The sequence below is a fragment of the Apteryx rowi genome, unplaced genomic scaffold, assembly GCF_003343035.1.
Source record: "Apteryx rowi isolate R43461 unplaced genomic scaffold, aptRow1 scaffold_103, whole genome shotgun sequence".
Lineage (NCBI taxonomy): Eukaryota > Metazoa > Chordata > Aves > Apterygiformes > Apterygidae > Apteryx > Apteryx rowi.
In genome coordinates this window covers 504218-576001 of record NW_020447231.1, presented here as the reverse complement: position 1 = coordinate 576001, position 71784 = coordinate 504218, and the positions used below count along the sequence as shown (strand labels likewise).

At 40.6% G+C, this 71784-nt stretch overlaps 3 protein-coding genes across 4 annotated transcripts in view; all 3 read left to right on the top strand.

The window, feature by feature from the left end:
* The window catches only part of IL18R1 (interleukin 18 receptor 1), a 22101-nt gene extending 21288 nt beyond the window's left edge, over positions 1-813 (top strand). Inside the window, exon 12 of the mRNA XM_026066462.1 lies at positions 63-813. Within this exon, the coding sequence (XP_025922247.1) occupies positions 63-463 (401 nt within the window). The 3' untranslated portion in view covers positions 464-813. The remainder of the gene's footprint in view (positions 1-62) is intronic.
* A 12291-nt stretch (positions 814-13104) lies between these two features.
* IL18RAP (interleukin 18 receptor accessory protein) lies at positions 13105-32128 on the top strand. Its single transcript, XM_026066450.1, has 11 exons — positions 13105-13153; positions 17345-17476; positions 18644-18914; positions 19048-19222; positions 20566-20740; positions 23212-23280; positions 23558-23678; positions 25488-25642; positions 26504-26641; positions 30654-30824; positions 31436-32128. Exons 2-11 carry the CDS (start codon positions 17353-17355, stop codon positions 31807-31809), a joined length of 1773 nt encoding a protein of 590 aa, XP_025922235.1. The 5' UTR covers positions 13105-13153; positions 17345-17352; the 3' UTR covers positions 31810-32128.
* A 1925-nt stretch (positions 32129-34053) lies between these two features.
* SLC9A4 (solute carrier family 9 member A4) lies at positions 34054-69175 on the top strand. 2 transcript variants are annotated; one of them, XM_026066499.1, is made up of 12 exons: positions 34054-34712; positions 37021-37481; positions 43002-43261; positions 46256-46473; positions 48902-49104; positions 50246-50332; positions 51790-51860; positions 54180-54341; positions 59395-59491; positions 61727-61858; positions 62841-62928; positions 67041-69175. In XM_026066499.1, exons 1-12 carry the CDS (start codon positions 34451-34453, stop codon positions 67325-67327), a joined length of 2328 nt encoding a protein of 775 aa, XP_025922284.1. In that variant the 5' UTR covers positions 34054-34450; the 3' UTR covers positions 67328-69175. The 2 variants fall into 2 exon arrangements, with proteins under 2 accessions (XP_025922284.1, XP_025922272.1); XM_026066487.1 differs by having other exon boundaries at positions 37021-37484.
* The last annotated feature ends 2609 nt before the right edge of the window (positions 69176-71784 follow it).

Below are 71784 nucleotides of genomic sequence, written 5' to 3'. Positions count from 1 at the left end.
AAGTCGATTCAGTGCCTTCCCTTTCAATTTAGTTTAATAACACATATATGTTTAATTTGCAGCTGTTGTTGATGATATCCATTCATTTATTGACAAAAGCCGAAGATTAATCATTATACTGAGCCAGAACTACATTTCTGACAGAGCCATATATGAACTTGAGAGTGGACTTCATAAAGCTCTGGTTGAAAGGAAAACTAAGATCATATTAATTGAATATATGCCTATAAGTGACTATAATTTCTTGCCAGAATCACTATCTCTTTTACCATCACAAAGGGTTGTGAAGTGGAAAAAGGATAAATCTCTTCCTGTGAATTCCAGATTTTGGAAGAACCTTCGATACCTGATGCCAGCAAAACCTACCAAGTCAAACACCAAAGGGCGATATAATAATCTTGATCTGGGCTCAAAAGGTGTTCAACCATGGACTGGGGGCTGTGACTTTAATGCAGTCTTATAACAATTCTGGAAAAGGAAGGTGCTGCAGAAAACTGCCCATTTTACTACATCTAAATAGAAAACAGAAGCTGCACTTTGGGGAGCTAATGTTGATAGATGCCAAGCCTGAGACTTGAGGAAAGCATGAAAATTGTCACGGTGACTAGGATGATGTTAACCCCAATGCTAACTGCTGTCCCAGAGACAGATTCCTCAGCAGTTTTTGCAAGGAGCAGAACTCTGATTCTCCTTAGGACTTTTCACATGATGCTGAACACACTGCATAACCTTTTGGTTCCACATTTTCCTTCTTGTAAAATAACATCACTTACACTTGCATACTTTGTGAGGCCACTGAATAAATATGTCAGTATTTACAAAGTATTACGATTTAGATGCTCTTGGTTTTGTATTCTTGTATTTCCTAAAGATCCTGCTCAGTAGTCAGACCCAAACAGCTCCTGTCCTAGAGAGCTTTGCATCTAGGCTTTGGGCAATGTGAAACAGAAAAATCAAGTGAACAAGGAGAGAGCGGAGGACAGAAAGAGTAGGACAGATTTGGTCAGGCTAATAGTATTCACTACTGAGTTGTGGTCTAGACAAGCCAAGTGGGAGTAATTTGGAGGTATGGTAAAGACTGCTTTTGTCCTCTTGTTTAGCTGAAAATACTGTAAATGCCTGTTTTGGTGGGGAGAAGAGGGCAATGGGATAGCGCTAATAGCATTTTGTTCAGGGACACCAATATCAACATTATCTTCTGAGCTGCCTTCAGCTGAGGGATGCAGGGCAACTATCTGAATATGAGACCTTCAGTATGTATGCCTACTCAAAATGAAGCTTACTGTTACCCTTTGAGACATTGATATTTAACATTAGTTTTAAAAATGAACTTAGTGATACCTTTCAAAATCATGGTCATACTCCCTTATTATTACTGACCTGGCAGAAGATGCCAATCTGGCATATAGATTCTTGGATAAAATGGGACTTTATTTCCTTCTAATATCAATGGGGAGCAATCAGTGGGAAATTATTTTGCAAGAAATGCTAGTTTACTAGGTGGCCATCAAGGTTCAGTCCACTCTCATCATTGTCTTGCGTTCAGCTAGTGCTAGTTCTGTAGAGACATCCTTTTGACACTGACACTTAATTCATACAGCTCTAGTGGAGAAGCGCCATTACCTCCTCAGTGTCCTTCAGAATAAGATTGGAGTGCTGGGTGTCATGACAGCGCCTCAGGATTCACGACAGTGAAATACCTTGTTTGTCAAATACGCCATAATCCCCCTTAATTTCTGACAATTGTTTGGGTAAAAGTAAAAGCAAAATGTAGGTATACAAAACAGAATGGTCACGACTAGTGGGCAAGGATAGTGACATTGTAGTGGTTGTCTGCTATAGACTACCTCATCAGGAAGAAGTAGTAGATGACAGACAATTGGAAGAAGCTTCATGTTTGCAGGCCCTGGTCCTCATGGGGGATTTCCACCCTGCTGATACTTGCTGGAGGGATAACACAGCAGGGCACAAGCAATCCAGGAGGTTTATAGAATGCATTAGCAATAACTTCCTAACACAGGTGATTGAAGAGTTGACGAGGAGAGGTGTTCTGATGATCCTCATACTTGCAAACAAGGAAGAACTGGTTGAAGATGTGAAAGTTGGGGTCAATCTTGGCTGCAACGCTCATGAAATGGTAGAGTTCAGGATTCTGTGAGGAGGGAAAAATGCAAAAAGCAGGGTCACACCCTGGACTTCAGGAGAGCGGGCTTTGGCCTGTTCAGGGAGCTGCTTGGAAGAATCCCATGGGATACAGCCCTGGAGGGGTCCAAGAGAGCTGGCTGATATTCAAGGATCACCTCCTCCAAGCTCAAGAATGGTCCACCCCAACAAGCAGGAAATCAAGGCAGCAGGAGGCCTGCATGGATGAGCAAGGAGCTCCTGACAAAACTCAGACATAAAAAAGGAAGTGTACAAGAGGTAGAAGCAGGGACAGGTGCCCAGGAGGAATATAGAGCCACTGCCTGAACATGCAGGGATGAGGTTAGGAGAACTAAAGCCCACCTAGAGTTGAAATGGGCAACGGATGTTAAAGGCAACAAGAAAGTCTTCTACAAATACATCAGCAGCAAAAGGAAAGCTAGGGAAAATGTGACCCTGCTATTAAATGAGGCCAGGGCCCTGGTGGCAAAGGACACAGAAAAGGCGGAGGTACTGAATGCTGTCAAGCCCTCAGGAATTCCAAGCCCCTGAGAGTAAAGGGGGCGTCTGGAACAATGAAGACTTATCCTTGGTGGAAGAGGATCAGGTCAGGGAATACTTGAACAACGTGGATATTCACAAGTCCGTGGGCCCTGACCGGATGCACCTGTGACTGCTGAGGGAGCTGACCAAAATCATTGCAAAGCCACTCTTGATTATCTTTAAGAGGTCATGGTGATCAGGAGGAAAGGTTCCTGAGGACTGGAAGAAAGCAAATGTCACTCCTGTCTTCAAGAAATGCAAGAAGGAGGATCTGGAAAAGTACAGGCCGATCAGCCTCACCTTGACCCCTGGGAAGGTGATGGAGCAACTAATCCTGGAAATTATTTCCAGGCACATAAAAGACAAGAATGTTATTGGGGGTAGTCAGCATGAATTTATGAAGGGGAAATCATGCTTAACCAAGCATGATATGGCTTCACCATAGGAGGGATAGCCTTCTATGATGAGATGGCTGGCTTGGTGGATGAGGGGAGAGCAGTAGATATTGTTTACCTTGACTTTAGTAAGGCTTTTGACACTGCCTTCTATAACATTCTCAGAGACAGACCAGTAAGTATGGGCTAGATAAGTGGTCAGTGAGGTGGACTGAAAACTGGCTGAACTGCTGGACTCAGAGGTTTGTGATCAGTGGCACAAAGTCCAGCTGGAGCCCAGTCCTAGTGGTATCCTGCAGGGGTTGATACAGGGGGCAGCACTGCTTAACATCTTCATTAGTGATCTAGATGACAGGATCGAATGCGCCCTCACAAGTTTGCTGATGATACAAAACTGGGAGGAGTGGCTGATACACCAGAGGGCTGTGCTGCCATTCAGAGGGACCTTGACAGACTGGAGAGATGGGCAGAGAGGAACCTCATGAAGTTCAACAAAGATTGCAGAGTCCTTCACCTGGAGAAGAACAACCCCATGCACCAGTACAGACTGGGGGCTGTCTGCCTGGAGAGCAGCTTTGTTAAGAAGGACCTGGGGTCCTGGTAGACAATGAGTTGAACATGAGCCAGCAATGCACCCTGTGACAAAGAAGACCAACAATGTCCTGGGCTGTATTAGGAAGAGCATTGCCAGCACATTGAGGGAGGAGATCTACTCAGCACTGGCAAGGCCACATCTGGAGTAGTGTCCAGGTCTGGCTCCCCAGTACAAGAAAGATGGATTTACTGGAGCAAGTCCAGCGAAGGGCCACAAAGTTGATTAAGGGGCTAGAGCAGCTCTCATATGAGGAGAGGCTGTAAGAGCTGGGACTCTTCAGCCTGATGAAGAGGAGGCTCAGGGGGGTTCTTGCCGTTGTGTAAATATCTCAAGGGAAGGTGTCAAGAGGATGGGGCCAGACTCTTCTTCGCGGTGCCCACGAAGGCCTTGACAGGACAAGAGGCAATGGGCACAAACTGAAACACAGGAAATTCCACTTGAGCACAAGAAAACACATCTTTACTGTGAGGGTGGTTAAATACTGGAACAGGTTTTCCACAGAGGTTGTGGAGTCTCTATCCTTGGAGATGCTCAAAAGTTGACTGGACATGGTCCTGGGAAACCTGCTGTAGCTGACCCTATTTGAGAAGGGAGGTTGGACCAGATGATCTCCAGAGGTCCCTTCCAACCCCAATCCTTCTGTGATTCTGAGAAAAGGAGGCCACACAGTTGCTGGGTTTGGACACATGCAAAAGAACAGAGGAAATAAGGTGGTGTGTGCGTATATCTGTGGTGTGCTTTTAGATCAGCTCCGAGGTCTCTTTCTCCCTCTTTCTGTCATCCAACTAAAAAGCTATCAAAACATGGTCCTTTAGCAAAATGTCTTAAGTCTGGCTTAAGCTTTTACTGGAAAAGATTTCTGCTTTGTGGATACTTATGCCTTTATATTCCCCAGTCTTTCCCAAGTTTCAGTTCTTCTTCACCAGCATTTCCTGTAGTTCATAATCACAGATCAGTTTTAACATTCTCCTGCAGGACCAGTGATTGCCCCTATTTTAGAAATGATGATGTCTCCCTTGGACTTGTTAGGCACATCCATTTCTTGGTCAAAAAAATAACAGAAAAGGTAGTAACTCTCCTGCTACTTAAGTGAATCATATACCACTTACTCAATGGGGAGGTATTACATTTGCTCCTCAGCCACGTAGCTTTCGTATACTGACATCAATGCATTAGCTAACTACATTAATTTTCAAATATATTGTCACATACCAACTGTGTGAACAGGATTAATTCATGTTTTTTATTAAAAACTCTGGCCTGAGCCTACCCTCTATGAGAATCAGCTATTCTAACGCAAAATTGAATTTGTCATGAATTCCCTGCACCTCTGCTTGGAGACATGCTGTGACTGCATATACCTGGTATACCCTGAAGATCATGAGACCATACAGAATTTGATTTCACTGAGGCAGAGTAAACATCTGGATGTAGTATATGGAACTACACAATAGCTGTAGAAGTAGAAGGGCAAATATTTTTGCACGCAATGGAACTGGGACACAGTAGTTTAATCTCTATAGCTGATTCCCACTGCTGGGGCAGTAGGCAAGGGAGAGAAGGGAAATTAGGGATATATGTGCTTTTATATCCTGAGTTACTGACTTTAATCAGGGCTTGGAAAGGCCTGCTGTGTGTTTGTGAGATAGCAAGAGGGGCTAGAGAAGAGAGACTGCTAATATGATTCTTATAGACCTTAGTTGTGTTGATTTGCCTGACCATGTATGTATCAGTTTAAAAGGGAATTCACATGGTAGTTTGAGGTAGCAGAGGTGATTTCAGTGATTTATTCATGATTTGTTGTTCCATTTTTGAACTTCAGTAAAACTTTCTGCACCCCTCTCCATGTCTGTGGCTTCTCTTTTTGCTGCAGTTAGACATGCAGCAGGAACAGTGTCAAAAAGAGAAGTTATATTTAAAAAGTAAAAATGAAAAAGCAAAATGTGGTTAGGCCTGCTCTCCATGACCAATAAATATCCCTTCTTTTACTGTGGAACACTGTAAACCAAACTAAATCCAACAAAGCCAAATAAACCAAAATACCAAGGAAACAAAATAAATTGAAGTGCACCATATGGAATAAGTAATATACAACAAGAGGATGCAGATGTGATCAGTGAGGGATCAGCTGTTTTAAGACACCAGTCTTGATTCTTGTCTTTCTTGCATGTGGCGCAGCATGGTAACTGACTGTGAGAGCATGCTCTGTGTTTGCATTTCTTTAGTGTTCCTGCTGGACCACCTTCTAACACGTACAATGCAGGCTGGAAAAGAAGGGTATCAAAGAGGTCTTCTTGTCTGTTGATAATTGAACATCAGTGCTGCAAAGCTTTGGGGCTATTGTATAAAGTACTAGTATTATAGTACAGTATTCTATAAGGGCCTGAAAATGTAGAAACTTCATGAATCATAGTTGGCCATGTGCCCTGTGTGACCACCTCCAATGTCTGCACCAAGTCTGGAGAGACTCTTTGAATGAAGGGGTCCTCCCAAAAGGACCCAAGTCTTGTTCCAAATCCATAATTACTTTCTCCTATAAACTTCTATACTATACTATACTTCTGTTCCTCTGTTGCCATCTGCATTCTTTGCAGAGATATAAGGAGAGGTAGAACTTGCAGTGTGGGGATAAATGGCCCTCCTGAGCAGATGTCCCAGTCTGTATCCAAGTTTCAAGACAAATCCTATCTTCTTCACCAGTCTCCTGATTGTAAAGAAAGCAAGAGATTTACAGAAGGGCTGGAGGACAGAAGGAACTGCAAGTGTCATGGTGGAAGACTTCCTGGTTACACTGCAATTGCAGCACGACAGAGTATATGTGCAGAAGCAAGCTATGGGTAGTATGGTTACCTAACTAGAAGTTAAACAGAACTTTTGCAGTCAGCTCAAAAATAAGGTGACATCCAAAATGAGGATGCAGGCTGGACACGTGACTAACTTTGTAAATTCTGTGTCAAGCTTATTGTGCATGCAGAGCAAGGTTAGTGTATGCTGGACATATCAGGCCTAAAGGAAATATGCAGTTGATTTGTGCAGAGTAGTGTATGGAAGGTTTAGTTACAATATTGGTTCGGGATACGATGACAGACACCGAGACTAGCAGTTTAAGGCTAACTAGTTTGCTGTGAAATTACATAATAAAGGCAAAAAAATATGATCACAATTCCAGTCAAAACGACAATAAACCCAGCTATCCAATAATACCGAACTACGGTTAGTATCTAGCAACGCAAGTGCTTACAAAACAATGCATACTAGGCAAGCTTGCATAGGTTCTTTGGGTGAGCAACTCAGAGCAACTAACAGGCTCAGGGAATTCCAAATTCTCTGGCTGGATCAGTCCATTTTATTTGTTGAGTCTTGGAAGCCTATCTAGACTCATTAGCCCATTATCACCTTGTTACATCCTTCGGGATGCTTTCCCCTTTTGGAGTTTTGCAACTCTGTGCATACAGTCCTTTTGGTTACCGGGCAGCATGTATATTTTGGTTACTGGGGGGTGCTTGACATGTGATTGTAGCATGAGGCAATGTTAGCCTAGAGTTGCATTACAGGTGGTCCAGGATTCTAAATGTCCATCAGTCAAATCCAGAAATCAGYAGATTGATACCTAAGGTCATTAAAAGTCATAACAAACTGGTGGGAAAGTAAAGATTGACAGATAGGAAGATAGATGCAGGAGTCTGGCCAGGAGGTTACACTAGAACTGTGGCTATATGTTAAAGTTGTCTTTTTCTATCTTGTTCTCTCAGAAAAAGTAAAAAAAAAAAGTCTTGCTTCTTAGAGATGACTGTCATCTGGCTTACACAGGAGTGGCAACTTTTACCTCATTGAATGTTATATTTTAAATAAAATGTTTGAATTGTTACCTTTTTTAGTGAGACGCCTGGGAAGTAGTTGAAAAATATTCAGTATTTTGAAAAAGAAAATGTGATTGCATTTTGGGGGATTTTTTTTTTTTAAATGGCTAGAATTAGATTAAGTGCCTGCACAAAGCAATATTTACCAAGCTTTCTGCTATAGCCACAAGATACTTAAGATACAAAACTGAAAAAAGTATCTACAGAAATTTTTTCCAGTTGTGATTAAGTCATGACAGCTTCCTGTGGTTCAACCATCCGAATTTCTCAAAATTCAGTGAAAACAGCTGCAGATAGATAGACCACAATAGTCTCATTTTTGAGTTTCATTATCAGCTAAATATGGAATCAACTCATTACAGGGATTGGTCTCTGTTATATTGTACTGTTTGATCTTCCTTCTAGCCTCTATTGGCCAGATACAGTATGTACATCAGCAAGATATACCACAGTTAAGTGTAATATATTTATTGCTTATTACCTATCAAATATAAAAAATAATAGAATTCAGTACAGTAATGGCTTAATATATTTGTGGAAGATAATTAGATAGATTCATAGTTAATTGCTCTGATTCTTTTGTCCACTACCATAGTTAAAACAAGTTTCAGTCATGTGCTGGAGATCTAATTTCAATATGTGGTTATAAATTGTTTACTGTACATTGCAAGAAATATAGTTGTTCGAGTTTTTTTTTTTTACTATAGAGAAGGAATGCTATTCCATAAGAGGATCCAAAACTATTTGTAATGCTGTACGAATCTGACCTTTTAAAAACAGATGGTTAAATTTAGAAGTGATTGTGGCTGTTCATGAAGGACTGTCAGTGTATGCTAGGAATGTTCCGAATACCCCTAGCAAAGAGAGCAGAGAGAGCTCTTAAGGGACTTCATTATGGGATACACCTCATTTCTGAATTCTAAATATTCATCTCCATCCCTGGAAAGGTGATGGAACAGCTCATCCTGGAGGCCATCTCTAAGCATGTGGAGGAAAAGAAGGTGATCAGGAGTAGTCAGCATGGCTTCACCAAGGGGAAATCCTGCTTAACCAATCTGATAGCCTTCTGTGATGGAATGAGTGCCTGGGTAGATGAGGGGAGAGCAGAGGATGTTGTCTACCTTGACTTCAGCAAGGCTTTTGACACTGTCTCCCATAACATCCTCATAGGCAAGCTCAGGAAGTGTGGGTTAGATGAGTGGACAGTGAGGTGGATTGAGAACTGACCGAATGGCAGAGCTCAGAGGGTTGTGATCAGCGGTGCAGAGTCTAGTTGGAGGCCTGTAGCTAGCGGTGTCCCCCGGGGTCAGTACTGGGTCCAGTCTTGTTCAACTTCTTCATCAATGACTTGGATGAAGGGACAGAGTGCACCCTCAGCAAGTTTGCCGATGATACCAAACTGGGAGGAGTGGCTGATGCACCTGGGAGGGCTGTGCTGCCATTCAGAGAGACCTGGACAGGCTGGAGAGGTGGGCGGAGAGGAACCTCATGAAGTTCAGCAAAGGCAAGTGCAGGGTCCTGCACCTGGGGAGGAATAACCCCATGCACCAGGACAGGTTGAGGGTTGACCTGCTGGAGAGCAGCTCTGCGGAGAAGGACCTGGGAGTGCTGGTGGACACCAAGTTAAGCATGAGGCAGCAATGTGCCCTTGTGGCCAAGAAGGCCAATGGTATCCTGGGGTGCATTAGGAAGAGTGTTGCCAGCAGGTCAGGGGAGGTGATCCTTCCCCTCTCCTCAGCCCTGGCGAGGCCACATCTGGAGTACTGTGTCCAAGTCTGGGCTCCCCAGTACAAGAGAGACATGGCACTACTGGAGCGAGTCCAGTGGAGGGCTACGAAGATGATTAGGGGACTGGAGCACCTCTCCTATGAGGAAAGGCTGCGAGAGCTGGGCCTGTTTAGCCTGGAGAAGAGAAGACTGAGAGGGGTTCTTATCAGTGTATACAAATATCTAAATGGGGGATATCAAGAGTATGGGGCCAGACTCTTTTCAGTGGTGCCCAGTGACAGGACAAGAGGCAATGGGCACAAACTGAAACACAGGAAGTTCCGTCTGAATATGGGGAAAAACTTCTTTACTGTGAGGGTGGCAGAGCACTGGAACAGGTTGCCCAGAGAGGTTGTGGAGTCTCCTTCTCTGGAGATATTCAAAACCCGCCTGGACATGGTCCTGTACAATGTGCTCTAGGTGACCCTGCTTGATCGGGGGTGGGGAGGGGGGGTTGGACTTAGACAATCTCCAGAGGTCCCTTCCAACCTCGACCATTCTGTGATTCTGTGATTTGGAGACTTGAGCCTAAGTATTCAGCTCAGCTGTGATAGCAATGGCTTTGTCTGGATATAGTGGTTTAATACATAGTATATTAAGCATATGTATTTATTTACATAGTACTTAAGGAAGATTCTGCCCTTGGGGACTAATGGCAAAACTTCAGCTACAAGGAAGGAGCTCATACCTTAGAAAAGAAAACTTGGGAGAGGAAGTACCTCAGTACATTGACTGATCACAGTGTTAGGGTTGGTAAAGTGAAGGGAGAGACTGCTGTCAACAAATACATCCAGGAAAAGGAAAAAAGCACTAGAAAGAAGAGAGACATTTAAGCTAAGGAGCAGTATTGGCTCATGGACGAATGGGCATGAATGCATTTACAATGGGTATTAAAGCAGTAAGGTCTCCTATGGGATTAAATGGGGAAAATATTCCAACCTGTTTCTGTGCTGGAGCACACTAAGTTCCTGAAAGAAAACATGTAATGTAATGGTGGCCATCTGTGTTGTTTTTATGTTCCTCAGCCTGCTGTAAGCAGGCCAGACTATCAAAGGAAAGAAGGCATTGCCATCGACTTTAAGGTGTTAGAGAATCTTTTCTAATTAACAATGCTAAAGACTGTGAGAGTGAAGAGATTTTAAAGGTCTGTTATTCTGATGTAGCTTTTAAATATACCACAGTATTTTGAATTGGGAATATTTGCTTTGCTCTTTTCTCCATATGCAAGTGATCTATTCAGTCATCAGTGCATCCAAGGAGTTATGCGGCACTGGTCATATTATACCCCACTGCCCTGAGGCATATGGTGGAAATGTGGAAGTCCCCTGACTCACAGGCAAACTGTACTGTAGTGCAGCAAATCTGCACTAAATACCAACAGCTTCCCTTATTTCACAGAAGAGTGATAGGTGAGTTAGCTCACTGATTCATAAGCTACTCTTGACTGTGTGCCATTTCATTGACTGTATGACCTTCTTACAGACAGAACTTGATATTTAGATGTTGTTCAGACACCTTCTCTGAGGGCAAAACTGACACCATTGATTCAGTTTAGAAAATAAGCAGAGTGGAAAATTTCTTACCCATTCAGTGTTAACCGTAACTGGCCAGAGGAGGTCATGATGTGTAGATGTGTGAAGCTAGGATGGTATCAAAGTACCAGAGAGACATAATCCCTCCCAGAACTCTAAGTGGTACAAGACTACATTACATACACACTGAGATGGTGTATTTTTCCCCTGCTTCTTGTCTTGCTAAATGCTTGAGCAAAAGTGAGCTGGACAAGGTAGGATATGGACCCCTCTTAGACTTTCCACAGGGAGGGAAAGCACTTTTGAGGGAGCACTCCTGAGCATGGAGTCTGTAATTTCTGTGGCTGTTACATAAAATACACTAAATGTGTATGTGAGTGAGCAGTGGGAGGAGAGGGATAGGAAACAGGGAATTCTAGAGCAGTCCTTTATCCTCTTTTCTGTAAACTTGCTCTAGCAGTAAAGGGGAAATATGAGCCTGAGAAGTAAAGGTGAGTGAGGCTGCTTTGTTAGTATGCACATTACTTTTACAAAAGAAAAAGGGCTGAATTGGGGCAGAGGCTTGACCAAATATCTGGAACTGTTTGACAAGATTTTCATCCAGTTTGGTAATCAATATGACATACCAGTCACACTTCTGACAGCCTGACTTTCAAAACTTCATGTGAATGGTGCTTCCGTTGTACTTCTAGGCTAAGATCTTCTCTAGAGCTGACACTGGTAGAGTTGGACTGCCCTACTTAAAATTATTTATTTAATAAATGTATTACCTGGAGAGTACTATGTTTAGTATTTAAAATGCATGATGTGTGTTTTATGTGTGTAAGATACGTCTTTGGGAAAGAACCATCTTCTTCTATTTCTGATAGTCTGAGCTGTGACTTGAAGGTGGCATGGGCTTGACTTTATCTGTGTTGGACTCCATAATTCCTTCAAGGAAAGAGGAAAGTAAAGTTCTTTTTTCCAGTCAGAAAAGACACCTTCAGAATATTTAATTCTTAGTACTGAAACCTAAGAAGAAATATTATAGCTTATAAACCAAAAGTATATTTTGTTTTGGGGCAAAATACTAAAAATATTTTAGGAGACAATCACCAAACTTGTTTGTCGGTGGGCCCTGTTCTGGAAAGAGCTGAGAGCTAAACACACAGTGGAAGCTGAGATGCATAGCTGTGAATACATCCAATATACCCCAAAACTCAGGACACAACATAAACAAGCATTAATACTAGCCATTGCCTAAAAGAATGTGTATGTGTGTAAATTGAGGCAACACTGGGATCACCTGTTATGTAGCAAAAAGCCTTTTTTAGCTTTTTTTCGTGGAGACTGAATAAAATAGAGTAATTGACCCAATCAGCAGTAAATAGAGTAAGCTTCATGTATGAAAAAAAGAAACAAGTACAACTGTTTTTCGGATGAGTCTGATGCGAATCTATAGACCTGTATATTCATATGACCTCTACTGAAATGGGGAGAACCAGGATCTGAACTAAGAGCAAGGTGCTCTCTGATGCTTTTATATAGTTTGAATGAAAGTGCACCCTGTTTTTTAAGGGTTTCCCACCCGTACAGCAAACCTGGAAGAGTGGTTGGACCATGTGTGACTGTATATGCTGAAAGGCTCTTCATGGTTAGCAGGTCTGACAGGCAAGTCATGGATGGTTCATTTTCAGGTCTTCACTTTTCTGTTTCTGCCAAGCTGCGGCAACAAAGCTTGGCTGTGAGGAGGTGGATGGAAAGCAATAGTGCAACACAGCCCCCTTGTGCTGCCAGTTTGCAGTAGGTGTCAAATGTAACTGAGGAGACTAAGGATGAAGAGAATTGCCTATTATAGTGAATATTATTCTGTATTAGGCAGATATGTGGCTGTCTTGTAGATTTCAGATATTACATACTTTCTTGAACCGTTCAGTAGTAGCTTTTGGGCAAAGAAGAAATAATCTTTCACCCTTCCTGTTCTTAAATGAAGCAAACTAAAAAGTCCAATACATTTTTGGACAGAATGTGAATAAAAGATTTTTAAAAAATAAAATTCTTTAATTCTTTATTGGGGGTAAACTTTTTTCCTCTGTTCTTTTTATAAGAAAATTACCCAGAAACTTTGAACCTAATGCAACTAAACTGAGAAAGGAAGGGATGATGAGGTAGAGGAAATTCCTGTAAAGGAAACATACTCAACACAGTGCTCAGCTAGAACTAACCACAATTCTTATCGTGTAGTGTAAGATGTGCAGGTAAGATTTTCAGATAATTTTTTTTTTTTTTTATTAAAGCTTTTAACTTCAAGTTTTAGGCCTCCCCCTATCTTCTTAACAGGTGAGTTGTTTTTTTTTTCTTTGAATATGTGTTTTAAAGTATATTGTTTTAATTGCTTAGGCAAACAAAGCAGTAGCGCATTATAGTAAACAGCTTCATTAGACAGTCCATTTTTTTGCTTTATAGGTATGGTGGAGCTTTTTTATTTTTTCTCCTGTGTGACTATTAGTAATCTTCTTACTCTTATGTTCAGATTATGTTTGCCTTTCAACTGTTGTAAATCCAATACAACTCATAGAAATTGATAGCTCTGAGACTGAAGTGAGTCTCAGCAGAATCAGTATAATAGGCTGTGGCATGCCACTCTCTACTAGACTTCAAGGCTGTCATGAAACTTGGTATCACTCCTGAGAAATTGATTCTGATTTATTTTGCTCAGATTTTATGTAAATATTTGAAACAGACTGTGAAGTAGAGATTTGTTGTTATCTTGTGAGAATCCTTTCAGAGCTGAAACATAGGCAAAGTAATATGGTTTTTATTCTTCTCTCTTACTTCATTTTACCACAGGAAATTATGATAAAACCACACTAATTTCCTTTGTATTTAAATTACTTTTCAGTGAAATGGCATCCTAAATCTCTGGATTATGGATTAATAAAATGGGTATATACATGGCAGGGGAAGGCAGGAGACAAATCTAATCTTCCTTTTGGTAATATGTTGCCCAGAGTTGAGTGTTTTCTTTTTCTGGTAGATGCTGACAAAGATAAAAGTCAGTCACTGAGTTTGTCTTACCTTGAGTACGCTTGCAGTGCAAATCAGCAGCTTAAGGCTATCCTGTTTCAAGTCCCCCTCTCCTTTGGTAATTACTGTCTGCTTCTGCTGAGAATTTTTCTCTTTCTGTCAGGCACAATTAAAAGATGACACTTCTCACACACTTTATTTCGCATGTTGTCATATTCTTAATCACTCTAAAAATGAGAAGTTTCTGAGGACATCTACTGAAAGTGTTACCAGGTAGCCAAAAAATTGGTTAGCAAAATGTAACATAAAGTAGTACAGATTGCTAACCAAAGCTATTAAGTTCATTAGTTACCCCTCCCTTTCCCACTTCCTCCCTGTTCATGCTGACCCTTTGAACTTGAAGAGCAGGTTGTTAACGTGGCAATAAACTGGAGAGCAGAGYGCTGCACTGATAATACATCGGTGGCATTATCAGATGCTTTGTGAATGATCTCTTAATATGGTTTCCCTACGTGTAGCCTGCATGTCCCTGGTTACAGATAAACAAGCAGCTGGGAAGTAAGGGCACAGGGCACAGTAAGGGCATTGCCACATGATACAGAAGAATGAACGAGGTTCAAAATCTTTTCACAGCCTTCACAGATCTAAAGTAAAATTGTTCAGTTGTATTTGAAGTGTACCTTAAAAAATCATCCCCTTCTCTCAGGCCCAAATCAGTTAAATAAAGAGGTCAGGGTGGAAGATCAGTTTGCTTTCTTGCCGGGAGATACTTTGCAGAATATTGGCTTCGCATCCCACAGAATACGTCTGGTTTTGGTAGAACTCAAAGTTTTACAGACATGTTGATTCCTCTCCCCCTGCTGAGTGCTGGATTTTGGATGATGTGTTTCTATCCTGGCCCGTGGTAGGTGGAAGCTTTGGAAGGAGGGAGGAAATGTCTGAAACAGGGCTAGCAGGAAAGAAGGGGTTTGATTTGATCTCCAGATACCGTGCAGGTAGAGGACATCTGTATGGCATTGAAAACATTGCAAAATGGCTCCAGACTTGTGAATTAAAATGTCCCTCTAAACTTGAAATGAAGACCACATCCACACCCTCCATTCTCTGCTTAAATCAAATGTGTAGCTGGCTACTTGTGGAGACAAAGACAGCCCAGTATGATGTTAAGTTGTGGTTTCAGGAGAGCTGATCTAAAGAGCTCACTGCTACCTGACTGCAGAAGTCCTGCTCCCTTCATTTGTCTCTCCTCTTCCACTTCCAGCTATAAATACTCCCACTCCTTATCTTGTGTTAGGTCAGGCACTCCTCAAGTAGTTTTCTGTTGGCTTAGCAAGTTGAATTGAATTGGGTCACCAAAGAGCACCAGAGCTGTCACAGGCGAGGGGCTGGACCGTTTGCCTGGGATCAAGGGACAGGGGAGCTGGGAGGACAGATGAGCAGATGAAACCTTCCCCTTTTGACAACAGTAATCCATTAGGTAGTTCACTGACTCAAGAGACTGCAGCATTAAGTCAAATGCAGGGCCCTTGGGCTCTGCTTGCTACTGGTACCGGTGTGCCTTTGCCACACTGGCTGATGGGTAACATAAATCAAAACACCATCCTTTATTTTAGGCACTATGAATAGTGCCAGAGATGTAGCACTAATGTATGCCTTGGGAGATGTCTTTATGTTTGTCTTAAATCCAAATTCGAAAGAAACAGGATCCACTAATCATTATGCAGTGGGTAAGACAGTCTTCCTGAAGTTTAGGAGGGCCTTCGCTCAGTGCTGGTAGGAAACTCCTTCTCTTTATTCACACTTACTCATTGGCTTGGAGCTTTGGGAGGATTTTAAAATTTGTGTGGGGAGGTGACAATGGGCAGCAGCTAATTTTGAGGGGTAAGACAAACAGCCTACTCTATGTGACCTCTGAGTGTAAAAATAGATCATTCCATTCACTTGTGAGGAATGGAGACATGCTGAACTGAATGGTGACTAAAGTGCTCCTTTCTCTGTAAAACAGCTGCCTGAACAAGTGCAGAGTGGGTGTTCTTTTCACCTTTGTTGCTAACTCAGTGTACACTGGATGCTTTGTTGCTGCCTGCTCCTATGAGTTGTGTCTGATCTGCATGAGGTGCCAACTGATTACGGACTAACCCTTGTCTGGCCTTTTCTTTTTTTCCCTTGGGCTGACTCAATGCCTCTCTGGCAGCTGCGCAAATGCAGAGTCACTCTGTGGCCCAATGAGCAAAGAAAAAAGCTCCTCGAGGTCTTGGCCGCACAATGCGAACATCGGCAAAGCATGTTGCATTTATTCACTGAATGGAGCAGTCCACAAATGTCAGTCACAGGCATTGGATATGTTCTTACTAAATACCCAAATCAAGCCATACCCATCCTGGATGCATGCTGGACAGCCTGCCTTTGCTCTAGCCCTGTAGCTGAGAAGGCTGCAGGACACTCAGCTCAAAACTTCTTAGCAGTGGAGATAAAATACCTCATTCAGCAGGGTTTGTGGTTTCACCCATGGCAGTGTACTGGGCCGGTCGTTAGCTCCTGGATGGGGGCTGTGACATAGGGATCTGTGTGCAGCACGGACTGCTCCACTTGTCTCCTGGGGATCAGGGTCAGGGACCTCCCAGTCTTGGCTCACCGACCACACAGCACAGAGCTGATACCTCAGGGCTGTGTGGATGTTACCCTTTCCAGCATGTTTCTGCCAGGATCATTCAAGTAGTGCAGCACTGTATTGTGATACAGAGATGAGGCACATGCAGATAAGTCATGGAGCAGAAGAGTTGCATAAGTTGATCTGCTGACCCTAGCAGAGATCTTAGGGTATGTCTGTGTTAGCCAGAATTACAGTCCAAGAGGAGCATATCTGTTGGGTTAGCACCAAAGACCTGATGTCCACACTGTACATATTTTGCAGGGTTTCACTTCCAACTAGTTCTAATCCAGTCCCACGGACTGAACATCATTTGCAGCTGTAGCTCTGATTTAGTTTAGTCCCAAAGGAATCTTGTTCACATACACTGGGCCTGCTGGACTTTAAGATACAACAGAACCTGAAGGAAGAGCTCCAGGGATCTTGTTGCCAGTTTTGCCTTCCTCAGTCTGCTGCTAGTGGTTATCTCTAGCTAAAGGATGATCCTATTATCAGTTATTTTACCACCTAGCTTGGAGGGAAGTTTTCTCTTACTTTCTTCAACAAGAGCTGCTGAAAGACCTGCAATTCCACTACAGATCTGGAGCTCTGCTTTGCTGTAGGTATCACCTGTGAGCAACTCCATGCAAGATGTGTTTACAGATTGTTGCATGTTCTTGGATATCATCTATCCTGCATCAGTGTGAAACAGTATGAGCAGGAAGAGCTTGCCAATCCCATTTTTAAAACACAATATCTAGGAAATACTTTCTGCTGATGTGTATAGAGCTACATAATGAAATATACAATTACCTACCTGTCCTGTATAATGTGGATTATTATTTGCAACAAATGGCTGTTTTCCTATTTTACAGCAATTAAGATGATTCTTAAAGAAAATGTCTCTGAATATCAACCAAAATTGATAAAGAAAATCATGCTTGCATTTTGCTGGATCCTAGCATTATTTGTTGGTGGGGCAGAAGTTAGAGAGATTAATTTGTCAGGTAAGAGGCTGCTTTGGTGGGTTTTCGTGTTCATGATTGCTTGCTAACAGCTGAGAAAAGTGAATCTACAGTTTGTCATGCCTTCATGATTTTTTTCTGCACCTGTTTGTGCCTGTGTCAGGCAAACAACTGTATGTAGCCTTTCTGCAGGCCTTTTAAGTGTTGGTAATACAGTTGACCCTAAATATGAGCTGAACTTGATCAAGCTCCTCCAGATAGATTGTGTGGGCAGAAGACTTTGATATCGATCTCAGCCTCTTCCTCCTCCCACATACTTAGACCAGCTGCTGGAGACTTCAAGGATTCACAGCAGCAATTCATTTTCTCCATTCAGTTCTCAGAAATTCTCCTTCACTTTTGCCCTTTCCTTTCCATTGGGGAACAGCATTTTACGAGTTCAGTTTGCAGAGAGAAATTGAAACTGTCAAGAGTCTCCCGGGTGGGCAAGTGACGAACTGAACAATTCATGCCCTCTCTTCTGCTGAAGTGAAATCCTGCCATCCTCCCACTTTCAGTCTTTGAACCCACTTTGGGGTTACCACATCCTGACTGGCCAGAGAGGCTACGCAACAAGTTAGAGAAACTGTGGTTAGGATGGGTGATCACAGCTTTCAGAATCCAAAAATTTGTATAGTTTTTGTGGCAGTAGCTGTAACTAGCTGTAAGTAGCTGTAAGATGGGGAAGATCTGAAAGCAATGAGAGGATGATGAAATGCATGTCACTCTTAGCCTGAATAGGGAGTGGGACAGGTAGGCTCTGCTTCTTCAGATTTTTCATATTTTTGTCAGTCCCTTCTCCATTAATATGAAGAGAACTGGGAAAGCTACATCTGCTCTTCTTCAGAAATGAGGTTTCACAGGTTAGCACCCATTTGAAAATCATAGGTTCATTGAAAATCTTAAGCCATTTTCACATTAGGCTTTTGAAAAAGGCCTATAAACCTTTGAAAACCTTTGAAAACCTTTGAATAAACCCTTGAGAACTTTGATCATTTCCATAGTTAAGGAAATCAGCTTTGTATTAGGCCAACCTAACATCATGTAACAAAATATTTGGCATGAAGAAAGGTAAAATTGTATTTCTGCAGGATTCCTAATTTTTCTAAAAGGATGAATGCCTTGTGTTCTTGTTAGGTGATTCTGATGTTTTATTGTCCTTCTTTTTAGGTTGTTCCTATGTAAAACCTCAAATATGGTATCGCGCAATTAGTAATGAGGAGTTTGTTTTACAATGTGCTTTACCGGATAAAGATGCTACCCACATTTTTAACAAGTCACTTCTAAAACAACACGAGGCAAAATGGTTCTGGCGTCAGAAAGATAAAGAGCCACTGAAGGCTATTACTGAGAAAAGCTCTAACCCTATTCGCAAAGGGAATGAACTCTGGTTTAAACCGATAGGGGTTAGTGCTTCTGGAATCTACATCTGTATGATACGGTATGTAGTGGGGCAAAATACTTATATTTCTATGCAGGAATTATTAAAAATAAATAATTGATAATAAATAATAATACTTTTTGAGTTTTGTTTTGTATATTAAATGTTTAACCTGTTTTTTTGCATCACACAGGGAAAACAGCCTATGCCTCAAAATGGTTCTGGAGGTTCAAACAAAGAGCGAGGCAAACTGTTCAGATTATGCCACAAATACACTGTATCTTCTTGCTGACAATGGGAATTCAATAGTTTGCCCGGGGACAAAATGTTACAGCCCTATAAAAAAGCCAGATGTAAAATGGTACAAGGTAAGATTCACTGTCTTAAGCATTCAAGAAAGGTCAGTGCAGGTTTTAGGCCTAGTTCATGTTTAGGTGTCATAGGTCCCTGAACTTCTCTAACAGACAATGCAGTCTGAGATTTACAACCCCAAATTAGAATTTTGTATTGCTATATATCAAGTCTGTAAGTAACAGTTTTGAAGAAAGTGAAGGTTTTTTGTTTCACAGAAGTTGATATGATTTTGAATTTTTTCTCATTCTTAAAAAAACCCATCCACGCACACAAAATCATTCTATGAAATAGAAGGCTAGAAATACTTTCTCTTCAATTACTTGAAATAGGTTCTTTACCAAATTGGCACATGATTGAAATATAAACTTTAAATTTTCTTTTGACATTTTAAATTCTGAAAATATCAAATGTACCAAACAAGGAGCTTTGTCAGAAACAAAATTCTTTTAAAAATAAAGTTTCAAAGTATTTTTTCCAAGTCGCCCATTTTTAATGAAAAACTATGTCAGTGAAATGTACTGACTCACTCTTTTTCAAATGACCATTAAAATACTTGCAAGTTAAAATTTATCCTTTACTCCATTTATAAGGATTGCACTATACCATATAAACCTGTATAATATTAGCAAATGAAAATGACTGAAAGTTCCTCAATTGTGCATTTTACTACATGGTATTATAACATTATTTATTCTATCAAGTGGAAACATTGTCTAGTTAAAGCTACTCTTCAGTTACTTTCAAAATTTAAATGAGGCATATCTCTACCTAGGTCTTGCTCTGAGGCCCGCTGAATTTAAAAAGAGACTTTCTATTTTGCATTAGTGGATTTTCTTCAGGAATTTGGTTTAAAGAAAATTGTCCATAGCCTTAGAGATGAGCTTTTCAAAAAATAGTCAGCCTTCATCCTTTTGAAAGCAGTGACAGTATTATCAAACTTCAGTCAATCTGAAAACATAATTTACTTCTTGGAAAAGAATGTGAAACTGGCTTCAAATCATTTATTTGCAAAATAAAAATACCCAGTCCCTCATTAAACATAGAAGTGATCCTTTTCTTTGCTCTTTGATTCTGGAACTTTACATAAGGTTCATGGTTTCACATTTCTCTCTGCAGACATGAATGTTAAAAATTGTATTAAAAGACAGTGAGATTCCAATATTATAGAACCCAATGGTTTAATATAACTGACAAATGTCCTATGACTCCTAATAAAGCTTTTTTTGGCTTCAGTGAGAAGAGTTTGGCTTAGCCCTACCATCATGGCAGTCCCATCCGAATATCTTAAAAGATAATGTAATTAACATCAACAAAGAAAAGCGATATCTAATCCTTGATATTCTTTTCTTCTTGTTAGCATGGGCGTCAAGTAAAACTTCAAAAAGATAGAAAAAGCCTAAAGCTTAAGCACAATGAAATCTACTTGAATCCAACCTATGACAAAGATGCAGGAATGTATGTGTGTGATTACACTCTAGTTGACAACAATATTGAATGGACAGTGCGAACCATAGTTACAGTAGAAGTCATTGGTGAGTAATATAACAGTTCAGAATAAAGCATCTTAAGTGAAAAGATATTTTCTCTATTCTTTCCTACACTATTTCTCTCTTTTGTTCAGGCTCTTCTTTTGTGAAAGTGGCATGCTTTCCTCTTTGGGTTCTTTTCTTACCTTTGGGGCTATTCATGTACAGTCTTCACAATCCCTTTACACTTTGGCTAACGTTTAGTCTCATAATCTGAGACATGACTTATATCAAAATAAATTAGAAATCTTTAGCTGGCCCATAAACTGGATGAACTAAACTTTCATTAGAATCCTGATCCACGGATTCTGAGGACATCTCTGGGTGTGGACTAGAACCTTAAATGCTCAATAATAATATATAACATACAGTGCCATAATTTTCAAGATCTGGTTTTGCCTTGGATTTACTGTCATTTCTAACAGTGGGGATCACATCTACAAAAGGATTTAAATCTCTAGATCTGGGAGTTGAATTTGTGAAACCCCTGTAGGTGCCTATGTTCTCCATCTATTTTATGTGGAGTTTTGGTGCTTTATAAGGATATTCACGTATTAGGAGGGAGTAACACTAAGTCTGCATGGGAAATGCAGAAAAGAGCAGTCCATCTCAATCTACCTGTATCCCTGAAATAGAAGTTTATGTGAAAGTGAAAGTTACAAAATCGCATTCTGCAGTTAGATGCCAAATTGTTTCTTGTGGCATGGAGGAGAACTTCATCTTTTCACTTGACAATGATGAGAAAGGTGATGTTGCTGGGCCCATCTTCCATGTAACATTTTCATGGCAGAGAACTTGCAGAGAACTTGCGGGAGACCTGAGAGCAACTTAACTAACAAGCAAGCCACTTCTTGTTGCATGCTGTTTTGGGGGAAGTATTACCATGTGCATGACCTATTCTTTTAGGCCTTATCTGCATTAGTAAATAAAATTAGTCATAGCCCGGTGGCCCCACGATATGGCATGGCCCTATATTCTCTCCCAAAACATGGTGACCTTTCTATAATGATTACTGGCCTCTGCTCCTCTTCAGGTCAAGCCTGGACATTGCCTGGCAGAGTATTATTTGACGTGCACCAAAACTATGGAAGGGAGCATGCTAGCAATTATGTACCAAGAATGAAAGAGCCTGTATTTAGTTTGCTAGAAGAGAGATGTGGGTATGCTTTTCTCCAGACATTGGTGATTGACACTTATCAGATGCTCCTATCACTCCAGTCAATCACAGGCATCCAGAGGAAGGCGTAGCTACAACTGTTCTGTGTCCTGAGGTAGAAGGACTTTTGATCTGAGCCAGTACAGCTGTTCCTCTTTAACAATAGCACAGGACTTATTCCCAGCCTTCTGGAAAGTGGGCCGCTCTGTGAAAAGGAGAAGAAGCTTTATGGAGTGAAAGAAAGACATCAATTGATGCAAACTAGTTCTATGATCTAATGGTGAGAGCACTACTCTGAAGTAGCTGGTCCCTGCTCTGAAATGTTTAATGCATTTTTATACTAAAAAGTCATGGGAAGAGTACATCAGGACAGGACCGGGAAACCACATTCCACCACCCTTTCAGAGCTCCATGTACTTGGTTACAATGGCAGGTGCTAGCTCACTCTTGTCTCTAGCTGTACTTCTACAGTATTTTCCAAGTGGGCATGAAGTTGCTCTGCTTTTATTCTGATCTGACCAAAACTGAGCTAATCTAATTGTGCCTCTCAGTTCTTGTCCCTCAGTTCACAGCATGGTTGAAAAACACCTGAAAAGTGCCATGTACCCATATACTCTCTGAATTTTGCATACTTTTCTGTGTTGTGGCTTGGCTTTAAAAAAGAAAAGCAGTGTGGCACCATTTCCTGCAGTATAGGACCTTCCCAGAATATAGGAACTGTGGGATTTAGCCCCTTCAGGCTGGTTTTGCTGCAGCATGGGTAACTGCTTAGATCAAAAACCATATTGTAAAACCATGTTGTACAAACTGTGTGCGCCATTATCTGTGCCTTTGGTAGCCCTTCATTTGAAAAAGCGTGGTTATTTTAATGCAAGTACTTGTGTTGTGTATTTAAAATGTGGATGAGGGTTGGTATGCTGTATGTGTGTTTACTGGGCATGGAACTGGGCTGGGCAGGGAATTGGTATGGGGATTGGGTCCTTCAGGGGCTTTTGCATTGGGATACCTTATTTGTGAATCCTAAATAACCATAAGGGCAGGATAGTTGTTAAGCTATTCAGCTCACCTAAGATGACAGAGCCTCAGAGTAACTGCAATATCAGGTCTTTAAGTTACTCAGCCTGCTCCAAGTTACTCAGCTACTAAGTTTTGTAGTAAAAACTCCCTGGAATCTCAGACATCTTCGTAACAACTGTAAATCATCCTCTTGGACTTAGATGTCTAAATTCCACCTAACATTTGGAAAAAAAAATCTATCAGATATTTTCTCTATCTAGATATTTTCTGTTTTGATGATTAATATTATTACTGTTAATTGCAGCAAAAAACACTATCCATCCACCAAGCTTCTTGTATCCCAATGGTGTGAAGATCCTTGAAGCAGAGCTTGGTAAGTTTTGGTTCCTTATCTGAAAGCAAAAGGAAATATTTGAAAGGGGTAATGTTAGATCATGCTAGATCATGCCAGATCTTGATAGATTTTGATAAAAAAAACCAGTTTTGCTCTCCTGGAATATGAGAATTTTATATAAAATGTGGTGTTTTCTTGATGTATATCTTAGTGCATATTAAAGGAAGCATCATATACTATACAGATCCCAGGCTTTTGAAGGAGAAAATATTCTAGTGACCTCTATGCATGGTTTTCCTGTGTTAATTTGTTCCAGGAAAGCCACTTGAATTGAAATGCATTGTACAGTTTGGGTTTGAAAGAGTTTCTCTGCAAAGGGTAACATGGAAAAGAGACAACGAAGAAAATATAAATGAGAAATTGAAACAGGAAACAAGGTAAAAAACAAACCTAGTAGTCTGATTACGCTGTCAGCAATTGTAAAAATCCTTCCACAACAGCTGTGCTTAATATGACATTTCACTGAAAGAAACTCAGCAGGCTATAACCACACACACTCTGTTAACGTTCAACATGTTAATGTGTATGTCCCTGGGCGTGTGAGAGGTGCATGCTCTTTACATACAGAAGAACGTCTTAACAGTACAATACAGCCATAAAGTCAAGAACTTGAATTTACTTTGTAACCTGAACTCTTCCTCCTAAAGCTTTAGCTCACAGGCCACGTCAGTATGGATGGTGCTTGGCTCCCTGTTCTTGGATCAGCTGTTTCCACATGCTCCCTTTGTCCCTCCTTGTGAGCAATTCACACCATCTGTCTTAGAAACCTGTCTGTGAGTGGGGTTAAAACAGTACAATGGACAAGTTCTCTGGGACATGGAAACAAGTTTGGGTGTCTCAGAAGTTGAGGTGTATTTACAGAGCTATATGTGTTTACTGAGGCTATTGAGTCAGTCTGAGGACTTACAGCACTGAATTTTAGGACTCTTCAAGATGTCTTCCCTGCCAGAAATTAACCAGACCTCTCAGAGAAGTGACATGTGGGGGAAAGGTTTCCTGTAACTTTGGGACAACCCAAATTGTCACTATGTCTCCTTTTTGTTTCTGTAGTTCCCTGTCTCATTCACTTATACAGTGTCCAACTTGGGCAGGAAATGTGGTGGAGGCAATACAGACAAGTGGGTCTACACTACACAGCTCTGAGCCATCTTTATGGAAAACTGTATGTTGGGGAAAGCAAAAGCCCTGCTGTCACTGCTAAAATGAAGTTCTTAACAGAAGATGTGAGTAGGGGGAGATGATCTCATATACACACACACACAAGATTCAGTTTCAGATTTCAGGAACTAACTTCTGGATTTTCCTAACTTTTGAATGCTTAGCTTTGTAGTGCTCTTTTTACCAAGCTTTTAGCTTTTTAGGTGTGTACACTTTCTGTTTGTTTATTTTTCCAACACCTACATGAACCTAACACCCCCAACAGGTCTTTAGCATGGGTTGAATCCTTAGATTTACTATCCGTGCCCATACCTGCACCTCTTGCGCTACCAGAGTAACAAAGGGTTGTCACTGGCCCATACTGGCCTGCAGTAGTGTGACATGCGGCACCTTCAGGACCACCCAGAGACACCTGTACTTTGGCTTTCAAAGAGGAATGCTGAGACTCAGAAATCCTGGCTGTTCTCTAGTGATTGCAGACACAGATCTGTTGCCCACTATCTGTCCCCAACCCCAGAGTGACTCCTCTGTTCCGTCCCCATCTTCTAAACTTCAAATCACTTATTTCTGTCTTATTCTGTTTGCCTATCCTGTCCTCAGGCTTTTTATCCCTATGAAAGAGAATGTGCTTTCACAGTCGTCTTGTCCAGCTCATCCTCTCTTTGGGTTCCTTTTCAAAGTTTCATTCCCATGCATTTCCTCTGGGGGGATTTTTTAAATCTTAGAAAAACACAAATAGTCTTAAAGAAGTCAAAGGTGCCTTTTAATTAAAGCTAGGCAAGTGCTTAAATATTTTGCTGAGCTGATGAATTAACAATCAACCTGTTAGTCTGTTGACATTTGATGTTAATATTTTCTTATAACGTAAAAACCAATGGAAGTTCCAGATCAGAATATCACATCTATGTTAAAACGTCAAGCTGAATGTTAAAAAGTTACTGGCTCCTCTTTCTTTGTATCTAAGACATTAGTGGATTGTATGAATGAACAGCAAAGGTATATTGCAAATATATATTTTTTCCCTTTAGCGTTCATTCAAATGGTTTAAAGGGCCGCATACTTTGTCATGTTGCTAAGCTGAAAGAAGTTACCGAGAGGGACCTCAGAAGCAACTTCACGTGTTTTGCTCAGAATGCTGTGGGGAACTCGACAGCTGTGATCAAGCTAAAAAGGAAACAAGGAGGTAAAACTAGATGGAGGGTTATTTGGCTTTAAAGACACATTTTGTTTTGCTCACTGTTACAGATTCATTCCCCATTGACATGGTCATTGGCTTTTCAGTCAGCTACAGAAGTTTCTTGAAGCTGGATGGGGCAAATTTGATTTGTCAGATGTCTAGAAAGACACATCATTCTGATAACTATTCAGATGGCCTGAGTATCTGGGAGGCTGCTGCTGGCAAGTGGCCCAAGTGGAAGCTAGAGACTAAGTGGGAAGAGGAGAGAGGTGGATCTACTAAACAGAAGCAGAGTGGTTGCTGAAAGCAATATATTCCTTGGTTTTTATAGGACATTTCTGTTTGTTTCTCCAGTCCTTAGTGTGCATGTTTCTGAGAAGCTACCATAACTGATATGCATACGCCAGCCTTTCAAGCAAAGACCGAAAACTGAGTTAGTGTGGAAATTAAATTGCTCTCTCACTTCTAACCATAGTTCATAGTGGAGATTCATCAGTGGGGTGGAACACGAAGTCTGCAGCTGGGTACTGTGTGTGGTAGTAAATTGATGTATCTTTTTCATCTCAAGCGATGGCTACTTTCAGACCTTTTGAGTGTACCATAAACCATTTTCTCTGTGCCTTCCATCACAGACTGGCTTTTCATACTATCAAGCAGATGCCATTCAAACATGATCCTTGGTGGTAGACTGAAACACTATGTTGAGATTTGCAACTAAATGAATTCCAGACTTCTCTAAAGTTTGCCAGTGGAGCAAGAATGCAGATAGTGAGCTGGCTTATCCCCATTTCTGGACTGAGCATTTAACCTAAGTGTTAAAATTATTTTGGAAACTCTGAGTTATGATAGACCCTTTTCTTTCCACAGTGTTTCTCTTATATGTACTGTGCAGTGCCATTTCAACTCTATTTGCATTTCTTGTGTGCATTGTCTTTGTTTACCAGCACTGGATTGAAATAGTGCTGATATACCGAAGTTATCTGGTCCAGAACGAAACTGTGGAAGGTAAGAAACATGGTATAATATTACTTTTCTCCAGTTTTCTTATTGCCTTTTGCCTTGTGCATTAATCCAGTGTGTATTAACCACCTAATTTAATGCTCTTAGTAACCCTGCTCTCTTTGAGCTGATAAAAAGGCTGTTAAAGCTAGCAAGATATTCAGTGGATTCAGATGGCAAAAACACCAGATGGTATGGAAGAAATATCTAAACACCAACTGAAATGTCACAGTTAGCCTTTTACAAGATCCCTAATTTACCCACAGAAGATCAGAGTAGGGTGTTGAATTGTGGCAGTCCCTTTATAGAGAACAACAGAGAATTGCTAGCATTTTAACTGCATTTTCACAAAAACAAAACCTGAATACTAGAATCAAATGTCCTTGCAGAACCAAGTGAAGTACAAAATCTAATGCATTTTTCAGTTTAAGCCAAATAATTTCTCAGAAGAATAAGCAAAGATGAGAAATAAGACGACATAGGGCACCAACTGAGAAGTGTACTTTTAGGCAATATTCATATTTCCTTTCTAAAAATTATGTTGACCATCTTGACGTTTACAGCAGAGCGATCACCTTCTGTTCTGATATTTCCTATATCTGAGGTAGTGCTGCCCGTCACGCCAGCTAAAATGGGCCTCCAGGGTAGGAAGCAGTGTAAAAATATATCAGAAATGACAGTGCCTACTTCAAAGAACTTATTGTCTAATTTTCTTATACGGGTGTAAAGAAATCTGATATTATGTGCCTTAGGAAAATTTTCTAAAAATTCTTGAGTCTTGATGCAGCATGAGATGTATATGTCTCTGTGTCTGCATTTGTGTTTCTGTATGTATACTTCATTTATGTACAAGTGTGAAATAGCTGTATATATATATCTATAAATATACATGCAATGAGACAATTAACTGCCCTTTTGGAAAGTATTTTTATGAGCCTCATGGCAGCTGGCAAAAGTGATTTGGGAAATCACTCAGAATTTCCCCTCTGTTTGGTAGCAAATTGATGTAAGAACCTCTGGAAAGTCCCCTTAGAGCTTACCCCTGTATGTCAGTAGGACAGAGAAAGACCTGTCAAGATTTGTGCATTGACATTTAAGACACTATTGGGTCCCTTGCAGCTAACTGCATCTCATGCATGTTTCTGCAACTAGAAGTGCCAGCCTCTGTCCCACTCCCTGACCCTCATGTACCACATGCACGCATTGCCATTTGCAGCATGGGCTCATGGAGCAGTCAGAACAGCTGTGCCTATCCAGCAAGTTATCTGCTTGAAGGTTATTCACTAAAAGATGTGTTCCCCACAGCAGGACTATGTCGCTCTCACCTCATGTGGATGCATATCAAATCACATGATACATGAGAGATCTGGAACAGCTTGATCATAGAGCAATTAAGCAGCAGTTATAATTTGTTATTTGCTGTTTCATCCTTTCCATCTTTCCTTCTCTCCTATCCCTCTTAGCATGGAATCAAAAAATTACAGAGTCACATAGGTTGGAAGGAACCCCTGGGAATCCTCTGATCCAACACCCTGCTCAAAGAAGAGCCAACCTTGACAGGATTGCTCATGAAGTCTTTTAGTCAAGTTTTGAATATCTCCAATGATAAAGAATTCAAAACCTCTCTAGAGAACCTGTTTCAGTGTTTGACCACCCTCACAGTGAACACTAGTATCTAAAGAGAATTTCTCTTGTTGCAACTTGTGTCTGTTGCCTATTATCCTATTACTGTGCACCTCTGAGAAGAGCCTATCTCCATCTTCTCTGTATCCTTCCATTAGGTAGTTAGAGACAGCAGTAAGGTTATACTTTATCTGATGCCTCTCTCCCCCTTAGCCAGTTCTGATATGCCTGCTAACAATCTTGCCTTCTCCCACAAAGTGAAAGAAACAATGCAAAATCTGTGCCTCTAACATTTATAGGTGATTGATGCATTCACTTTGCTTGATCCAGATAATCTTCCTTGCCAACCCTTTGTGTGTCTTATCTGTTGGTGTCAAAAGTTCCTCAGGGTGGAACTCTCCTCCTGTACAGTTCTGGAAACAAAATCCCAGTGATGCTTACTGTTTATATATTTTTGGCATGCTATTGTAACAGTAATGTTATAAAGGAAAGTAGTGATATATTTAGTAGTGGTGGTTCTCTAATAAGACTGCAGTGACCTCTGTGGGTGAAATGAGGAACATCTGGCTTTTAGTGCAAAGGATTTGCTGACATTTAAAAACTTATTTTAAAGGAGCTTCAATTCAGGGTGCAGTTGGACAGTACAACTAAATCAATCTAATGACCCCCTGCCCCATCTCTAACTCCGACACCAGTCCAGGGTGCCTACTGTTGATGATTCAATCTCATGGGCCTACACTGGCTCAACTTGGTGGAAAAAGTACTCAGAAAGAAAATGAGTAGCTAGCAAGATGAATCAGCTTCCTCTATTATCATAAGAGCTCCAAAGCCAGTGCAAGGAAGTGGTGGAAGTGTGTGGCCAGGAGCACAGTGGAGGAGCAGAGAGTTGACCTGTATTATCTAATCACATCCTCAGCCTCCAAACTGAGTTTACACACCTAGATTTTATTCTGTTGACGTACTTTCTGCTACATGGTAGTTCTGGATGTAATTGTTCAACCCCAGGTCGTGCATGCAGTTAGTTTTCCCTTTGTATTCCCCACACTCCGTGGAATCCATATTGGCTCTTCTAGATCCTGTGGGAACCTGATGGCTCTGGTTCAGGTTTGTGATCCCAAACTTACATCTTGATGTAGAAATTACAAATTTAACACTGAGGCACGAGCTGATATTCAACTCACCATCACTTAGGTATTTGTGCTGGAGGTGGCTACATGTTAGGTAGGTGTATCAGTTCCCATTCTGTGGAGGCCTGGTCAATACAATGAAATTTAGAGAGCTTTTCAGCTGACCCTGCAGTAGGACCCTGCAGTAGGACCCTATGCTGACCAGCTGAATTGCTCTCTGGTTTCTACTGACTGTACTGACTTATGGAACAATTCCACTGATCAACTGTAGGTGTCTGACGTCATCTGGGTTGCCTGAGGGTGTCCTGCTTTTCCTGTATAGGGTTTCTGTGTCATGCTTGGCAGCCCCATCAACCTTAGGGCAACTCAAATGCACTAGGCACCTACATATGGGTAAGAGGACTGAATCCAGTGTGTCTTCTTGTGTCTTTCTCCAGCAATTCCATAGTTTTCCTTCCTCCTCCCTCAAATGTGGTTCAAATTTTATTTAGCAAATAAATGCAGTTTTCTTTTGACTTGTAGTTGAGAATGGGCCTAACCCAGGACAGCAAAACGAGGGTATTTCAAAGCTGAGAAAAGCCATAAATGTATTTGGCATCTGCACCTAGCAGACATCTTCCTGTAATGGGACTGAATCAAAATTCTGGAACTGGTCAGCACTCAGTTTCTGAGCTGATATTTGGATCAGATCTTTGCTACTTATACCAGTATCTCTGATTGGAAACATAATAGTATATGAAAATAGGACACATCTTTTACAAGCAGGTGATATACAAGAGGGTCCTTCCCCCTTTTGTAATAAAATTCGCTGTATTTCCAAAGTAGGTTGTGCACTGATGAGTATTTTTGAAATCAGTGTTTGTGTGAATGACAGAAAAGATTGGGAATCATTAACTACAGCATGGAATTTGGATGGAAGGGGCCAGTTCTTCCACTAGTGAAAACTGGCACATATTTGTGAAAATGCAGAAGAATGCTCAACTAAAACTTCCTTTGCAGTATGTATAGTCGTCTGCAGCATCTCCATTCACTTTGGTAGTATATGTCTACAAAATTTTCAAGCCAGTGGGGAGTAAGAGTTAGCTTTGGGTAACTGAATGGCTGTACTTCATGAACAGGTGGAAAATTTCAATTAATCTGTTGCACTCAGTTCAATAGAACACAAATGTACAAGATATAAATAGAAATTAATAATTAACAAAGAAGCTGAAAGCTTCAGATGTATACATTAAGGTATACAGTGTTACTTACTTACTTATTTATTTTAGATGGCAAAGAATTTGATGCGTTTGTGTCCTATGCAAAACTAGACTCTTCTGAAAGTGAGTCTGCATTAATTAGTGAGGAAGAATTTGCCCTGGAATTCCTTCCAGACATACTGGAAAACAAATACGGATACAAGTTATGCCTTCTTGAAAGAGATATTCTTCCAGGAGGAGGTAAGGTCCCCGTGGATGGTAAAAAATCTTCAATGCTCTTTAAAAATGTTTTTCATTTTCCAAAAAACCTTATGCAGTAGATCTGCAAATGGTGTGTTTCGGCAGAATTCTCATCATGTTTTGATTTTTATACCTGGCCTCTGCACTTGAGGCACATGTACATTTCAGCATGTTCCCTGGGGAGATACGAGGATGAGACAAAGCTTCTTGTCCAATAAATTCTTTGTAGACAGACTCCATTCCCTGAAAGAAAGACCTCCAAATACTTCATTAGTTACTTTCTGACTGACTTCATTCAGTGCTCCCTGCAGTAATTAAGAAGCCCTTGGCACCTTTCACTGGGATAGACAGACTCATCCAAGTATCTCGTGAGACCCTGTTTGAGTAGCAACTTCCTAAGTGTATTGTGGTTTGAGCTGTGTCCTTCACCTCTTGTGCAGCAAGTTGTGGTCTCCAGACTGCATAAGAGTGACAGTGGTATCTCTGACAGCAAATGCAGTAGGGATTATGTGATTGCTCTACATCCATATTTCAGGTTTTTACCTGTTGTTAAAGGAACTGGTTTGATAAAAAGTCCAGTGTCCGAGTAACGATGACTACTTCTTTTCCAGCATACACAGATGAAGTCGTAACAGCTATTAGACAAAGTAGGCGAGCAATAATTATTTTGAGCCCTGCCTATGTCAGCGGACCAAGCATCTTTGAACTGCAGGCAGCAGTGAACTGTGCATTAGAAGACAAAAAAATCAAACTGCTTTTAGTAAAATTCCAGGCTTTCCAAGAGCCAGAGACTTTACCTCCAGTAGTGAAGAAGGCTCTACGGATTTTACCAGTCATTACCTGGAAGTCTTCTATTTCTGCTGCTTCAAACAAAAAGTTCTGGAAATATATGCGATATCACATGCCAGTGAAAACTACTAAGATGTTGGGAAATTATAGCCTAAAGGGCTTTTTCCAGAGGTTACTCAGCCTGGTTTATCGATAACAGAAATCTCACAGAGAGATGACAGCAGGCTCAGGAGTGGTGACATGATTGTAAAAGACCTTTCTTGCATTAGGTGACCAGTAAGAACTGTCACTTTGGTCAGCAATAGCCTTCTCCAAAATAGTGAGATGAACTGCAATGTGACAATGCTACAGCCCACAGTAAAACTAAGTGGCACTGCACAACAACTGTAATTGTGAGTTATATTTCATAAATTATTATTTTATCACTATTATTATTATTAATATTATATTTATTATCATATTTTGCTGTGATGTTGATACATGTGAATGTTTTGCTCTTTGCACTGTATTTCTGCTGGAAGATCTATTTTTATTTTTTTTTCTAGAAAAAGATTAATAAAGGGAACTCTAGAGAAAACTTGCAGTTTAATTTTCCTATACAGTCCAGTGGGACAAATCTAAACTCTAAAAATGAGTTACTCCCTCCTGTGGAAGAACCAAGGAGGAAAGCTCTGGGAAGCTGCCACAAGTAGGTATGCTGAAGTGGTAGAGAGCAGGAGACAAGAAGGAGCGCTGTTGGGGCTGATCCCAGCACCTCCACCATTCCTGCAGAAGGAGAAGCCTTGTGAAACATTTCACTCTCAGAGACATCTCCACACTTGTTGATCCTCTGTGGTGCTGGTCACTCACAGGTCCCACTGACTCTGTTGGTGCACTGGGTGCATCATGGATGTAAATCAAAGTCCTGTTTGCCACAGCTAGTAGGCTGACTTTATCCTTCTTCTAGAGACTGAAGTGCTTGCCTTTTCCCTTGCAGTCCTCTGGGTGCTAACTCTCCAGGGTTCAAATCATGCAATTCGCTTACCTTTAATCCAGCTTGTAGTCTGTGTGTGTATGGCTGCAACGGAGTGAAATGCAATGGTCTGTGTTAAGAAGAAAGTCTGACAAGGAGAACCACAGATCTGGTGTTCAGCAGGCTTCCTTTGGCCCTCAGGTGAACAAATCCCTGTTATAATGCTAATTGAATAGCTGGTCAGCCAGATTCCACATTGGAAAGGGACTTCAAGAAATACTGCTGTTAACAGGACCATATAATGTATACTGATAAAAAAGAACCACTCCTTCATAAGCAGGCTGAGCCTTACCTACTTTATTTTGTGTTGGATTCAATCTGGTAATGGTAGAGTGCGGGAGAAGCAGAAGAAAGTGCCTCTTGTAGAGACAGAACATTGAGCTACACTGCTGGCTGTACCAGAGGAATTTTTGACCCTGAGTTTGCATCTGCATTAGGGTTTTAGTTCAGATCATGCTGTGCTTTAAAGCAAATCTCCCAATAGTCACCACTTGTTGCCTTCTTCTTTGCATCTCAGAGTGTCACAGAGTGCACAGACTGGATCTCTTTCTGCAGACAGTTGCATGGAAGATATTCTCCACCCCTGAGTGGACATTCAGTCTATGGGATCAGCTAAGAGCTAGCCTAAAGGGATCCCCTCCCAAACACATATGGTGTGGATGAAGAGCACTAGCTCTGCACTAGCTGTTTTGCTGTACAGCTCTATTCCCGCTAGGCTGCAGTACTTGCTAATATAGACGTAATCTGACACTCTAAGAGATTCAGCATTGTGTTCTAGCACAAGCAGCCCAGTGGGTGTAAAAAGAGTAATTGTCAGTAAATTAAATTTACTCACCTCTAATGTGGGCAATATGGGCTTTAACAACTTCTAATCTACACTACTACATTTACACACTTTGTTATCCTCACACTAAACATGATAGTTTTTTTTCTGGAGGAGGGGAAGTGACTGACTTTCTAAAAAAATATTTCGTAACATGGTGAATGTCTTGTTGGAGGAGGGTAACGTGGTTGTCTAGTAAATGTCTTGTTGGCATAGGTAAAACGGATGTCGAATACAAGAGGTACCTGACTTTCAGTTTTGTGCATGTAGTCTGACACAGATCTTCCTCTTTTTATAAATTGTTTGCTAAAAATTGTGCCTAAATTAAACACATGCATTTAAGAGAAATAATAAGTTTTAGGGCTAAATGAGGATGTAATTTGCCTGGTCCTCCACCAGATGTCCCTACAGTAAGCCCTGGGGAGTACATTTATTTACACACCAACTATTTTTTTATGAAGTGAGGAAAGACCAGTGAGCAGTGCCAACTGTGGTACCTCAGTTGCCAGCTGCGCTGGAGAGGCAGGCAGGGAGAGAGGGAGAGACGAAAGGAGAGAAGGTATGGAGCAGGCTCTTCTGCCTGCTGAGGGTGCCACTGTCTCTCCTGCCTGATACTATGTACTTGTGCTGCACTTGCTGCCTGAGTGGTGCATGTTGCTGTTTAGTTGTCTTTGACAGTGGGAAAAATCAGAGTGAGTGGAAAAAGAGTGTAGTTAGAAGGGCATTATTCTTTAACAGGATGATGCTGTGACAAGAGTTGATCTGGGTCTGAGGAGCCTGTAGAACCGGTGCCTTCATTTAAACTTCAGGTCTATCTGTAATACAAGGAAGAGCAAAGGCAGTTTAGGACTTTAAAAATGAACTCTAAAAGGCAAATGAAGCATCCCTGATGAAGAAGCAGCTGAGAATACGAGCAGTGCGAATTGACAGGTGTGAGTGTGGCATACCTTATGCACCCACCAAATGCTACGTCTGTAATAGAGGAGAGTCACAGCCCCAGATATGGGCTCTCTTGTGCTCACACGTGCAAACCTTTTGAACTGGTTGCTGTTGCTGTTGATTCTGGTATGCCCTTCTGCTGCTGTTTATTCAGATGAGCCCAATCTGAGCAGTAGTTTCTTGCCTCACTATGAACCTGACCATGGGGGTGCTGTTGGCTCTTCACAAGATGGAAGGCTGCATGTTTTCACAGTTGATTATGGTTACGTGCAAATTCCTTGTGAAGTTACTCTTTGGATACTCCTTGCCTCTCTTGCAAAAATAGGTAAGTAAAAAATGGGATCTTGGGTCTTTCTATCTGGGCAAGAAATTAAAAACGTACTACGTAACCAAGTATTTTACGTGTATTTTTGTGGCTGGGATTGTTTTTACAGGCCTTGTACTGGAAAGAACAGGTGTGTTCTTTGACTTTGACAATGACATAATTTCAACTGTGAATGCTTCTAACTTATTTAAGTAAATATGTCACCTGTAACACTGATATCTCTTGGGTCATCCGTGCTTGTGAGTAGCAATGTATCTCCTGGCCCCCTGGTGCTTTTCATTCTTTTTTCTAGCCTTGAAACTTCACAAGATATCAGAGCCTACAACCTGCCATAGCTGTAGAAATCAATAACAGATGACTGAGACTTTAAATGTATTTAATCTGGGGGGGGGGGGAGAAGGTGAGAAGCATTCTTCTGTTGTGTGAATAATAGGAAACAGTTCCCTGTGAGTCTTTATTTTAAATGTTTGTTGTCTGAAGTTGCTCTGAGAGACTAATAGGGTGTAAGTCATAAGAGAAATAGGGTAAGTGCTATCTGAATGCATACTAATACATCTAGTTTCTATTGTAGCTCCACATATGTATCTGAATGAAGAAAGACAAACTCACATAGAAGTAGGGTCTGCAATTAACACAGCAAAAATAGCTCATCATCTGTCCTGTAGCTGTATGACTGGGCTCAAACTGGTTTGGCCATTTAGAACTACTACAGCAAAATTAAATAAATGGTGAAGTAAATGACATTAATATGAGGAGCTGCATACAAATGATTTTCTTGCCACGGGATTTTCATCTGATTTTCAAACATTGCTATAGAATAGACTGTTTTGTGAGACTGATTTTTTTCTGGAGGTAGCCTGAAGATATTGTCAATTTTTCATGTTGTAGTCAAACAGCTGTCAAAGATCATTACTGCTGACCGTGATTTGGAAGTTTCATAGTAGCTGATCATCCCAATCCAACTTCTATGAACAGATGTCTTCACTACTAAAACAATTATCAAAATTTTCATGAATGCAACTTTATTGTTATCTCATCAGCAGAGTGTGTTAGCAGTGAGCATATTGACCAATTTCTTTATGCATCATCTATAAAAGCACAAAACTTGCCATATGGCATATCTACTCTATAGTCTGGTTTTGAGCAAGAAATAGATACTTCAGAAGAGGAACACTGTGATCCTGAAGAGTATAAAGACCTGTTCCTTTGCTGGGAGTTTTCCAACAAAATTATTGTTGAAAAGTGTGGTGGTGGTGAATTCCAAGCTACTTTGGAAAATGAGTTAGTCTGAATAAATGTCCTGATTTTGTTACCTAGGGAAGAAGATTACCAAGTTGTTAAAAATTTTCAGTGTGGCATTCATGTATGATCTTCCTTTTGGATTTTAAGATTTTGGGGTGTGAAACATTTCTGAGATCTTGAAAGCCTTTATGGGATGGAAAAATAATCCCATCATTCTGTAAAATTGACAGAAGATTTGAATGTGTTTTTTTAATTAAAAAAGGAGATTAATAAAGCTATGACCATAAAATACTTTTTTGTTAAAAGCGGTTAAACTCCCAAGGAAATCATTTTAAATTTCATAAAAAGAATTTTCCTCTTCCTTTAATTTGAACATTGCTAGTTTGAAAGTTGCGGAAATGCAGTCACGTCATCAACAGCTCAATTTATGGGATGAAGGTTCACCTAACTTCAGGTATGGAGACACAGCCACTGGATTACAGGTTTCTTAGTTTGTCTCATTCTCATTCTTGTAAACTTAGAGCAACTCCTTACATTTCTAGATGAGGCAGCTCTCATTCACAGTATGTTTATACAGTACCTAGTACAGTGACTAGATGAGCCATTGTTAGGCATTATCACAGTATCAGTGTCAAAGGAGAAGAATTATATGAATGCATTTGCGGTAGTAATACATCAAAGTAGGCAGGAGGAGATTCACATCTGCAATATTTATATGATGAGTGCAGCCCTTTTTCTTGGCAGTTATTCAGCAAGGATTTTTTCCAAATTGTGGAGAACATTTTCAAAATGTCCGTGTGCAGATGTTTCTCTGTTTCTAGAAATGGAGTCCAGATTCAGTCAGAAATCAAGAAAAGATATTCATGGCCAAGTTCTTCCCCTGTTGTATCGATGCAAATCCAGAGACAATTCATTTTGAAGGGAATAGTACTGCTTTTGTATTTACACTAGTAATTCTAAGAGCAGAACCTGGCCTTCTGAAGACAAAATATTCAATGATAGTCAAAACATCTGTCTGGATGTCAGGTTAATTTAAACTTGAATAATACCCAATTTTTTATTCAAGGTTTCCATCTCTATCACCGATTACCAAGACTCATGCCTGAAAGTTGCGTCCTGATTGTCATTGGAGCACTAGTTGGAGCAATCATTTTTGGTACTGATCACAAATCCCCACCAGTGATGAACACAAGTATTTACTTCTTGTATCTCCTTCCACCTATTGTTCTGGAGGAGGGTTATTTCATGCCAACTCGCCCATTTTTTGAAAACTTTGTGTCCATCTTGTGGTGGTCCGTGCTGGGATCTCTCTTGAACTCATTTGGGATTGGCCTCTCCCTCTACGGAGTCTGCCAGATAGAAGCCTTTGGCCTGACCGACCTGAACCTGCTGCAGAACTTACTCTTCGGCAGCATGATTTCAGCTGTTGATCCTGTGGCAGCTCTGGAAGTTTTTGAAGAAGCCTCAGTTAATGAGCAACTTTATATGATGATTTTTGGAGAGTCATTGCTAAATGATGGCATAACTGTGGTGAGTTTGTTTCCATTCCTCATTTTCCTCTCTCTGGACTGTTGTGTCTTGAAGGGTTATTTGGCGCAGGGCAAGAGTAGCTCGATGATCCCAGACACCTTATTGTATGGATACACTGTTGGCAACCCACACATGATTTTACATATGTAAAAACTGCATCCTATATTAACTCTTTCAGAAGCAAACTGCCGCAGAGCTGCTGGAAAAGGAAAGCAAACACATTAGACAGCATACCCTGCTCTTGCATCCACTGAAGAGAATGGATAAACTAAAGCTGATTATGCTGCTAGGATCAGTGTAAGATCTAGCAACATTTTTGACATTGTGCAAGCAAGTAAACAGAAAATTGTTGTACTTTTTAAGGACTGATTGCAGCTGGATAGCAATATAGGAAGCCCTTCTTTGTCATGTGCCACTCTGCCAAAAAAACAGGTGTGGCCAACCCTGCATCACTCCCTCCTCCAGCCCCTTCTCCTAAGAAATTCACACTTCCTCAAAGAACTTAGACAGAAATTCCAAAAGCCACTAATGACTTTGCATAACTCTGTTTCTATTCGCACAAACTGACAGCTAACAATTGTTCACCTTTCTCAGGTGTCTTATCTCAAGTGTACAGAAACAATGCTTCTGGAGCAAGAGATACATATTTTTTGAAACAGGAAAAAAGATTTTTTAGAAAGCTCCTTTTGCTAATGCTTACCCTTTTTTACCATTATTTCTACTAAAATTTCGAGCAACCTTTAGGTTGCTTTAGGACACAATCAACTAAAACATCAAGAACACRTATTTTTTTCAAGTAAGAAATTTCAAGCAGGAAATTTATTGCATGGGAACCAACAGAATCATTCATGTGCTGAAAGCTAACTGCAGGTTAAGGAGTTTTGCTAGATAAGATCTTTATAGAATTTAAAGCACAGGAATCTGAAACACATTAAAAAACTATTCAGATACTGTTAAATATGAAGCACAGCACAACTTGGACTTCTTGTAAAATCTGTACAGAGTTCATTGCTGAAAGGCTTCATGGGAGTAGTGCAGTTTATGAGTAATGTGAAAAGGAAAAGGAAAGAAAAAAATAATTTCTTGTGGCTACAGCCTGTTGATCATAAATCCTTGATCTTTTTGAATCAGAGATGTAGAGCTGATGTACAATTAATGGTCAAATATTACTTAAGTTTGCACACATACTGCTTATGTGTTATAGTTGTAACAAAAAATATGCATCTATCACCGCCAGTTGTCTTTTTGGTTCTTTTAAGTGCAGACCTCAGAAAGTAACACCCATTCCTCACACTGGGAGAGGTGATTCAGTCCATCCATTTTTTAACTGGCTCTCTACCCTGTCTACCCTTCGTTCCCAGCTGTGTGTATGATGTGGGTTCAACTCATTATGGCATTTACATGAGCTTTCAGTCAGGATCCTGCTAGAGCATGAATTTGCAGGGATAGAAAGTCTTTAAAAGTAGTGGTATTTAGGCATTCCTCAGAGGTGCAGGGTGTGTTAGTAAAAGAAATGAAAAGGCTGTACATAGGGAGTGTTTCCTGCACCACTGTGAGTTCCCTTTGCCCTGCTTGCCTCATCTCTGTGGCTCTGCTCACAGCAGCTATATTGCCATCAGTTTGTCAACTTCTGCTGATATACCTCTGCATCCCTCACCCCTTATCCATTTTCTGGGCTTTCAAGTTTCCAAATTCTCTACCAGGCTTTCTGTTTGAGAAGATTGAACTACTTCTCACTTGGATGGAGCCAATTAGGTGGCTTTTTCCACTCTGATACCCCCACTTGTTGTTATTTTAAAGTTCTCAAAACTGTTTACCTCAGATGTCTTATCTTATCATTTCCTCCCCGTTTCTCTCTTAACAGCTTCCTTTGAGTTAACTCTATGTGTTTAAAAAGGTAATATGACTGAGATATATTTAAGTGTACATATTTTGCTATTGTTTGAATACAAATATCCCCCCTGTTCTCTCCAACTTGCTTATCAGCTTGAACATTTTTTCTGCAGCAGAAAAAAATGTTATAAATTTTGCTGAACTTTTATTTTATATCTGGGGCAGCAATAGATCCCTCTCTTCCATATTTAGTTTAATAACCTGGTATAAAAATTCCCCAAACTGATAGAATGTAGAATGAAAGTGGCGATTTAGGAATTATTTCTTCGACTGAAGGAACTGGCACAAAAGTTGATATTTAACCCCTTACCCATTATCTTTAGAAGGGCTAAGTCAGTGGGCGTAACAAGAAGGCTCTAAGTCCTGTTAATTACTTCTTTTTCCAGTTACAGCTTCTGAGCTGAGTGTTAGCATTAGAGTGCAGACAAGAACAGGAGCGGGCCTAGCATGAGTTATACACAAGTGGCATTTTAAGGTCTTGTCTAAAACAGTGACCTTGGTAAACCCAGTGCAGATGCCATTCAAACCTGAAGACGCTAAAGCTCTGTGGAGGACCCTGTTTTAACTGTAAAGCTTTTCAGGCATCTGATGCTCTGCTTCTGCACGTACTCAGATCACCTCTGTCTTGACAGGAGCTGAGCACCTGCATGCATCAGGAAACAAAATATTTCTCCTGACTATTTCACCTTTGAGCCTTCATTTTAGAAACGCTCTCTGAGAACACCTAGTATATCATGCTGTGCTCAAAATGAAGTGGCAGTGGCCACTTTCTGTCATGGCGTCATTTACCTCTCTGATGCCTCTGTGGAGGGCTTTGGTCGCCAAGAAGTATGAGTGTCAGGAAGGAGGATGGAGATATTCTCTACCTCTGCTGTGGAAGAGGGTCTGTTTAGAATAAAATAAAATTCATGCAGTGAGAAAGAAGAAAGAAAGAGTTATCAAGGCTGTCTACATTGGTGGTTAAGGCACTTGCTTGAAAATCTTAGTTTCCAGTGCTTCTGGTATGGATAGCTTGTGCGATGTTTGTGTCACGTAAACTGCAGAAGCAACAGCTGGAGCAGGGATCCCGGTCCCGGGGGAGGTCCCCTGTGGGCAACAGTCACACTCACTGTTCCTCTCGCCAGCCCTGTAGGCCACCCAGCGGTATACCACTACACGATAATGTCTCCTCAGAAAAACCCGAAGCGTGACATTCACAGAGTTGTTAAATGAGGCCTGCTACAAATCCATCCCTTCTTTCTGAATGAAGCAAGGCATCCTAAGCTGATTCAGGCTTTCCTACCATTTAAAGAATTATAGTAATCCGTTTATTGGCAGAAACACTACAAGGTAACTTAGCCAAGCAGCATTTGCATTCCACCTTACTTGTATGGTGACCAATCCAGGATGTTTTACTAAACAGTTTATTCCCACAAAGCATGTCACAAATAAGGAAATTATGTTATTATACACTTTAGGAGCCAGAAAAAGAAAGACAAACTTACTAAGTCATTTGCTGATGACAATTTGCCTTACTCAAAACTCAGCACTGTTCAACACCTTGGTACCAGTTAGAAAGACACCTAAGTCTTAGCCAGAATTTGTAGTCAGCAAGAAAGGGGGAAGAGAGAGACAGAGCAGGCTTTGTAATTAAGCACTTTAGTAAATCCAGTAAGGTTTATCTACTGTTGAGACAGGAACCCCCTTTTTCTTTTCTGCCACTGAAAAGCCTAATTTTATACACAGTCATCAGGAAAAGCAGCTCTGCTTATTTTTTTAGGATGCTCTCACCTGGAACATTTTGTCATGCTTTGTCTGTCCCCCAGAAATACTAGCAATGAGCCTCCTGCAGAACAGACTWCATGACAGCTCAAGGTTATATGTTCCCAGCAGCAATTTAAGATTAGATAATAGCTGGGGAATGATTATCATCCTAATGAGCTTGACTCTTCTACCTGCAAATATCTGCTTTAATCTTCTTAATAGCCTTCTTAAATTAACTATATGAAGAAGAAAGACCAAAGAAACTCAGATAAGACAAGTAGTTTTGGTCTGTTTTGTACCAGATGGCTTTTGGGACTAATGCTTTGGTGTAATAACTATGGAGAATTTGTGTCGTTAGATGTTTCCAGCATTCTCTGGAAAACTGAAAGCCAACCTTCCTGTGGTAAACATTCCCTGCAAACAAATCTGACAGGATTTAATGTCAACCAACTGTCAGCAGCCTCTAAGACCTTTTTATTATTACCCCCTTCATCCCTGTGGAAACCTTCTAATAGCTTTTAAAAGGTGGATGAAAGTGGAAAATACTGAAGATTTTTCATCATTAATTTCTGCAGAAGAGAAATTATTAATAATATAAGTATGATAAACCTGTCTGATCTAAACTTAATGAAATTATCTTTACAGGCTGAGCTATATAGTGTAGTAAATTCAATCTCTCATGTTATCTGACAGTGTTTTCTTTTTTTTCTCATTTCAAGCTTTCAAGTCAAAACATATGTGTGAAGGGTCTTTAAGCCCTTTAGAGTGCAAACCAAGAAGAGCTTTTAGTGCCTGCTGTGAGACTGGCAACATTGACACGGAGTTACTGCGAAGGAGATTAAGTGGCACCCCCCCAAACCACATGAGGATAAAGAGGCTGCGAACTTCCCCCTCCCACACTACTGCTACACTAATACAAAATTTGTAGGGGGTAGGATGGGCTGGGAAACTGTCAGCTTACTCAGGTCCCTGTGGGCAGCTCCAAATGAGAATGTTAAAAATGAAGAGGTTTAGGGCCAGACCAGGGCCTTTTTTGCCAGGCTGGGAAGGTGTCCTTTGGATATTTCTAGCTGTGAATACAGTTGTGACAGCCATTTGCTGTTTTTTTTTTTTTTTTAGTGTCAATCAGCATAGGCAATAATTACTGTATTAATAAGGCAACTCATTAAAACTTTGATTAAACAAGAGTTCTATTATGTCTAACACCGATAACAGAACAGTAATGACTGTAGTTATCTAGAGGCAATATGATACTGGGCTTGCCAGCTCCTGTCCCCTCTGCTCTGCTCTCTTTCTTTTCCATTGCTGTTGTGATATATTTCACGATTTTTATGTATCAAGTATTACTGAAAAACATTTGACATTTTGAAGTCCATCCAATGAAGTTTGTCCAGTTTACAGATCATGTTAGACTGCCTAAATGGGATTTAGGACAAAACTGTGATTTTTAGTCACTGCCCTGCCCTGCCACATTCAGAGACAGAAAGATAACATGAGGGAGAGCCTGGGGTTGTAGGGTACACAGCTGCTGCAACAGCAACTTCTGCTGCAAAGGCCAATAATGAAGTTTGTCTTCAAAAAAAACAAAAGAGCATGAATATTTTTCAGTTGCTTTAAAGAAGCCACCAAGGCATCTTCCCTTCAATTTCTTGTGATCCCTCAGCATTTTACTTTTTTTACATAGTCATCTACCCCACTTTTTTGCTACTTGCAGGACACCTGACAGACCCTTAATTCTGGGACTTGTTAAGAGCGAGATGAGGTTTCAACTGTAACTTTGCTGAGCTGTCTAAAGCAACATCTGGCATATATACAAAAAACGTGCAAGTCTGCCAGGTTTGGAAAGGCATCTGACTACTGTCTCATTATTTTCATACGTAGGTGTTATATAACATCTTCATCGCCTTCACCCAGATGCACAGATATGAAGAGATCGAATCCATCGACATTCTTGCTGGCTTTGCTCGCTTCTTTGTGGTTGGGCTGGGTGGTGTGCTGTTTGGTATCATCTTTGGATTTGTTTCAGCATTCATGACTCGATTCACCCACAACATTTCTGCTATTGAACCCCTGCTGGTCTTCATGTTTAGCTATCTATCATACTTGTCTGCTGAAATCCTTTACATCTCAGGCATTTTAGCGTAAGTATGGCTTTCAGATGCCCTCTTGGGGGAAGGGGCATTCTTTCAAGGAGATGTTTTTTCTTGAGATTGGTATAATACAAGCATTTTCAACATATGGCCTGCAGACCTGCAGTGAACTAAGGGGTCTGTAAAATGCAGCAGTAACTAGGAAAAGCAAGCCCCTAGTCAGTATGGGCCTCTAAATGTACTACAGAGGAGTGGATATCTGTTCTGAAAAATATTTAGGTATCTGCTGGTTGGAAAAAATATTGCAAACTGTTGGTAAGATGACTAGTGCTGCCACCATCTGGTTGTTTTCTATTCTTTGGGCCTAAGTGTGCAGTTTGCTTCCTCTGATAACATCTGTTTAATGAGAGAATGATTTGATAACAGACCTATGTATCTGTATTCTACGTAGCAGCATCATCAAGTTACAAGAGGGATAAAAAAATGTTAATATGGAAAAAGTAAAGAAAGAATGTCTGAGTTCTTGCTTTTGTATACAACTGTGAACATCAGCTTTAACATGATTTATTGCAATTACATTAGATTTGAACAGCATCACTGGGATTGAAATTGAGCAAAAATAGACAAGAAACACCAAGCATATATGTACACATAGTGTATGTACTTGTATGTGTGCATATATTCACATATATGGATACTGAAGATCACGTCTTTGACGTGGTAGAGGTAACTTGCTATTGTAATGTTAAGGACTGTGTTCTTAATGTGCTGTGACTGCACGGGTACCCAGTGCAGAGGAAAAGTTGTCAGGTCAATCAGCTGCAGTAAATACAGTGAGGGTGAGTAAGGGGGCATTTTGGGAAGGAAAGAGGACAGATGTAGGAAAAAAAGTCGGAGGAGAAAGGAATGGGGGTAAAAGTGAGTGAAGTTACAAGAAAACGGTTGGTAGGTGAATTTGAAAGACACTATGCCAAACAGCCCCTCAGCAGAGTAAAATGTAGAGAGATGGGAACCTGAAGAGCTCTCAAATGCTGTAGCTAGTGCTGCTGGCCACTACTGCGTTTGGTGCACAGCTAGTGGGTGGCAGCAACCTTTGCTCTGAGCTCGTATGCTGGTGGGCAGCAGGGCTTTGTGGGCCCTGGTCCTCCTGAAGGACCAAGAAGTATCTCCAGAAAGGAGGATGAACAGGTTTCAACCTAACAAATAAATATGTGTAGCTATTGCTTGTCCAGATATGTTTGCTCATCAAACACCGATTTGTTTAGCTTCAGAGCAGAATTTGCTTTGTACAGACAACCTTTGCAGGAGTGCTTGGGAAGAAAGATTTCACTATTTAACCCAGGTAAGCAATTAGGTTGGAAATATGTTTCTATGAGCTAATGATTAGACAAAGGACTCAAATCTTGGACTATTTTTTGCAAGTCCGACACATTTGCTTTGTTTGCGGTGAATGGTGACCTTAGTTGAGCAGGGCTTAGACCTACTATGTAGTGAGCACTAATACCATAGGGACAGTAGGAACTGTAGGGATCATAGGAACCTGCACTGCCCAGCACACTGCTTTCCTGCCTATTCATTGCACTAGAATATTTATTTGCTTTATTTCTTTTGTTTCTTATTTTCATTAGTATAGTGAAATTATTAGTAGTAAGAGAAAGTTAATATAATTGGGATTTATTATTCTTACTGCTTCATTAAGGAAATTATTGCTTGTTTTAGGGATGGGAACTTTTTGTCACCCTTCTGAATTATTGAGGAATTCATTCATTTTTCACTTGGATCATGAAACTCTGTTATGCATATGTCTCTGAAAGTCAACAGTATTAAACATTAATGCCTAATGGCCTTGTCTTAGAATGTCCTTGGACCTGCTAAATGTCTCACTTCCATGGGCATGCCCATGAGATTTCTTCAGTGGAAATTAAATGAGTAGAAACTAGATGAAGGATTCCTTAATGAGCAGTCAGCATTCTCTGAATTCACAAGTTCAGAAAAATATCATCACACAGAAGTCCCCAGAGACTAAAGTAATATCAACAGAAGCTAGCTAGCTAGATGATGGAATATGTTCCTAGCATAAAACTGAATCTATCTATTCATCTACAACTGTAAAAAATGAAGGGGAGAAGAGGAATCCTTAAGATGGTGCTCAATGGCTGATTTAACTGGAAACACAAAAAATGGAGGTCAGATCCTGACACTGATGAGGGGAAGTGCCTTACTCCACGTGATGTATTTTATTGTCTTCAGYGGGATTGCTTGAGGAGCGAGGTACTGCTCAGTGTGCATGTTACCAGCAGCTGTGCTGGGTTGTTGCTGATACTTTTGAGCAGATTTTAGCCTTGATTGAGGAGAAAATTGGTGGAAAATATTCCTTTGGTTTCTTGGTCACATTGCCATACCCTGGAAAACTGAGAGGGAGGAAACAGAGGGACAGACTCTAGGATGACTGCATTTCCCCTGCTGTGCAGAAATGAGCTGGATTGGGCAGAGACTCACTGAGGCTTAACCTCCACCTGCTGATATGCCAGCTAGCTGGCAGGGCACAGCAGGTAGTTTTGGACCCAGTGCTGGACTAGCACCATCTTCTTCCATGGCCACATCAAAGGAAAAGATGACTGAGAGGCAGATTATGTCCCTTTAACTGATCCGTCCACCTGCAGGCTGGTACAGAATTGACTACCCTTTGTTTGAGACTCAAATATTTGGTTATTATTTGTGCATTACGCATTCAGAATAAAATGGACTTTGAACTAGAATGTGATACTCTCACTTCCCCTTCAAGAAGGCTGACTAATTTGCTTCCTTTTTCCTGTATGCAACATGGATTCATAAAGCTCAGTTAAGGTACATCTTTTATCTAGGGTCATATAACTGAACTAGCCGACATTACTGAAGAAGTAAAATGCTCCTTGATATTAGGAAGGGCACTAAAAATTGATGACAGAGAGTGGGAAGCATGCAGATGATGAGGGCTGAAGTTGTCCTTAAATCAAAAGACAAACAGATGGATGTTGTTGATCTCTGATGTTTTGCCTGGTACAGGATGACAGCATGTGCAGTGACTATGAAGAAATATGTGGAGGAAAATGTTTCCCAGAATTCCTATACGACAATAAAATATTTCATGAAGATGCTAAGTAGTGTCAGCGAGACACTGATTTTCGTGTTCATGGGAGTGTCAACAGTTGGGAAGAACCACGAGTGGAACTGGGCCTTCATTTGCTTCACTCTGCTTTTCTGCCTCATTTGGCGGGCACTGAGTAAGTCAGCTTTTGTGGGCAAGCTTTTCTGCATCTCTGAGAGAAACACTTCAGTGCAAAGGTATGTTAGAAAAGTCTGTGCAGACTGGTATAACCGGTTTAATAATGAGTCTACTAGGTGTGTGTTGCTGACAAGTTCATTTCACAAATCTATGCTTGCAGGAAAAGGGGGGAAATGCCCCAAACAAATCTGCAAGCAATGACATTCTGCAAGCACAGGCTTTATGATTAGGTGAGAATGGAATATTTTAAGTAAAATTAAAATATTTCCATGATTATGCCTATATAGATGCTGACATCTTAGTTAACTATCCCTTGGGTAAGTAGGCTTCATAATAATTTCATCACACACTGTAATTAACTTACTAATTAGATAATGTACATCAACACACTTCTGGTACTATAACACTAAAGATCTGGGGGTCAGGAGTGCTTGAGGCATTGAAAAAGAGGGAAGGTGGATATACGTACTGATAGATGACTGAATTGGGACTCTATTTCCCTCCTTATACTACAGCCCAGGCCAACCATGCCATGCTACTGCTCTTCACAAGTCAATTTGCACAGTCTCTGATGTGTTAAACTACTAGAAAATACTGTCTGTCTGAAGTTACTCTGTTTCTTCACACTGTCTCTCTCAATTCCTGCAAAGGTCTCCTGCTCCCTAATCTGTCAAACTGGGATTCCTCCAGCATGGGCAACCCTGAGCAACCTGATCTGATTAGACCTGTTTTGAGTAGGGGATTGGACTAGATGACCTCCAAAAGTCCCTTCCAACCTTAAGTACTTGGAGCCTAACATTTGGGACCAGCTAAGTACTGGCATCCAACAGCTGAGAGTAAGGTGCTGTTTCTTAAATCTCTTCTCAGGTGACTCATCCCACTGTCAAACAGAATAACAGAGCAGGAGGAACAGGCTGGCTTGATCCCTCAAAGCCCATAGAAATTTCAAGACCTTTGAGTTTCAAGCCTGGGAGCCCTGGAAGAAGGCATTTAGCCATAGGAGAAAGAGGAAAGGGGAGGAGCAGTTTGCCCAGAGAGGTCTTCATCCTTGGAGACATTCAAAAGCTGACTGGACAGGGCCCTGGGCAACCTGCTCTATGTGATCCTATTGGAGGAAAGGGGTTGGACTAGATGATCTCCAGAAATCCCTTCCAACCTCAACCGTTTTGTGATCCTGTGAGGGCTCAAGTACATGTGCCTGAACAGCTCTATTATGTAGAGACGACMCAAGTACTCAGCAGTGGAAGTGATATGATTCTGGTGGTTTCACAGCAAGAAGGAAATAGTTACATATTTTACTTGTTTATGCTGCGTCAAGCATGACCTTTAAGTTTTTAAAGGCTTAACTTTGGAGGCCGTTTTGGGATATCCTTCTAATAAGGATAGAAAAGACGCTTTCTTGATACAAAAATCACTCTGCTGCCACATGTCTGTCCCTCTCTCCAACACCAAGGGGAGAGCCAGAGCTTTCCAGAGGAAGACCAAAATATTTTCCCCTAAAACCGTCCTGAAAAATTATTGCATCTTCTTGTCTGAAGTTTGAATAAGTAAAGAGAATTGGCTTGAGGGTGACACCTCCTTTATAGAGTTTCAGCCTGAGTAGTTACTGTCTAACATAAGTAACAAAAATGGTCTTATATAAAGCAGCATCCAGCAACCTAAATGACAGGATATTGGTACTGGCCTTAGCTATAATAATCCACAGAGTTTATCAATGACTAATATGTAGAATAACACCAGTAATTAACAGCATTTGTTAGTGTTTACATTAGTAGTGTAACAATTTCTATACAAAACGTAAGATACATATGTCTCATGGAAGGTGAAGACAATTAAGAGAAAATCAAGGAACACACTAAATATATCTATAAAGGGAAGTTGCAGCCCTTACACATTCACAGGGTGTTTCATTAATTTTAACTTTTTATTAAAAGAAAAATTAAAACAGAGAAATAAGTAGAGAACTAAAGAGAGAACAAATCAGAGGATTAAAAATTAAAATGCTATTACTCTTTGCCTTTCAGTGAACCTATCCACAGGAACTGGTGAAGCACTGTTAAAACACTTTGGGCAGATAATGTGCAGAAAGCAGGAAACACTGCAAGGGAAGGCGCAGGAAAAACTCTCATCTAGTGGTTTATCTTGTCTCTAGAACACTTCAGAGAAGAACTGTATAACATAAATATAGAAAGCAAATCTTTTCCTCACTTCTAAACCACTCAAGTGAATTTAAAACATAAAGCAGTTAGAAAACACACTCTTTTCTAGAACATTTTCTCACAGTTCCATCAGTTGCTCAAAGAGAAGGTACAAATGCTCAAAATTGAAAAGAAAGTCTTGTCAATTGCTTCCCGAGCCAAGATGTTGCTTTGTTTTAAGTATTTTCCTTTTCTACTTACTTAATAACAGCTTTTTTTCCTACCTAGGTGTATTTGCTCTCTTCTACATCAGTAACAAGTTCCGAACATATCCCTTCACTGTCAAAGACCAGCTCATTATTTCCTACAGTGGCCTTCGAGGAGCCAGTAGCTTCTCTCTCGCATTCTTGCTTCCAGTGAATCTCTTCCCTAGAAAAAATTTGTTCATTACTGCTACACTTGTAGTTACATACTTTACTGTGTTCATCCAGGTGAGTGGATTTCTTAATGAGTTATTTGTGTATAACAGAAGTGATTGAAAGCTTTGTAGTGAAGATTGCGCTGAAATTTACTATTAAACCAGGACAAACTACTGTATTTTATGGACAGATTTAGCACTGCAGTGTATAATTACCTGGTGAGTGTTTTTAAGGTATCACTGAATAACTTTTTCAGAAGAACTATTGAAAACCCAAGTCTTCTAAAACATTCAGGGAAAAGGGTCCATTGTGTCCAAAATCTTTTCTTTTCACTATACATGCACTTCCTAATGCTTCCRAAATAAGAAGCATTTTAACTTTACACTTCAGCACAAGCAGAGTTATTCCTTACTAGTGTTGCATATAAAACTGAACAGAAGAAAGTAATTCTGTCTTATGTAGGATTTTGAACTTTGGACATTTATCTTCATTCATCTTGGGACCAGACTGGAACATTTTGAAAACCTTTGTAAAAGAATGTTAAAGAAAAATATGGGGAACAAGTCAGATTTGTAAGAACAGATGTCTAGTGTGACTTCAAGTGCTCTGGGTTATTTTAATTGGCTTACACTGCTGAACCAGGAGAAATTGAATTTTCTGGACAACCTGCATAACATTTTCTCTATTTTTCTATACCAATAGCTCAGATACTCAAGGGCGTTGATGGGACACTATGCAATTGTGCTTAAACACTCAGATTCCACTCAAAATGTTTCACATAAACAATTTTGTTTCTAATTTCCCTTTTTAAAGGCTAGATTCTGTAGTAATGCAACAGACAATTGGGAGCAGCTAAAAATGGTTTCAAAATAAAATGTTTTATTCTGAAAATGTTGAAGTAAGAGGTTTCAAGATCGTAAGAACCCAAAGATAAAGTTTTCTTTCAAATGAGTGCTGTTTTGGTGGAAGTTGTCAATGGGTTAGTTACTTTACATAGTTCAAACATGTTGATAAATGTAATTTTGATTAGAAAACCTGATGCATACTTTTTAAAAGTTTTTGTTTTTTAATCCTTTTCTGTAGCTCTCTCTACAGGTAACAGATCATTCTTCTAAGACACAGCTTTCCTGATTGACTAAAATGAAATTCTTTTGCTTTCTTTCTGCTTTTTCTAAAGGATAATTAACATTTCAACTCATTGTTCCAAATGTAGGGAATCACAATTGGTCCATTGGTCAGATATCTAGATGTTAAAAAGACCAACAAAAAGGAGTCCATCAATGAAGAAATTCATGTGCGAGTAAGTTTTTGGTATCAGTAGCTAGTATTCTAGAAAAAAGAGGAGAAAAGGTATCAGTTCCAACATAGCTGGAGAGAGCGAGATATTCAGTAGCACTGGCATTTGGTGTATTTGGACAATGAATGTTTTTAAGACTATTTGGAGGAAATCCTAGGCATAATATTCTAAAATATGATATCTCATTTGTATTCACAGAGATTGTCATATTATGATAGCGTACCATAACTGTCGTGGCATAGCAGAGCTTGGTGGGGAGGGGAATCTATTTTCAAAGCTATAGAATAGACTGTTTTCCAAAGACTTGAGTGATGCAACAACAGTAAAGTATCAGATTCTAGCCCTTATATCTGGATACTTGAGACCATGGCAGAACAGAAACATAAAAGTAGAGTTTACAAAATGCATTCATCATCCTTCCCAGCTATATTTGTCAGCTTCCTCTATTGCCATGCTTTGACTGGTTCTAGCCACGGTGAAGCCTGAAAAGTCTTAAATCAGGCATTACAACCAAAGTGAGCCGAACCATTGGTCTGCAAATTTAGTTTCAAGTTCTTCTGAGAAATTATCTTTCTGTCTCTCAAACATTTGCTTTAACTTTTCAAATTACCAATATGTAAAATAACAGAATAACAGTCAAACTGACTTAACAATACTCTAAAGATATACATATATGGTTTCATTGTCATTATAGGAAACATATTTGAAATGAACAGAAACATTGCGCCTTAAAATTAAGCGAATGCAGAGACATTAGAAAAATCAGTGCATCTCAATTGATGTGAATTTGATGTGAAATTAATTCTTGCTATTTCAACCTTTACACTTAGTTTTGAAAAGAATTTATGTTTAAAAACATCATGTGTAACAATATGTATGTAACAATTGGCTGTTTTCAAGCTGTTTCAATAACTCTGGAAACACACAAGAGAAGATTGAAAATTCTGGTAGTTATCAGTGATAAACTGACCAGTCTCATGACAATATTCAAAATCCTTGGAGCACTTGGAGGTCTAGGCAAAGATTAAGGAGTGAGGTACCTGGTCATGTGCCCCTCCCCTCTCAGGGAGGTGACACATGGGGAGAGGAAATTTGGCTGACAGAAGCAAGAATTTAATTTTTGGTCTCTGTAGACAGACAGCCAGGCAAGTAGTATCATCTGTATCATCTTCCAACGGACATAGTCCTTTTCTTGGGCCTATTTTTTGCTGGGGCATGGTGAGATGATAGCAGACTGACAGACTTGCCACCTTGATCAAAATATTGCCACTGCAGCCAAGCACAGGAGATGCTGCAGTGGGATGTTTGTTTGAATTTTTAGAGAACTGTAGATGTTTTCAGAATTAGCTCCCTCGCCACCTCTTTTAAAAATCTCAAATTCCTGTTAACAGTTGCATATTTGTGATGACATTATTTTCTTGTAATGGCCACTTAAAATCTTTCCATGTCTGTTTCTCTAGTTGATGGATCACTTGAAGGCTGGTATTGAAGACATATGTGGACATTGGAGTCACTATCAACTGAGAGATAAGTACGCATCTCTTATTGCAGCCTACTATAATAAAATAACCTATCTATGATGTAAAATACAATAGGTAAATAGAACAGGAAATACATCTTGTGCCACATAAGGCTAACATAGCATGAAGTATTGGGGCCATGTGTCTTATCTCTTTTTAAAAAGTGAACTCCTGAGTAACCATTATCTCTTGGGAGTGCAGTGCTCATATATTGTTTGCTAAGTTGCTTCCGCACAAACAAGGAGAAAGTAGACCTTCTGAAAGAAAAACATAACATATAAATGCATGCTACAGTAAACAGCCTGTAAACATAGCTTTGACATAAATCTTAGACTGGCAATGCTCCTTTAGGTTTGGATTTAGAATGGAAGCTATGTAAGAAAGGAGTGCTTCATTTTCCTTCGTTGTAAGTCGCCACGGCAAAATCCCCCGTTGGTAGGTACAGATTAAAAAGTAATTAGTCATTTGTCCTTACAAGTCTTTGTATTCAGTCATAGTTAAAATAATACTGAAGTGAATGGCTGAATTTAAATATCCATTAGCATATGCAGATACTACTTTTAACATGGTCTTCACTCAGGAACTGTACAGGACTAGCATTATGTGTTCCGTAAGCATGATGAGGTGATTTTGTGAAACTTCCTGTATATTCCAGGCATTGTCCAGAACAGACTTGGCATTCTGAGTTGCTGTTTGCTTTGTACCTTTCTCCGTAAGGGAACTCTGTGATCATATTGGCCACCATCTTGGCATGTGAAGGCAATATATGGGGATAGAATAATCTTCCTTTTCCACGAGCACCATATTCTGATGCCATGGGATAAAAGTAGTCCTTTAGGCTATGCCAAGACTTCCGTGCAGGAGCACTTTGGCTTGCCCCTTAGCATTGAACCCCAGTGATCAGGATTGGGGGTCTGCCAGGACATGTGGCAGCTCCCTTCGTGCCTGGGTTTTTCCCTATGGAAATCAGGATTTTGGAGTGGGAAGAAAGCTGCTGTTTTGCATCCAGTCTTGTCACATCAGGGAGTAAAGCTGTAGCGAGCGCACATATCTGGACCCAGAAGCTAAATGTTCTCTAGGTTCTTGCAGAGCAGACATAGCTTTAGGCATCCATGTGGCCACACAACTGTCCATACAGTGAATAGGCTAAAATTCCTCTTGGAGCAGTGATTCCAATCACATATCTGCATTCCATGTTTCAAAGAGATAAAACACATTATTTCCCCTTATCTCACATCTACGCGTGGCTATGATAAGAGAATTTTGTCCAAATTAGTTATAAATGTAGTGTTTCTGTTCAGGTGCAGATTAAAAGACCATATTGTATATGAAAATATTTAATGTAGGAAAGGTTGTATTAAAAGGTACTCCCTATTCCTTTCTAGGTTATTTTAAAGATGTTTGGCATATGTATTTTGAAATAAATTATCTAAGTGAAATGACACTCAGGGTAGCTTCCTGTTACCTAGAAAAACATAAAGAGCTCTAATCCCAGTGGAAACACATTTTTGTACCTTTATGTGCTATTAGAGTAAGTATAAAAACAAGACTTTGTTAAGAAAAAATGTATAAACTCTGTAGTGCTTTTTCTAACACTGTGGACCACATTACCTTGCTGTGGTAAACTGCTCTTTTGAAAGAAACTTCTAAGACGATCTGCTGTTGTTCTGCTAAACATCTGCCTGAAAGCACATACCTATTTCAAAACACACACATACATTCGCATTCAAATTATGTCACGCATTAGTGATATTTTATAATCTGCATCATACATGCACATAGTACTTTGTGGTCCATTCAAATTTTGTTATTCAGAATACAAAGAAATATATTTTCTCCACTCTAATTGTCAGGATTCAAAATTATCAGCAACATAATGGGCCCAAACTACTGTAACTGCTGGGCCATTTAGAGCATTATTGGTGTCTGGCTGAATAGGCCAGGATTACTGTAAGTGCAGCTGCTGCTGTTATGCCCTATTAGAATACAACATTTATACAAAAGCATGGAGACTGGCCATATTCTTTTCTTACAAATGAGGCAGTGTTATATGAAAACACACACACAGCCCGCTATTTTGCTCTGATTGCAGCTTGTTTCTGTCTTTTGTCTAGTGGGCTTTGCAATCTATGTGGACCAGTAGACCATGCCAAATGTCCCCCTAAAGGTTTCTGTTTACTAGGCCTTCAGGAGTCCACAGGTGCCTCCAATTTGGATTCAGTTTCCACTGCTGAATTATATATGTGTGCATTTGAATGAAGATGAGCTTGTCCCACAGGGATAAAAACACATTTCTTCTTTACTCTTTAGTTTTAATGTCTCTTTTGCAGATTTAAAAAGTTTGACAATAAGTATCTGAAGAAGATCTTAATTCGGGAACACCAGCCCAAATCCAGCATTGTGTCATTGTACAAAAAGTTGGAGATAAAACTGGCCATTGAGATGGCTGAGAGTGGCATGATAAGTTCAACAGCATCCACAGCTTCTTTACAGTGAGTATTGGCCTCTGCAGAGCAGAATAGGGTACAGGAGGGAAGGGGACAAAAATGAGGAAATATCTGAGGGATTTTATGACTTTAATAGAGGCAGACAGACAGACAGTTATGAGAAGAGGAGTTGTTATTTTGTGCTGGCACTTTGGTACTCATCATATGTTTACTTTGAATCTTTGTTCACCAAGTGATAATTAAAAAATGTGACATTTTCATTATGTTTCTCTTCAATAATGGGCAGTACTGAAGTGGAATCATGTGTCTGTCCCAGAATCTGCTCTGGCTGCTTTGTGTCACAGTAGTGATTCAAGTCTCCCATCCTCCTCACTTAGCTGGCCAGTGGATTTTGTTCATCACTGCTAGGTGCTTAAAGAACTGCACAAAAGTTTAGAGTAAAGGTCTTTGGTCCTGACTCCATTCTCCCAATTAGAAATTTGGGGTCCTAAAATCTTAGTTGACGTTTGCCGTGGACAGATTTCCTTGCAGAGTTTGCAGGTTTTTCTACTTCATTTTGCAATCCCTCAAGCTGTCTTGTATTTTGGTAGTTCTACACCCAGCTTTGGCCAGAACTCAGTTGCAGAGAAAACAAGAAAATGGAAAAAAGGACAGAAGGAATCAATAGAGAGCACTTTCTGAAACTGATCCTGGATGTTCAGTGTTGGAAAAAAGGAGGAATTTACATCAGCATTGTTGCCTAGTTTTCCAAGTAGTGTGAGATGAGTGCTAGTTCTCCTAAGGCGTATGTCTGTGAATGACATCCAGTAGCCAGGCGGCCTCTGATGGAGGTGTCTGACACACAGCGGGTCTCCTCCAGCTGTCCCCTCTCTCTTGGGCATGCTCCCCTCTACATGCTGTCCCCCAGTAGGAGTGCTACCTATTCAGTTCTTATGGAGAGATGAAGCTTGCATATGCATGCGCATGGGTAATGTGCTAAAAAGTAATGCAGCTTGGTGTCAGACAGAGCTGGGGAGAAAACTGGTGGGATCTCCAAAGACGTCACTGAAGGAACTGCCCTGTAGAAGAGGATTCTGTATAAAATCTTCTCTCCTTCACACTGTAACTGCCCTGCACCTGTTTATTTTCACCTGCAACACATTGGCCAGAAGGTGTATACTGCCATATGACTAGCTATAGGGAGGCAGTTTGGCAGTTACCTTCCACAGACTCTTTCCTGGGCTCCTGCCAGCTGGTGTGGCTGCTACTGCTCTGCTGCTGCAGGCCTTCAGCCTCTTTATTTTGCAGCAGCCTCCAGCAGGGCTCAGCATGTTTTCTCTCTTTGACAGTCCTCTCTCCCCACACTAGAAAGTTTAAAGGATCACATCTCAAAAAGAAATAATGACTGGACATTAAATTAAAATCTCTCTTGAAGCTGTTTGTCTTCATCATGCCAAGACTCACTGGCTTGTTTGAGACTGATACCAGCATGCAGTGTAAGACCTAGCCCTTTTCTTTCTAAATCATTCTTTACTGAATGGATGATAGTAAAAATGGTTGTGTGTTTGTCAGGCTCCCTTCTGCTGTATTCCCCTAACCGTTCTGAGCCAAGAGCAAAAGTACAAGGTTGGTAGAAAATCTATGACAAACAAACCACATTCTTCTTCTTTTCTTGAAAGGGATATGGAGAAAAAAAGAAAAATTGCTTTAATGCAGTTCAGAAAGTCTCTCCTGAGCTGAGAATTTAGATTGAAAAATATTCTAAATAAACAATGATATGATGGACTGAGTTTTGCCAGCTGTACTCAGGCTGTAATTGAATTTTACTGTGCATCAGCCTCTGATGCACTCTGATGCTACGGAGAGAACCTTTCAAAAAGACAAAATGACACCTTTAAAAAACAAAGTACAGCCTGTGGCTCAGAAATGTCCCGATCTTTGGAGGCTGTGAGAGTGTCTTAGGAAAATACATGTTTTCCTAGATCTGTTCTTCAATAGGTGTCCATGGTTGAACACTGTCAGAGGCAGAATAATGAGCTAGTTGGATCTTTGGTCTGAGCACTGGTTCTTATATCTCCATTCCCTTGAGCAACCAAGTGAGTCTGCTTAAGAGTGAAAGGTTTCAAAATGGAAGAATCTGTAAACAGTTTTATGGCTTTCATTGAGATAGGTTGTACCTAAAGTCCCTGTCCTGAGTGAGGATACAAAAATCTGGCCATGAACAAGCAATCCTTAAAAGTTGAGATTTGAAATCAAATTCAGATGTATTTTATTTAAAACTATATTTACTTTGCCATCTTACCGAGAATCTTTTCTCATTTGTGCTTCTGATCAGTTCTGCAGCCTTTAGGGACCAGGAAAGAAATATTCTTTGCCAATCAAGGCAGATCTCAATTGCTCTGGATTCACTCTATAATCTGAAATTCAATTCATGTTGGTGGGATTCCTGCAGGTGGAGTGGGTGTCGAATATGCATTAAACATTTCCAGTGTGGATTGGAGAAATTYGTCCATGGACTGTGCAACAAAGAATCCACATTTGAATGAAAATAGAGCATTTAGTTATAATGGTTTGCAGAATACAAGCCTTAGAAATAAGGATTTCAAAGGCAAAAGCACAGCCAAGCAGATATTGCAAAAACTGTGTTTGTATTTTGGGAAATATACCTTAGAAATGCCCATTAGAGAGAGAGAGAGACTGATTTGACTGTGAGCTTACTTAATAATGGCTTCATATTGCTGCAGTACTGACTTTGGTAAGAATAAACCTTGGAATATATCAATTCAGAAAAGATCAGAATCAAATGCAGTGTTGTCATTTGTGATGATGCAGTTGTGCAAGGGCTGCATGTGATGAAAGTTACTTCCTTCATAGGGCTAGTGAAGATCAGTGGAGAGTTGGTAAAGTTCAAAATTTGAGATATTATATATAAAAAGTAACCTTACAAGGTTTTGTAGGGAATTGTATTTCTTCCATATATGAGCTACATCTATGTCTTAAGAAAAAAAGAGATACTGTCATGGTACTACCTACAGAGAGATAGTCAGTTATCACAGCATATTGTCGGCTCACTATTTTCTTTGTAAATATATCTCTCATGCTGTGCTTTGTGCTTAACATTCAGGAATTTTCAATAAGAACAAAGAAATTTGTTTTAGTAAGGATTGCTTTATGGGTTTGGTAACATACCAGATGGTTTTTTTTGGAAAGCTTTTTTTTAATGTATTATATATAGTAAAATGTAAAAGCAACTTTTTTTATTACCATACCTGTGTATCAATTAGGTAGGTTAATATCTAATCCCATGAAAAGAATATACATTTTTTATTTGTGCTTCAGAACAATGCAATTATCTTCATGCTGTTTGTTCTCTTGCTACTTCAGCTTAGTTGAAACTCAGGGAATTTTATTTAAGTCACTTTAAGAGCTAAACAATAAGCATTAAATGACTTAGGAGCGTCCACTTCTCCTGTATTGGCATGTGGAATGGCCAGGTCTGCAACTGGGAAAGTAAAAAGATGATCTGATGTCTTGGAGGTGTTCTGCTCACCCCTTCTGCTCAGATGGGGGAAACTGTCTCTTCAGTCTGCTGAATATCACCTCATCTCATTGCAACAGTCTGCTTATGGGTCTCTCACATCCTAGAGATATCCCTAACCCTATTCTAGCCCTAATGCTATCTTCTAGCCTGCTAATGCTATCCCTTAACCTATCATCATGCTCGCTCTCTCTTTCTTCTTACTTTATGTAAGATTTGGCCGATTTCAGTTTTGTTCTGATGAAGAATGAAAACACATTCAGAAACCTTGAAATATTTCAGGAATGTGAATTCTTAAATTCCAGGGATGTTGGACAGGGCCAGGCTACCAATGTTCACTGTCTGGTTAACAGTAAGAGTCAGTAGAATGTACAATTCAAGCTGTACATGATGGTTTTACAAGTTTTCAAGATGATCTTGTTCGATTATAGCACAAAATAGTGGTAATCTTGTTAAATAAACTGTAATTGCAAAATTCCAAATATTTTTCTATGTTTACAGCAATCTTAGTTTTGTATAATCTTAGTTTTGTATGAATCTACTTTCCTTTGCTATTAAAGTTTTGGGGTTTTTTTAGTTTAAGAGGAGTGAAAAACAAATTTACACAAAGCTTTGGCAAAACTGTACAGTGATGATAATCCATTCTTTAATCACACAATTTACAGACATTACTTTAAGGACATCACTTAGCTGAGAAGAAAGATTGACAATTACATAAAAAAAAAAAGAGAAAAGAAAGCAAAGCAGAGAATGGAAAAAAACAGAAACAACAAAGGAACTCTGACTGTGGTTCATCCTGGATGATCACTATCTACTTCCCCTTTCTCTTCTTGGGAATTCAGCTGAACACTAACTCTCACACAGGTTCACTGATATAGCAAATCCAGTTAACATTTCACAGCAGCCCTCATCCATTGTTTTGTTAGTGAAAAGGCCAGGCAGTTATAAATGACCGTGTGCTTCTTGTCCCAGTTTGCAAAAAATTCTAAGATTACTATCTTTTAGGTAGTTCTTTCATTTTAAATGAAGAAACAGACTCAGTTCCAAAGAAACTCTCTATATATTTGCCTCAGCACAGAGCAGGTCTCCTGGACAATAACGTTCCTGTCATTGTTAATGAGGACATGGTTAATTTATTAAGGATGTTCTTCTCTTTCACAAAGGAGTTAAAAACAGTAAGACAGCAAGGCCCAGGCTGTTAGACTATGCTGAAGAATATATTCAAGCAAGGGAGGAAACTTGCAATGCTTTCCTGAACATACAGATGTTTCTTGCCCAGTCTAATTCTTAAAAATGAATTTCCTTCTGGAGCTCTTTAAAAGAAAGCACGGTTTCTGCTGTGAGCTGTATGATGGCTTAGAGCTCTTTCTGACTAGCTAGTATATTGATAAAACCCAGGAAAGGGCAAAAAAGGTCTGACAATTTTCTTTCAGCTTTGGATGATTTCATGGTGTCGCTGGTCGGTGAAAGTCTCTTCATATCCTTCTGCCCTAAAACAAAAAGCAGATCGTACATCGTTTGGTAGGAATAGTGCTTAAGCAATTTGTTAATATCATATCAAATCTTCTCTTTTATTTACAGGAGCTGCAGGAATCGGCGAGTACATAGGCTCTCCCCCGCAGAGGTGGAGTCCATGAGAGATGTCCTGGCACATAATCTATATCAAGTGCGACAAAGGGTGTGTAAGCAACTTTCATGCTATCATATCACTCTGTATTTGTAGACTGAAAGCTCCTGTTTGCCCTCCTTCACATCATAGCAACGGCTGGTGGTAGCAGCGGGGTCGACCCGGCTCTCACTGGAGCCCTGGAGTCACATCGGTGGGAAACGAGGGCTCTGGGCCCACAGCCTCTCCAATCCAGGAGACACTCAGGGGAGGACCTGTGGTTTTGAGTTTGCTCCTTGATGAAGAACAGGCAAACAGGCTTTTCCTTCAGCTTTTCACCCTGATAGCAGTGGGAAAAGACAGGAAAATCCAGGACTGAGCTCTAGAGGTCAGGCTTCCCTCGCTGTATGGCTGCCTGTGACTCAGAAATGGCCCTTAGGAGGCTGCCAAACACCCCGACTTAGTTTGACTTTCCAAGTCCTCTCCCTCTAGGCACACACAGCGTGTGACCTCTTTCTGCAGGAGCTGATGTGTAGGGTATTCCTATGGCAACTCAGGTGATCCAGCTGATATGGCAGTTAATACTGGTRTTTGCTGGAACAGGCACGGGCACATTTCTAAAGCAAACCATCCGTAGAGGACGTTTAAGACTGCAAACTGTGTAATCTCAGTGAAAGGGCTGGCTGGAAACAGGGTGACTGGCTGGGAACAGGTGGGAGGCTCTAGACAGTGAGACCTGCCAGCAGGGCAACGGGCAGGTGAGACCTGGCCTATCGGGGACCCAGAGTCTGAGGGAGACCACCTAAAAAGTGTAGGAAGCCAGATGGGTCACGTATGCGTAGCATTCGCAGTGCATGTGGGCTCTGATTTCGTTGAGACGGACGGACACTTGGCAGACAGCTACCGAGAGTCCAGGGACGGGCAGATTGTCTACAGAGACCATAGGCTGGCAGGTGGCCACTAACAGTAAAACTTTTCTGTGGAAGTGGGAGGCCTGGTGGTGGTAGACACTACAGAGCCCAAAGTCAACTGAGAGTCAGGCTGGTGAATTCTCATTCTGTGTGGGAGTTGTAGTTTATCTTCCTCTACCATAAGAGGAGAAAAGAAAAGAAAATCCCCCTCCTCTAGAGCTTCATTTTACAGGCTTTTTTTCATAAAATGGAGATGATAATGCCTTAACAAGGATTTGTTTTGCACAAACTTGTACTGATTTTGATGCAGTTCAAGGTATAATATCTATTTAATCCAGTCCTATGCCCAGAGTGTACAGCTGAGTGCTCTCATACAGCAATGTGTGGTAGAAGATATGTTACAGTAACCTTGAAATTATGCAGACAAATTGAGATAACTCATGTAACACACATTTGCTAGAAAATGCTAGGCCTTGCTCATTTAAATGTGTCATTATTAATATGATATTCTTTCCTAATATTGTTTGATTTGCCATGGCCAATTATCCCTAAGATATTAATTTCTTATCTTACTAGCAACAATTTGCATGTACAGTTGCCTCATAGATTACTGAAATGAACTTTCTCTCTTCAAAATCGATTACAGTAATGTCCATTTGTGCCAGTCACTTCCTATGTAGTATTGAGAATTGTGTGCTTTTGGAAATAAAAGATAGGAGTTAAAATAGTACTAGTTCTAATACTTCATGTTAAACTTTGAAGGCCTGCTGAGGCTCTGGTTCACCAGACTAACTTCACAAAGACAAATGAGATTAAGATCAGATTCTGCATTTTAGGAGAGTTTTATAAACTTAAATGAACTTTTCTCTTTGGGGGGGATAACTATTTCCCTGATTTCACAAGATGTACATAGTAAATCAACAAATAAATGACAAATAAATGAGCTTGTCCTAAAAAAGCTCAATTTTAAGGTAATATTAAGGTGTGGTTTGCCCATGTGTGGGAAGGAAGCTTGGATGTGTATTTCATTCTGGAGATGTATTCTACCTGACACAGTCTTTTGCTCCTGAGCATGGCTGCAACTTGCTTCTGGATGAGTAATGTTTGTACCAAAGGCTCAGAAGTGACTTAACTAGCTAGCTATCTCCTGGGACTTCCCTCACATCTGTAACTGCCAGTTGCATGATTAAAAGAAGTCCGAGAAAGGGAGGAAGAGCTCAGACATGTTAAGAGACCTGTGCAGGTGGGTATATTTTTATGGTATCAACCTGTGGTGAGTGGGTGGCTGAGCCAGAAAAGGTGTGCTTTTGGCTATGTGATCAAATAGACTGCGCAGCTTCAATTTATTGATATTTCAAGTATGAAGAGAATCAACTGAGTGCATTTTCTATTTCAGGCACCATCATATAGCCGACACAACCTGCCTAGGGACACAAATGAGAAACAAGCCCAAGAAATCCTCATCCGTCGGCAGCATAGCCTGAGGCAGAGTTGCAGGAAAGGAAACAGCTTACCTTGGGGTAGACCGGTACCTGTTATGCAAACTAATATTCATTTGATCAAGACATATAAAAATGCCTCTGTGTGTCTGTAAATAAAAAGACACCCATCTTTATTTGCTTTTTGTAATAGTTAAAATGGATATTTTTCACAATATCCTCATGCAGCACCTAGGACGGAAGAACTTTGCTTAGCATGTGAACAGCAACATTCGTTATGTCCTACCTCTGGACATTGGTCAGAACATAGCTACTATGGCTGTAAGTAATAAGGTAGCTTGCATTGATTTGGCACGTGTAAAACAAAGTATGATCACACCTGTGTGAATTCGTGGATTGACAAAGGGCCTGATCCAGAGCCTTTGACAACTTGCATTGACTGTTTGGGCTCTGGAGCAGAGAGAAACAGTAAGATATATCTGACCAAACGTAGCCATTGGATAGCATAGGCATTTACAGCTGAGATAAGCACAGCTAAGGAAGAGAAATAAGCTCTTGCTGGGTACAATTCATTTTATTTAAAGTTGTCACCTAAAATAGAAAAGGTGGATTTTAGAAGAATGTATTTCTCTCCACTGACTGTAAAGAAAACCTAGGGCAATTTTATCAGACACAGGCATTTTCACTGGAGATGAGGCCGAGTCCAACCTGGCTAAACCAAGTGTTGATCTTACTCACACTTCTCTAAATTTGGCCCTAAGGTTGCAGGCACAGTAGAAAAAGGGTATAACCATTCCTCTTTACCAGTTAATTACACTGTCATACCAAATGCAAATTCTCCTAACACCTCTCCTTTTTGCCATGAATATGTAAATTATTCTGGAATGGTACATCATTAGATACTTATTCTTTTACTTATGTTCTGCTGAATAAGCACAGTGCCAGCAGTGGGAGGACTGCCTGCTCACCAGTGGCTGTGGGAAGCTGCACTTTGCTGCCTAGAGGACGGGTCCTGTTTCAGGTGTGAGAGGAAATCACAGGCACTGAAYGCAATTCTGTCTTTGTACGCAGGCTAGCACCATGGGTGTACGCTGCCTCTCGTTGCCACATGGCTACTGTCAACCTGCTAGACGAAAAGCCAGGCGCGTGACTTTTACAGGTAATGTAAATGCTTTACTCTGTATCCTACTCCAGTGGTGAAAGAAACCGGGTCAGTTATTCAGTGGATTTTAAAGTAATAAATGAATACTCCCATGGAAGTCCATAGTCCATTTAAATAAGTTACACCCTTTTCTCCTATCTATCTATCTATGCTGTTTATGTGGACATGACTTCTGTTTCTATCTTATTCCAGCACCACCTACTTTTCTCTTTTTTCCTCTTGCACAAATATTCCTGTGATCCCTGCAATTTGGCCTGGCCATGAGGGCACCCTGTAAGCCCAAGAAAATAAATTGTCTGTTTCCCGCAGCCCCACAGACACAACAGCATGTAAAAGTAAGTGTTAGCAGTTGCCAAATCCAGTAGCCCAATAGAGGCAGGGCTGCCGCTGCTCCATGTGCCAAGGTCCAGTCAGTAGCAAGGCTGAGTGAGGTATTCCCAACAGGCATACACACACACACACACACACACACACACACACACACACACACTACACACACATATATATACATGGTCAGCAACACAGATCAGCAAAAGCAGAAAGTACAGCACTCACGCAAACACAAACAGCGCCAGTGGCTTCATCCTGTTCGCTTCTCTGACTGATCAAGATGAAGGTCCATTAGTGGAAAATATATATAGATAGGTACAATGCGGATCCCTCCCCTAACTGGCCTTGGACATTCAGTTCACTCAGTAGCTGCCCTGGATTGCTGGTCTCCCCAGTTGCTTGCACCTGGACATGCGAGCCCCACTCAGGTTGCTGGTGCACACTCACACTCACTACAAACACACACATGAACACATACACTGCGGATCTCCCAGTAACTGGCCTTAGACACCCAGTCTTCCCAGCAGCTGGCCCCTGGAAATCCTGGTCTCCCAGTTGCCTCATACACAGGCATCTGGGTGTCTCTGGCAGTTGGCCTTATGACCTTACCAGGAGCCAACCCCCAGACCTCATGGTGTCCCCAGTTGCTGGCCTGGACCTCCTGGTCCCTGCAGTAGCCAACTCGCAGGCTCTCTGGTCTCTCCAGTATCAAACTAGCCTCATGGCCACCCGAACACCTGGCTCCCAAGCCTCTTACCCTGCCTGCTGGCTAGTCCAGCTTGATGTTTGCTAGTGATCACACCCTGACACACACACCCACACATTGCACACACACTCTGGCCTCTCCCAGTGCTGCTGCCATGGGCATACATCCCCTCTGACCCATGGTCCCAGCCCAGGGGCCAGCACTCAGACCTCCATGCATGCCTGCACACGGGCTAGTGCCCTTCACCCGGGGAAAACAGTTAGAAATGGAATTTAATATGAAGACAGGACAAACTGTGCTGGTCAGGCACAGGGCATGGCCAGACAAATGTACTGACTAGCCCATGTTTACATGCGACTGGTCCCTTTTATTTCCTTGTTTTCCCTTGTTTGTTCCTCCCCAAACTGCCCTGATCCTTCCTTTTCACCACCTTTGGTTCCTCCTTGTACAGGCCCCCAAAGCTGTTCCCCTGCATCCCAGAAGGAGCCCCACACTCCATAGGCAGTAACCTTGGTCTGCAAGGTGATGGGGGAAATCCTCTCTGTCTGAAGCATCATGGTGKGACTCACCCTGGCCTGTGGGGCTGGTCAGTCCCCTGTGGCACCCCAGGAGGGGCCAGGGCAGGGGGCTCCTTTCTCTGATCAGGGTATTGGAGGTCCTCCGCCTTCCCTTGTGCCTCTGGGCTCCTTTGTGTTCGTGGACATGAGCCTTTAACCAAATAACTTAAGATAAAAGTATGGCACAGTCTGTTCCCAAATAGCTGGTCTCTTTTCCCCTTTTTCCTGCTTGCTGTCTGTGAGCATTTCTGTAATAGTATCAGTCTTACTGGAACAACCTATCAACCAGTGTCAACACTGCACAAGTTATCATAGGTACACAATAAAATACAGTCCTACCCTCACTTACAGTCTAAATAAGGAGAGGGAGTTTAGGGATGGAAGCAAAAAGCGGAGTAACACTGAATTGCCTAAGGTAAATACAGAACAGTGTCAGAGAAAACATGGAATTTCAGGCACTTGAGTATCCATCATTGTCTCCATCTGTATCCTCCCCTACTCTTTTCTGACTTTATTTATGGGATTCTAAAATGCATTTGGGTTGCTTTGAAAATTACTTTTAATTTCTGGCAAAATTAGCAAGTTTTCAGTGAAGTGAAACCATGTTTTTATCATTTTCTTTGTAGCAGAACTTGGACAACTGAGTTTGTTTCCTGCAGGTGCAAAATTATTTTCTTTCTTCCCTTTCTGTTTTGCTGTTGAAAGAGATGAAAGCAAAAGTGATCTGTGCAGGCAAACCATCCCCTGGGGCTGGCTTGGCACATGCACATGGGATGGAGGCAGAACAGAAACCTATAGGATCTATTCAGAAAGGAAAGTCAAAGTTATTCGAGGGGATTTTTTTTTCTTTTTTCTGATGAGGTGACTCTTTTCTGTGCTGTTTGTCAGGATGTCATGGTGGGGTATGTGTCTTTCTAAAAGATTCAAATTGTTCTACACAGCAGCCTTGGACTTAAAAACATTTCAGACACTTTCAGGGACCAAGTCCTGCTCTCAGAAATAGGCCCATTATTTCAGTGGGGAGAGCAGTAAATCCTGAAGCAGTGAAAGTGGGTACATTTACACTGATAGCTGGCCCTGAATTTAAGCCCTGTGTTGTGCTCTATACAGATAATTAGATTTCTTGGCTCTGCTTCTGGCATCAAGTTAGGTCCCTTGCGTAGCATTCACACCACTTTGGATGTCTACAGTCAGAGGAAGTCACCCTAAACTCCTCTCATAATCTGTGTTAGGATGAGATGACTTGCACTAGGGAACTGAGAAGAGAAATACTCAATATGTAGGAGATTAGAATGACAACCTCATTTATACACATCTGCAGAGCTAAATGCCACTTCTTCTGCCTATGTCTGGAAGCCCTCCTAAAACAAGCACCCTCTGGGCAAGCTTGATTTGGCTATGCAAAAAATATGCATATGCAAAAAGTTTAGTAACTAAGAGGTCAAGAGTAGCTTAAACTGCCTATCAGCTCTTCTTGCCATTCATACAAATGAATGAGTTCATTACCGGTATGCATCATGCTCTGAAGCAGCGATGTCCCCAAAGGGCTAAGTAGAAGACAATCCTTATCATAACCTTTTCCCTTTCAAATCTGAAAATAGCTATCCTATTTTGTTCCTCCTGGGGCAACTGTGGTTTGCCTGCATGGTCTACCAGAAATGGGGCTGAGCTGTTAATGAAATCAGTACCCTGTTCAGCTGAGGTAAGAGATGGTGCACATGTTCTTACTCTGTGCCAACTGTGAAGTAAACATTAGCTTAAAATAACTTAACTGAGGTTATGCTGTGATAGGTCTTGTCTGTGTGTCTGTACCCAATACATGTATGTTTTAACTAATTTTATTATTCATGGACTTTTGATTTTAACTCCTGACACTTTCTAGCATATTGTGAGTTGTTTTTTATATTAAATAAGTAATTTATTAGTGCATAATCAGACTGCAAGTGGGCTGTAATTACGAAAAGTAAAAAAAGTAAATTCTATAAGCCCARTGGAATAAAAGAGCCAGCTATGGTGTACTTGGAGCTTGGAAAGCCAGCAGGACCAGGTCTGASACATCCAATGTAATCAAAGCACCCTAGAGTCAAACTTCTGGTTTCAGGTGGAACTGTTTTTTTTTCACCTCATGTTAATTATAGGTGACAGGTAAGCCTGATTTTCAGTGGCACTAGAATCTGCTCTTTGGTCACTTTTTGCCTTCTGCTGTGGGTTTTATAATCCCTTCGGACTACCTGTTAGGTATACTTGTGATATGTGCTCACTCACTGGTATTTCAGAATAGAGGCAAGATCAATAAAATCATTTATACATCAGCTTTGGGAAGAAAATAAAAATTTCAGGTTATTTTTAGTTTTCCTTGAATGTTATCTTATTTTATAGTAATTATTTAAAATGTTTCAGTTCCAGCATTTAAAACTGTAATGCTGTATTATACTGAATAACCTTTAATTTGCTAATACCACAGTGCTTCTCTTTCTCTTGTTGCTAATATGAATCCTCTGTCTTTTTTCCTTCAGATAATTATAGCAGTGACTCTGAGTCTGTGTTCCCGGTAACATTCAGACCCCAGCCCCGACTACGGCCTCTTGAAGTAAAGCACCGCCAGGAAGAGCTTATTCCAGTGGCACGCTTAGATAGACTTGCTGGCCAATCCAACCTGTCAGGTCGACGAGGAAATTCAGTCAACAGGGTAGACACTCTAGCTCTAATGACAAAGCCTCGATTCACTGTGGGAGAAGTAGAAGAGTATGAATCAGAAGAAGAGACAGAAATGATGGCACCAGCCAGGCCATTAGCTAGATGAGGAGCAGAAAAGAGAAATGTTTGCATCTCTAGGGCCCTCTGTGCACTGCTCCAGAGAAAATAACAAAGCTCTTATATGAATCAAACCATAATTTTCCTTTTGGGGCCAGCGCACTTATTCTCATATCACTTTCAAGCACTGTATCAAGGTACACTGTGGCTCTGAAAAGACTCAAATTCTTTTATGTTTATATTAAACTTGCTTTTCAAAAAAGACACTGGAAGAGGGCAACATGATCTTTGTAGAGGTTTGGACATGGATTTAAATGACAATAGTTGGACACATGCAATGCTGTTGGTGAAAGCTGGTATTGCTTTCCTCTATATTCTGCACTACGGCCTTAATCCAGAAGAAAGAAACACTTAAGGACATGCAGTTTATGCAGTTTGGACACATGAGTGCCCAAACTACTGACTTCAACTTGCCAAGTGCTATTGACCTCAAAGTAGTCAAGGTATTCTGGGAAAGATTTTTTTTTAAAAAGCATTTTTAGGGCACCTAAATGCCTCTGAAGATGCCTAAAAGGGTACTCAAGTCAAAAGAATTGTTTAGTTTACATTTTCAATGGCAATCCATTGGCACCTCAGGTTTTGGCTCCGCAAGGTAGCTACAGTTGGTTGCTGTGGTGGTCCACAACTCCTGCAACTTCAACCAGTTTCAGCATGTAGACACCTATCACCCACATACACCTGTTTAGGATGAATAAAGCAGGCACCCTGGTACATACAATTCCAGAGAGGCCTCTTCAGGCAGGAGTGCTGTAAGAACCCTAACACAAAGCTCAACATTTTTATTATGAACATGGGCCTGCAAGAATGTGCACAGTAGTCCTGTGGTTAACAGCACTAGTCCAGCAAGCAGGTGGCTTTGACTGTAGAGAAGAGTCTGACCTCCACCTTCTCTCCCTCCTTGCTCAAAGGTGCCCAAATCACAAGGCCACTCTTCACAATGAAGCTGGACCAGCACAGGAGTTGGAAAGCAAGAGAATGGGACTAAAGGAAAAGGGAGCCTAACTCTAGCATATTGGCATTAAAGAAGGGCCCTGTGTTTTGATCCCAGCTTTTTTTAGAGTATCATCTGCTTACATGTTGCATTTGATAAAAAACCAGAAATACCTAGGGGAGGAAGGGTGTATATCCCAACCCTCCTACCAAGCTCCCTTCCAACTGATTGCGTGAGTCCGTGCTCCAGCCTCAATGGTGGTTGTGAGTAGTGGTAAGGACGTTTCCCTTAGGAAGCAAGAAGCTCTGGATTTGAGTCATTTTGGATAACGTCTAAAATTCCAATCAGCTTGTTTCTCTGATTGAGCTCTGTTCTCCTAAATGGAAGCAGCATTGCCACTGTCAGCTGTGTTTTAAAAATGTAGGTGAGTTGATTGTACCCAAAGGGGGGGATGGTTTGAGTCCAGAAATCCACAAATCTGAGCTTACGGCTGCACTAAACTCAGATCTGCAGCTGAGAAAGACACCAAGTTCAGTCATGCTTTCTTCACGTCTCCCTCTCTTTCCTCCACTCAGAGCTTGCTTAGCTGCCCCACTCAAGGTTTTACTCTGAAAATCAGGGAGAATTAGAGATAGCAATGCTGTCTCCATGCTTTCTTTTTTGACTATTACTGTTAAGCACTTGTATGTTCTGGTCCAAAAAAGCATTTATGCGTTTTATCACATTTCCTACAATGGATTTCTTATTCAGAACAGGTAGCATCCAAACCAACAAATTTGGAAGATGCCACTGGAGAAAAAAAATAAAAGTCCTTTTTTCCTTTTTTCTTGTGTTCGTAGTTTGTAATGTTCAGCAGGTCATAATGAATCATCTGTACTGAAATTATACAAAGCCTTCTGAACTTTTAAGTCCTATTTTCTTTTCTTTATTGTGCCAAGAGAAAGTATTCAACTTCCTTTCATGAAATGCAATGGCACACTATTAATACAGAAAGTAGGTTTTGGCTTTTGTACCAACTGTGAATAAACAAGGAAATACAGTTCTATACCTGAAAATCAACAAGTAAACCCAGATTCAACATACTATATGAAATAGAAAACAAACAAACAGACAAAATGAAACACCCCAGATAGATAGCTTTTAAATAAAAACCTTGTGCCAGGTCTAAATCTTACAGCAAGTTATATCGAGGTATCATCAAATCTCAATAAAAACATTATTTTAAGAATGAAACAGGATGATCACACAAGATCAGGCTTTAAATTGCACTATGAGCTATGCAGTAACCACAAGAAATTTAACTGAGGGCAAAATCAACTTTTGTCTGACATGGTCCTTATGCCGCACAGCTTATGTAGGTGCACAGAGGAGGGCATTGGAGGCCTAAGAACTGCTTTCTGCATTGCAGAGTCAGGAGAGGATGGGATCACCAGGACTGGTTGGTGGGTGATGTGAACTGGAGACAAGCCTTGGGGATAGTGATGAACAGAAAGTGGTAACCTGAGTGGAGGGTGAAGAGGGGCTAATGACTCATCTTCAAAGGTAGGCTCAAGAGAGAGAATGTGAAGGAGATTAAACAGAGGAAATACAGTGAGCTGCAAATGCAGCATTTTCTCTTTAAGAAGATTTAATGAAGGAGCTGTCTGGGGAAAGTGGGCAGATACAAACTGGGCAAGAAGAGGAAGGTTAATGGGATGCCTAGGATAACATAGAAAGGGACCAAAAGGATACATCATGAAAAGGAGGGATCCGTGCAATTTGGTTAGGGTATTTTTAAAAGGCATGCTTAAAATCGACTCTCAAATTCTTTATTAAAATATTTAAAATGTTGTATGTAATTATCCATAAGTAGGGAGTGAAGCATTCAATTTCAGATGACCATTTTTATTAGAATTGGAGAAAAATAATAAAGTCTTTCTAAAATACAAATAAAACTAGTGCATAGCTGGAGTAAAATGTCCCACTTTTGGTTCATTCCTAATCTTTTCTCTTAAGAAATCAATGAGCCACATCTTCAAATAGTGCAAAGCTGTAGAACATCTAGAAGTTAATGGAGCTCTCCTAGGTTTGCAATCTGGCCCCAAACTTGTAAAGTTTATTTTTAGTTTGCTTTCCTAGCAATTAGAAAATAGGACTGCAGGAAATTTTCCTTCTGTGCCATTAGTTGCTGTTAATGGGTTTGCTGGCCTTTAGCCAAGAAGCAATGCTGCAGATGCCCATATAAAATATATGCCAATAAYTATAAAGTTGTACTGTTTTTTTGTTTACACGAGATTACATATTGTGGGAAAAAAAGTTCACCTTAAAGAAACGTGTTGCTTATAGCCGGAATGGCAATAACTACAGCAATGCTTCATCACAGGTGACTAACTGTGTTATGGATGCTGAGGCCTGGTCTTTAAAAAAATTGAACTGGTTTAGGGTGTGAGTTTAAACCCACTTTAAGTCCTCAAGTTTGAGAACATTCTTAAATTCTTGTGCTTGTAAATTTACAAAGGTAAATTAATCCACTGTCTCCTGGTTTAGACTGGTGCAATGCTATTTACTCTGGAATTTGCATTGTACTAGCTAACCTGGTTTATAATCTGATTTAAACTGAACTGGCACAGGTGACTCAGGCCCAGAAGATGAAATATTATTATTCAAAATCCAGAGAGGAGATGGGAATTTGGGGAATTAATGAAGGGAATTAAGACTGTATCCTTGGGGCAGGAGGACAGTACAGGGCAGGTGAGTTTCAGGAAAGAATAATAATAAGGAATATCTTGTACCTTCAATAGTAGAGAGAAAATAGAAGATACACTTGAGCAGAACTCACTAATCAATAAGATAAATAAGAAAAAAAAAAGAACAATGATAATAAGAAAATATTTTAATAATAAAAACAACCGTCAGAATATCGTGGAAAGAGGGAATGAGTTATCAAGATCAATAATATGTTTTGAGCAACTGACAATACTGCCGTACTTATTACATGGGATGATTAACTGAGATCCTGTTATTCTTCTTGCTGCAACTGTTTCTCTTCATCTAACACCCTAGGCAAGTATGAACTTGTAGCAAAAGGAGCATCTCTTCCTCAAAGGGCTTCCAATCAAAGCAGCAGCATGGGGGGAGCTCAGGCAATCAAGACATGACAGGTGCTAGCACAGTGAGCGCCCCTTTGGTGCAAGCTGCGACCTCTCTCAGTTTTCAGAAATACCATTTAACAGAGAGGATTGAAAAAGGACAGTGTTCCTTCTCCAGTGGAAAACAGTGCCCACTGGAAATTTTAACAATTGTGTAATCAGGAGTGCCACTGTCTGTGCAGCACCTGGGGCAACAAAAYGCTGGCTACATAATAATGCCGGCAAGTAAGACTGAAAAAGATGTTATGAAAGGACTTAAAAGTGGTTCCTATGTCATATGAGGGGAGGATAGCAGTGAAGGAATGCGGATGCAGGTGGAATAATTCGCCTTGTAGCATAGTTCAAAACTAAAATAAGTGGAGCAGGCCTGTGTGAATCAAGGCCAGA

Excerpts from the sequence above, each read along its gene's own strand:
- SLC9A4 (XM_026066487.1), top strand. The coding sequence starts at position 34,451 with ATGGGCTCTCTTGTGCTCACACGTGCAAACCTTTTGAACTGGTTGCTG. Across the intron at positions 34,713-37,020 it reads TGCCTCTCTTGCAAAAATAG|GTTTCCATCTCTATCACCGA; the intron begins GTAAGTAAAAAA and ends TTTTTATTCAAG. Across the intron at positions 50,333-51,789 it reads ATGAAGAAATTCATGTGCGA|TTGATGGATCACTTGAAGGC; the intron begins GTAAGTTTTTGG and ends CTGTTTCTCTAG.
- IL18RAP (XM_026066450.1), top strand. The coding sequence starts at position 17,353 with ATGATTCTTAAAGAAAATGTCTCTGAATATCAACCAAAATTGATAAAG. Across the intron at positions 17,477-18,643 it reads TAGAGAGATTAATTTGTCAG|GTTGTTCCTATGTAAAACCT; the intron begins GTAAGAGGCTGC and ends CCTTCTTTTTAG. Across the intron at positions 20,741-23,211 it reads AGTTACAGTAGAAGTCATTG|CAAAAAACACTATCCATCCA; the intron begins GTGAGTAATATA and ends TGTTAATTGCAG.